The sequence below is a fragment of the Motacilla alba genome, chromosome 4 (assembly GCF_015832195.1).
Source record: "Motacilla alba alba isolate MOTALB_02 chromosome 4, Motacilla_alba_V1.0_pri, whole genome shotgun sequence".
Classification (NCBI taxonomy): Eukaryota; Metazoa; Chordata; class Aves; order Passeriformes; family Motacillidae; genus Motacilla; species Motacilla alba.
The window spans coordinates 46,009,270-46,076,986 of NC_052019.1; the positions used below are offsets into that span (position 1 = coordinate 46,009,270).

Here is a 67,717-nt window from a genome sequence, read left to right on the forward strand (position 1 = left end):
CCCAAACAGTAGAATATGTGTCTTTATGCTCTGTTTGTTCTGAAAGTCTCTTGGTTCTCTTTACATTTTTGGTTCTTCTTTACATTTAACTTTGGCCCTGAAGCCAAATATTACTGTTTTTGAGGGATTTCACACAATATCAATCAGAGTTTTCATTACAAAAATTAAAACAATTTTCATGTGGTTCCAATTCAGTTCATCTGTGAAGCATCTAGCATTTAGATATGATTTTTTTTTTTAATTCTGAAAACCAAACACGGTGCTTGGTAAGCAAGTTCATTTTGGTCTGATTTTTCTTTTGAGCACATCAAGACCGGACTTTTACCTTTCAACAGATACACTTTCACTTTGCTGCGCTTCACAGCCTCGCCTTGCACTTTTGACGGTGTGATGCGAACCACACATGTACAAACACAGCCGGGTCAGCTTCCTTCCCCCCCAACATCGCCACAGAATTCGGCACCTCCGGGGGCCCTGCTCAGCCGGCGCCGAGCTGCGAGCCACCAGGGCAGGCCCCGCTTGTCGCTGCCCCGGTGCGGAAGGCCGCGCACGGCAGAGGGGACAGGGCACAGGGGACACGGCACACGGGACAGGGCACAGGGGGCACGGCAGAGGGGACACAGCGCAGGAGACAAGGCACAGAGGACGCGGAGCGCTCCACGGCGCTGCCCCGGGGCGGCCGGCGGCCGAGGCCCCTCCCCGCGGGCGGGCGCACGGGCGGGGCCGCGGGGGCCATGGCGGCCCTGGCGCTGGTGGCCGTGGCGGTGGCAGCGGGCCGGGCCGGGCGGGTGGCGGAGGAGAAGGCGGCGGCTTAGCGGGCTCGGCATGGCCCCGGCCCGGCTGTCGCTGCTGCCCCTGCTGCTGCTGGTGGTGGTGGTCGCGGCCTGCGGCTGGCGGCCGGCACGGGGCCAGGAGGCGCCGCAGACCCCGGACTGGCGGATGACGCTGAAGACGATCCGCAATGGCGTGCACAAGATCGACATGTACCTGAACGCGGCCCTGGACTTGCTGGGCGGCGAGGACGGGCTCTGCCAGTACAAGTGCAGCGACGGTGAGCGGGGCTGGCGGCGCGACCCTTGTCCCGGGCAGGGCGGCCCAGCGGGTCGAGTTCTTCCGGCGTGCATGCCTATCAATACGTGTATGAACCCCGGCGAGCAAGCTCCTGCACGTGTATGTGTGTCCAAATACTGTGTAACGTGTACGGAGCATGTGGACACGTAAGCACTTCTCTTAAGGCGACTTCTAAGTAGCTCCTTTGAAACGTCTCCAAGACGTTTCCCTTGGAGAAAGGCTTATTTACTGTTAAATATGTAGCTGGTGTGTCCAGGGAAAAGCCCTGGAGTGGGAAGAGTTACTCTCTCCCGGCTGGTTATTTACGAGCACTCCTGAGCATTTCGGTTTGGGACAGAAAAGTTTTAATCTGAGCTATGGAATATGTTGTTTCGAAGTCACGCTTGAATAACAGGTTTTAATGGCAGCCGCGTTTGCCAGTGGAAGGAATGCATCCTGCTGTTTGTGAGTGTCCTGCTGCTACCAGCAGAGGACATCTGTGATCTGTGCTTCTTCCCTGCGCTTCAGCTGCCTGGTTCACCTGAACTATGATTGAGGCAGCTCAAGTTGGCATGACATGATAGATGATGATGGTTATTATTATTATCATAATCGCCATTATTATTATTATTATATTAGACTATTGTTATTAGGATGACCCTGCTCGAGCAGGGTATCTGGACCAGATGACTCACTGTGGCACCTTCCAGCCTGACCCATTCTGTGATCGCCTCCCATGCTGTGCTCATCCCCAGTGCCAGGCAGGCGATGCTCCAGAAATGGGATTTCTTTCCAGGCTTTTCACTGGCGCCTCAAGAGCACCCCAGAATAGGAAGCTGGTATAGCCTGTTGTGGTGGAATCACATCACCCCAGTTTACTGTGTCAGAATATTTGTTAAGTCAGGAAATTAGTCTGGTGGTGACACCCTGGCTGGCTCTGCAAGAGTGGCCAGGACACTGTGACATTTACGCTCTGTACTAAAATATGCATCTTTCAAATGTGTTTTTTTTCTCTATTACATTTAACTGTGGCTTCAGATTGTTTCCAATACTGAAATGAACAGGAGTGTCATTTTTCAAATTAACTCCACAGTCTTTCTTAACTTGGGATGCAGAATTCCTTGGTTTGCTGCACTAGTGAGTGTTCTGGGAGATGTGAGTTTAGCAGTCTCTACTAATTCAAATTCTATTAATGTTACAGCTGTAGAAATAAAAATTATATTTCATCCCAGTTAAGATAAAAAAATCTGAGAACTACTGTGGTAGCATATAGAGCATAGAAGTATTTAGGACCTTACACTAAAGTACTCTTTTAATATGCTCCTATATGTTGCATACTTAACCTACACATGGATTTTAGTAATTTTTTTTTAACATAGGAAGCAAACATTGACATTTGCTCAGGTGCCTTGTCCCCCTTTCTAAAAAAATTGCTTACTACCCCTAAGCTGTAATGTGGAAAGAATTGCTGATATGCAGGTGCCTGAATATATGTTTAAGTTAAAAATACAACTGACACTATCTTGAGCCAAACAAATGTCTGTGATGAGTTTTAAAACTACTAAAACCCTGTGCAAAAAAAAAAAAAAAAAGTTTTAAAACTACTAAAATCCTGTGCAAAAAAATCTATTTGAGACATGACAAATTACCTTTTTCAGGATCAAGGCCTGTTCCTCGCTATGGATATAAACCATCACCACCAAATGGCTGTGGCTCCCCTCTATTTGGAGTTCAGGTAAGTATTTCCATTTTGGGGCTCCTTTGTGTGTCTTTCATACATCCGCTTTCCTCAGCGTAGATGATATTTGCCATCCCTCCTTCTGAGACAGCATCCATATACGAGGTTCCTGTTCTTATCAGCTCCTAACATGTGTTCTGGTAACAACATATGGGAAGTGTTAGTATTGTAAACGAACATAGCATAAACATTTTCAAAGATTACAAGCATAAAATGCAATGATGATAAGATTCTTGGGTCTTGAGTGTTTGGCTTAGTGTTTTGTTTGCACAGTCTTGAAAGCATTGTGTAGCTGCAGCTGTAGCCCTGTGAGAGTGGAGGGTTTGGCTATGACTCTTGCTGTCCTTCCTGACACTAACCCTTTTTCCTACATGCTAGAAACAAAATAGGAGTCAGCTTGCTGTCCTCCAGCTTCGGGACTTTTTTTTTCCCCCAACTCTGCCCATTCACCACCCCAGAGTGTAGGCTGGGGCTGGGCAAGAGGCTGGGTGGGGACACAGCTGGGCAGCAGACCTACACTGAGCAGAGGCATGTTCCATACTGTATAGAGGGGCCCAGCAATAAAAACTGGAGCAGTGGGAGAAGGTGGGGAGGGGGTCATTGCAGAGCTGTGTATGACTTCCAGGTGGCTGTTGCTCAGAGATGGGCTTGCTATCCCCTCTGCTTTGAAATGTGCTGAATGCTTTTTGCACTGCTTATTTTGGGATTTTTTTTTAAATTCATCTACTGTGTACAGTAGTACACAAGTTCATATAATATTAAATGCTGAGGCTGCAAATAAAAAAACCCGAAAAACCAGTAGAATATGCGTGTTTATGCTCTGTCTATTCTGAAAGTCTCTTGGTTCTCCTTCCATTTCCAGTTCTTCTTTACATTTAACTTTGTCCCTGAAGCCATATATTATTACTGTTTTCAGAAGGATTCCATGCAACATCAATCAGAGTTTTCATTACAAAAATTAAAACAATTTTCATGTGGTTCCAATTCAGTTCATCTGTGAAGCATCTAGCATTTAGATATAAAATTTTAAAAAAAAGTTTAAATTTAAAACTGTTTACCTAAACAGTTAATTTAAACTAACTTTAATTTTAAAACTGTGTACTGTGTACTACTTCCATCTACTGAACTGTCTTTATCTCAACCCATCCCATTAGTTTTAATTTTTATCTGTTACAGTCTGTCCATAGGCTATATTTTTCTTATGCTGGAATACCAATGGAGGTGTGTGCGTGTTTTCTTCACAGTTTGACATCGGTATCCCTTCAATGACAAGGTGCTGCAATCACCACGACAGATGCTATGATACTTGTGGCAATAAAAAAAATGATTGTGATGAGCAGTTTCAGACCTGCCTCTCAAAAATTTGCAGAGATGTGCAGAAAACACTTGGAATCTCAGAGAGTGTCCAGGGTAAGTGTGAAAAAGCCTTTATTTTTTTTTTCAAGTTTAACCTGAGCTTAACTTGGCAAAGAATCTGTGTGCAGTGCAGCAAGGCCGCATTTGCATAAGCTGATGAAGGAGGCTTTGTTCTGTCCTTCTGCTGTGCAGCCCAGATGCTTGTACAACAGAGCAGTGACACAGCATAGGAAAATTATCAGGGTTAAAACTAACTTTGAGTTAAGGTTAGTTCTAACTTAAGAGGAAAAATAATACTGCCCATTTGGAAGTATGACTATTGGAATACCACTTGATCAAAATGCATGTATAATTCTTGCATTTACTGTAACATAGCTGTAACATGACTGTTCTGCTGGGTGATTTCTAAACTTCTGTGTGTGATTGCTGGAAAACTGTAGGAAAATACAGAATATTTCCCTGTATGAAATAAGGTATTAAAATAATAAACAGTCATAGTGGAAGTTAATGCTGGCCCCTGGTAAATAAATGTTTGATTTCTCAGGAACAGGCAGTATGATACTTCTTCTGGTTGTTGGCCTGCATGTGATGGATACATGAAATAACCGCTTTTTAACTTGGACAATGTCACTTTCACAGTAAATCTCCCACTGAGAGCAGTAAGGTTTTAGCACAATCTTGTGTTTGAACTTCTCAAATTTATTTAACTGTAAATAAATCATCATGTTAGCTAGTCTTCAGTGTCAGAACTGGTGAATATTTGTTCAGCTCTGTTGAGCTGATGTTAAAGATAGCAACCTCTGCATAAACTGGGGTGCAAAAAGTGAGAAGGTAAACCAGCTCTTTCATCTTCCAAGACTCAGAATGTTTCAAACACAGATAACATTCCATACGCAATGAATTTTCATTTTGTTTCGCATATAAAAATACTCAAAACTTAAATGACTCTGGGTGGGTTCAGTCTTTCATTTGACAATCTATTTGCTTTGCTCAGAGAAGATTGCTTTTTTCTTAGAGTCATTCTGAGTTTGCTGGAATTTTCTCCTGTTAGTTTTATATTCCACTCAAAGAGTACTTTTAACTGAACTCTTCTTTGCTTGCAGCTTGTGAATCAACTGTTCAGCTGCTGTTTGATGCAGTTATACATTTAGGATGCAAACCATACCTGGATAGCCAGAGAGCTGCTTGTATGTGTCATTCCGAGGGCAAGACAGATCTCTGAGAGAAGACACCGAGATCTCGTGGTGCATAACAAAGCTGAAGATCCAGCCAAAAGGAAGCAAGGCCTTGGTTACAAACCTTTAGGCTTTTCAGACAGTGGTACATTAAACACTGACATGAATTTAATGATTTGAAGATCACTACGATATTGTCATTCATGTAAAAAAGAACCAAGTCATCCTTCGCTCCATTTTATGTCAGAAGCTTGGGAACTGAAATTGCTTTCCTTTGGTGTATGTCCAACTGGGGTGTGCCGTCGTAAAATGGTGGTGCCATTTTTATGTTCCCAAGAAGACTCCATAGTGGGGACATCACAGGCACCAAAGAGTTATATTGAATTCTCAGGTGATTTTAATACAGGTCAAATTTTAGGTTTACTAGCAGTTGAAGCATCTGATGGATTCAGCAGGAGAGTGTGTTGTGTGTACCCATATGAGACATCTTACATAGCCTGTACCTACGTGTTTCTGCTGCAACTGCCTTGAGTTCTCTCTCATGTATGTAGTCCTGCAGGTTTGTTGTTAAAAAAACAGGAAAACGCCCCAAGCCAATGTACAAGCACTACATATTTCTACCTGATTCTATATCAATGCCTTACTTCTACAGCACTTTTCAGATCAAATTCGTTGATCCTTTTAAGGGCTGTCCAGTAAAATGAACAGTTTGCAGCCTAAGGATATACTTTTGATTTGACAGAATGGTGAAATGTAGTTTCTATGTTATTTTTTTAAAATTCATCAAATGTCTGTTTTTGAATAAAACATTTTGTGTTGTGTATTATATGCACAGAAAGGATATATGTACAAATACGTTGATTTATATTTCTGTTGTGGCACAACTTGGCTACTGTATTCATCTTTGCTTTCATTTAGTCTCTTCTGATGAAAACTAAAAGCAAGTTTCACAGTTAAGATCAATGTGCCAAAAAAACTTATTTAAGATGCCCTCTGTGAGGCTGATGGATGTATGAGCCTGTACTTCTGTCCCTTGTTCCCTCTCTGACTTCTCTAGCTAAAATCACCTGATGTCTGAATTATTTGGGGTTTGCTCTCTGTACTTGCTGTTTATCTACAGGTGTCAGTCCTTAGTTAACTTCTGCACTAGGTCCTCTGTTAGAAAGATAATGATTTGTTTTCATTAAAAAGCAATTTGCTTTAAATATTCACAGGAGAGGAATGAAAATTAAAATGTTGCATCTGTGAACAGGCAATAGAAATTAAATGCATAAAATTCACTGGACTATAGAGTACAATGTGATATAATTTTATGTGTTTTTTCTTTACCAGTTGTGTTTTTTGGTTTGTTTGTCACTAAAGCTTAGTGACATGACAGTGAATGTAAGGGCTTAATAAACAAAAAGTTTCTGTTAAAGTTCTTTGGTCGTGACTCAAGGTTTCTTTTCTTATTTGTGGATATGAAATAGCACTAAAAGAGAAGTATTACTGCAGAGCTTTGCGAAACTTTGCTAGATGAACTTGTAGTTCCCCCAACTTTGGTGAGAGAAAAGTATTACTGTAGAGCTTTACAGAACTTTCCTAGATGAACTTGTACTTCTCCTAACTTTGGTGACATTTATTTTCTACCGCAGAATTGAAACAATTCTGCATTACCCTGGAATTCCATGGTTGTAACCCTAAAAATCTTTTTAACATTAAAGCAGGGAATGTTAATGGCATTGTTTGTTTCAAATGACAAAAGTACCACAATGAGTTCAAACTGCTAATTGAACTAGATGGCTTGTTGAGTTCTGTACAAATGGTTTAAACTAGGTGCTTAAATTAATGCATATCCTGGGTTTGGATGGGATAGAGTTAATTTTCTTCCTAGTAGCTGATGCAGTGTGAGAATAATGGTGGTAACACTCTGATGATTTAGTTGTTGCTGAGCAGTGCTTACCTTAAATCCAGACTTCTCAGTTTACTGTACTCCACCAGTGAGGAGGTGCCCAAGAAGCTGGAAGGGAGCATGGGCCAGAACAGCTGACCCAAACTGCCCAAAGGAATGTTTCACACCGTAGAGCATCATGCTCAGTACATAAAAAGGGGGGAGTTTATATCCTGATCAGCCAGAAGGCATCAGCTGCTGCTTGGGGACTGGACAGGGGGTGGTGAGCAACTGAATAGTGTGTCACTTGTCTGTCTTAGGGTCTATACATCTTTATCCTTTTCATTTTTATTATTATTTTTGTTTATTTCAGTTACTGAAGTGTTCTTGCCTAAACCCATGAGTTTTACTTTTTCTGATTCTCCTTCTCACCATCCCATGTGTGTGTGTGTGTGTGCCTGTGTGTGTGCACATATATACTTAGTCACTGGCTGGGGTTAAACCACGACAACACAGAAAATTTTCACTGTTGGGAAGAGCTGGGTTTTGTTCCCTCCTGTACTGACCTGTAAGTATACCATAAAAGCCTCCCAGAGTTTCTTTCAAACCACGTAAAACACTAGAAGAGTTTTAATACTTCTGGATAGCACTTTGATAGTTCTGCTTGCAAACCACAGGAGGCATTTCACTTCTTCCAGGTAGCCTTTACTTTGCACAAGCTTTTCCTGTAGCAGAAATCCTTGATTGGAGCTGCCTGCAAGTCACACAAAATGCATTTTGCAGACCATAGCCCTAAGATGAAGGCTAGCTATCACCCCTAGGATCAGTCATACCATTTAAGAACTTACATATTTATAAATATATGCAAAAATGTAGTGCTTGTCCTGGTTGTGGCAGTTAATGTTTTCCTTAGCAGCTGATACAATGCTGTATTTTGGTTTGAGGATGAGAGTAGTGTTGATAAAGCACAGCTTCTCCTGCTGCCCTGCCAGCGAGGAGGGTGATGTACACAAGGATTTGGGAGCAGACACAGCCAGTCAGCAGACCCCAGCTGACCCAAGGGATTCCACACCATATGGAATCATGCAGAACAATAAAACTGGGGGGAGTTGGCCAGGGAAAGGCACTGATCACTCCTTGGGGACTGACTGGGCATTGATCAGTGGGCAGTGAACAACTGTACTGTGTGTCACTTGTCTTGTATATCCTTTTGTTACTATTTCCCCTCCTTTTCTGTCCTGTTAAACTGTTGTTACCTTTTTTCTGATTTTCTCCCTCAACCCACTGGGGGGGAGAGAGTGAACAGCTCCATGCTAGAATAAAGCATAACAATACTATAGATAGTGGCTCATTTAACTCAATTCTGCATGTTTTTGTGTAGTCAGTAATACTGTACAGCAGTGTGTCCACAATTGAACTTCCTTCTTCAGACTGCAGTTCCGATCCATCCATAGTGCTTTTTCCAAAAAATACCCACCTACAACCTGGAAGTGTTTCTAAACCTACAGGCACGTCTCACAATAAAACTTTCATGTATTACAACGAGCTGGAAATGCACACCAGCCCAACGCTACCTCGGGCTGCACACACTGTGATCAAGTCACCGGTGACTCAACACAGTGGCTGAGCCTGCTCTTAGCCTCCAGCAAAACAAAGCCGAAAAAACTCTGTCTTACAAGGATCTAAGCAAACGGTTGGACTGAGGAACATCGCTGACAGGGTTCAGATTTTGGTTTTGGTTCTAGATTTTGGTTCTGCAGCTGCAGAACTTCACACGGGACTGTGGCTGCCAGTGGGTTCAGGGGCAGCTCTAGCATGAGCTGTGAGAGCTGGAATCTGTAGTTGCCAAAAAATGAATCTGTTTGGTAGGAGTCCAAATATTACCCAGTATAAGATGCATACTTTGTGACAGCGTCATGTTCTAACGAAAGTTTGCACAAAGACAATTAAAAAAAGTTCTATCTTGATCCAGCTGCCTACTGGCAGTCTGAGGGTAACAAGTCTGAACAAGACAAAACAAGCAAAGGCAATTAAAAAATACCCCATGGCTCCTTTAATCAATGGGAGGCATCTTGTCTAAAATCTTTACCCATGCAAGAAGCCTGAGTAAAACCAGACTGGGTAAAAGTGCCTATAATTTCACTCTAAATCTGCTTTTTTTTGTGCTTGTAGCAGCACTCTCCTAAGGGCACATTCATATCTGAGTTTCATATCTAAAAGTAGGCTGGATAAAAACATCAGATCCCTCTAGGGTACAATCTGTAAAGCTCTTGTACAGAAGAATGGGTTTTGTCATTGGCTTTGGTTTGGAAAGTTGTTTGTTATGCAATTGATCAGTGACCGGTAAGTGCCTCGTAATTCCCGGCTGGGGAATAGTCGGTCAGACACCTGGGCACTCTGGTCTATACCCTGTCCCTCGCCTCACAGTTTCGAAATCGTCAAAAAGAACTGAAGCGAGAACAGAGCAAAGCTGCAGAATGATCCACACATCTAAACCTCCCAAGGGTTGTGTGCGGGTGCGCGAATGGAAACGCACTTTGAGGAACAGGAGCCGTACAGGAATGAAAAAACGATGGGCCTGAAATGGGAATTTGAGTAGAGTTTTGAAAAATTTAAACTCGGTGAATACGAGAGGCTCTCACCATATTTCAGGACCATGGTTTCGTACAAGCCGGAGCAGTTACTCGACCACGGTCTCTGAAATACCACCCCGGGAGCACAGGAAAAGCAGAGCGCACTTTATCTCACCCTTGAGCTTTCCCGGCTTTTCGGCGGGAGCAAAAGGCGAGGGGGCGGGGGAAATCGCGGAAGACGAAGAGAGGGGAAGGCTTGGAAGAGGAAGAGAGAGGAAGGCTTGGAAGAAGAAGAAAGGGGAAGGCTTGGGTGGGCTGCATTTCTGTCGGTGTGCAGCCGGTGCCTCGGTCCACGGCGATGTCGAGCTCGGAGCAGCAGCTGCCGCAGGGTGCGTGTGCGGAGGGGACGCGGGGGGGAAGGACGGGAAGGGCCGGGCCGCTCGGGGCTTCCTGCCGGAGCCGGAGCCGGAGCAGGAGCCGGAGCAGGAGCCGGAGCCGGCGCGGAGCGGGATGGGGAATGTCTGCGAGGGGCCGGGGGCGCGGGCCTGCGCAGCCGGAGCGCCCCAGCTCCCCTCAGAGAGGGCGCGCTGCCCGGAGGGCGCTGCCGGAGCTCACGGGGAGCGGGAGCTTTACTTCTATCTTTCTTTCTGTGAAAAACACGTTCACTCTCCTGTGAACATTAAAAAAGTTTAATAAAGGACAATAGAAGACAAGGACCATAGAGCAAAGGTTATTACCGGGTGCATCTTGGCCCTCAGACAAGACCACCCTTGTTTTCGGGGATACTCCGTACATCAGCCCTTACACCTATTGCATCGGCCTGTTGCACATTAAATGCAATTCAGTTATGCATAGTAAACTTTCCTTTATGCATAGTAAAGTTTCCTTTTTAGTTTACATATTCCAAGAACTGTTTAGTTTGGGTCTGCGTTTTTAGAGCATGCAGATTCCTTGGCTGTGGTTTCAGTCCATTCTTAACACCTCCAGTGTTTGGGCGTTGGTCCGCACTGTGTTTGGAAGGTGAATGCTGATTGTAGGCATGTCTGTAGCAGGTGTCTTCTTCATATGTTCACTGGATGTTATCCCATCCAAGCAGGCATTTTAACTCAAGTATACTTATATCAGCTATTTCACTAAGCTTAATTAACAACAGAAATAAAACTGATATAATTTATAATAAAGTTACTTTAACGTGTATCTATAACATTTCCTTCCTCACGGAAGAAGAAGGGAACGGGGAATGTGCGGGGCAGAGGACAGCGGCTGCCAACGAGGAAATGGATTTGCAATAAATCCAGGGCACGCCGTTCAGGGGAAAACCCCTCCGGCTTCCCGGCAAGGGCGCGGGACAGGGAAGTGGGGAAGGTCCCCGGCGTGTAACTGGAGGGCAGGAGAAGTCAGGGCAGCAAAACCTGAGCTGGGTTCTCAGAGATGCAGCTAGGCTCAAAGGGACTTCTTTTGTGTGCCATTCGGTTGTTTCTAAGTGCCTTGCCCTTTGGTCTTGATGAGACAGAAACGCATCCAGGGATGGACACTGTGAGATTCCAGTGTAACCTAGCGCATACCTGATTTTTGATTCCTTTGAAGCAATCCGTCTTCATGAAATTAAAGTAGTCCTGTTAGTCTCAATCAGACTTTAGAACAAGCTTGTTCCTGTGTAAGACAAACAGAAAACTTTTCATAAATCATGATAACTCAAATAGGTATACGTGAATGAAGCTGCGATACAAGAGTGACAATGAAAAACCAAAGACAAGGAAGTTACTAAACAGGATTAAATTAACCATTTTTTCTAGTTTCCTGTTGCCCAGGAATTCTAGTCCTCCTGTGCCTATGTTTTCTGTCTTAAAGTTTGATGACTATAAAATTTTATGATCAGTTTTGGGGGGGAGTGGATCGCAAAAACTTTTGTCCTCTATCAAGATATAGCTATGTTAGTTTTGCAAAAGGCATTAATAACATTTGAAAAATAGATGTGAAAAGCTAGTATCTTATGTGTAAAGTAGTTTGCAAAATACATGTACATGTGACTCTTCTTATAATTGCAGGCCATGTCGAGATGGATAGCAGACCTATATTACCCACCACAGGTACAGTGTTGTATACAGTTCTCATAATGTGATAGTTAGTTAGTTAGTTAGATAGTTAGTTACTACTCTTCCAGTAGTAGTGATTTAGTAGCCCACTGAGATGCTTAAGTGAGAGGAACAAGTATTTTGGCCTAACCGTGTGCAAGTCTGTAGTTCTGCACACTCCCAAGATGTGCAAGTTCTTTGTTGTTCCCACACTGTTACTTTTATGTCCTTTCTGTACTGGAGGTACTTAAAGTCTGTATAGTTCAGCAGAAGAAAATGTTTAAATATTGCATCTTGTCAGTTGTCAATAGCTGTTACACGATCTACTGTGCCTCAAGTGCTGCATCCAACCCCAAAGACAATGCTCAGCTTTGTATTAGCAGCAATACTCAAAGAAGAGAAACACCAATGTATTTTTAAGTTATGTAAAATTTTTACTCTTGAGTTAGAGTCTCGTTAAAAAAATACACCAAACTAGTTAGTTATATAAATTCATAAGCTCTGAATATATTTGTATAGGTACAGATACACAGACAGATAGAAAATATTCATTTCTTGACCACCTGAAATTCAGACTGCTTGAGTCAGAACTTCCAGAACAGCCTCCAAAAGCTGTGGGTGCAGACAAACACTAACGAGGCTGTTTGCCTGCATGCCTACATACCTGTTGTGTGAATGAGCTTTTGGTTCACATTAACAGCTAAACTTTAAGGCTGGATGGATAAGTTCAAATTGGTTTTGTTTGTTTTTAATGAATGAGTTTGTGGCTAAAAAACTTTTTGATTTCTCTAACAGGTGGAAATGAGAACATCACACAAGTAGATGCAGTCAATATAAGGTAAAGTTCTGGTGGCAGTGACAGAGATGTCCCAAGGGACTGAGGTCAGTGAAGGGTTTTCTGGTTTCTGTTAAGACGTCAACAGAATTATTTGATTCAACTCCACCCACTTACAAAGCATGTTTGTAGTTTTAGCTCCACCAGCTGCAGATGTGAAGGCATGTGGAAGGGACTATGAGGAGTGTTCTCTTTTTATTGTAGGCAATGTGCAGAGACCATCACATTCTAAGGAGCCACTGGACAGACTAAGAGTTAGATTGTAGCACAGGGATGCATTCCTCTGGAAGGAGGAGAAATGGACCATGGAAAAGTGATTCCATGAAAGCCCTGAAAACAGTAAACCACCTGCCTGATAACTTTGCCTTATCCATATAGCTGAGCAGAGAAAGAACTATTTAGGGAATCTGTCCTTTAATGATCATTCACAGGATCCAGTGACCAAACTGTCCAAAATGCCTACTAGCCATGCACCTAGCTAAATCCTAAGGAAGAGAAATTGCCAAAATCTGAAAAAATTCTGATACTGGTACAGGTGAAATTGTTCATAATTACAAGGCTAAAATTTATAATCTTTGCATTTTATCATGTTTGGTACTCAGAATGGGAAGAATATGATCAAGCAGCCAATTTCTCTTATTGGTTATCCAGCCAACATTTTTAAATCTCCCTGACTTTGAACAGTCATCCTAAATTCCTGTTCTCTGTCTGAATTCTTATGTATATGTTACAAAACATGTTTCATTAAGGGAATTCTCATAACAATGTGGAGAAGCAGAGATAGTCTGCAAGTAACAATGTTAATTTTGCTGTGAAACAAAAGCATTTGCCAATGAAACACTGATCTTCAACATCTGCAGGCAAATATTCTAAGCAACTTTCTCCTGTAATTGCACCAAACCTGAATATTCTATAGCATGAAAGAAAGTATTAACATGGCAAAAATGAGAGCTCTGACTAGAGGCAGCATGACCTGGACTGTCATTCCGTATACCTTGACCTCTGGACCTGTCTATTGCCAGTGCTGTTACCAGAAGTGTTTCAGTTTCTGTTTTCTGCACCAGTAACTACAAAAGCAGAAAGCTTGTCTGCTTCATCCTTCTAATTACAGCCATGTCAACACTTAGGATCTTTTGGGACTAAGTGTTGGCATGACTGTGGGTCCACAGCCAAGTCCAGAGTGTGCTGTCACACATCCTATGATGTGTTTTGCTCATAAACCGATAAAATTGCAGAACGCTACTCCCAAACACACAGGTATTCTATGTGTTTGCTGCCATTATAAAGACCTCTACTTAGAAGCTAGGTAGGTCATTTATTCTGTCCTTAAAAAGACCTCTGTGCTTCAGGATTTTGTGGGCTGGTTGCTAGAAACTTAGATGAACTTGTCAACTTTAACGTGTCAAATTAAATTGTCATAGCTTTCATTTCATTAGGGTAAATATCAAACATTTGTTCTCCTTTTGCAAGATACACTACACTTAGCACCTCATCCCCAGTTTATAGTCTATTGATTACAATACAGCACTTGATTTACTCAGAAAAACTTGATGTAAATCACAGACAGCTACAATTCCAAATAAGTACATGTCTACTTTCCAATTATGTTAGTATTTATCTAAACACATAACATGGAGAATTGGAGCCATGTCTGAAATGCACCATTATGTGCCTTAACTAATGAAACAGCCTCATTTACCAAGAATGTTTTCCATCTGTGGCAGCAGACAATTACTTGATCCTGCAGAGAAGTACAAAATGAACCATCAAAGAAGAGGAGTTGCATTAATCTTCAATCATGAGCACTTTTATTGGCAATTAAAGCTGTACGACAGACGTGGGACTATGGCAGACAGAAACAATCTGAATCGCACGTAAGAAACTTGGTTGCTCTATGAACCCTTAAAAAAATCTGATCTTTAGAAATTGCGGTCAAATTAAGGAGTTACCTAAATCTTGTGTTTAAGTAGAGACCAGACATAGCACCCATGCAACTTGAGTGAAGAAAGCTGTAATTAAAAAGCTTCAAGGCACATTTTTTTTTTATGTCACAGAAACTGCTGGCACAAGTTCTGTGAGTTGAGTGAGTCCAGAGCTTTCTTTGGACAAACTCTTTGAAGTAACTTTAGGTGTTAGACCTGTACTTGACACCAGTTTGAATTCAAAATCAACTTCAATAGGTTTGCTCATAAATAATGCATAAGAATATTAATTCCCCCACAGGGAAAGAAACTGAGTTGGTAGCAGTAATATATAATTTAGGCAGGATTTTTACTAATACTGATCTGTTCTAACAACAGTTTGACAGACCTTGGGTTTGAAGTCAGACTTTTTGATGACCTGAAAGCAAATGATGTGCAGCAGAGAATTTATGAAGGTAAGAGACTGTGTATTGGTTATGTCTATTGCAGCAGAATTTCCAGATACTTTTCTTCCAATCTATCCATTCATCTAACTTAAAATAAATTTTTGTGCACAAGGAATTTAACATTAGAGGGACTTAAAGGTTAGACTGAAAATTATTTTATTGCAATGTAAATGAAGCTTCAGTGGAGAGAACTAATAAAGTCACTAAAAGCTGAAACATGGTGTGTGCAGCTGGGAGAAGATAATTACATTCTTCTTTCTATGGTTAGTGCCCCTTCAGCCAGGTTGAATCAATGCACCTTGAAATCCCTACAGTATGGCTTTTCCTGAAAATAGCCTCCATTTGAAAAAAGACTGACTGGGGATTCAGTGATGTGATACAAATGTACAATGTTTTTAGATGTGAATGTGACTGTTTCATCATTAAACACCACTTGACTATTTCAGCCTCTAGGGAGGACCACAGCAATGCTGACTGCTTTGTGTGTGTGTTCCTGAGCCACGGTGAGGATGATCACATTTATGCACATGATGACAAAATCAAAATTCAGACAATGACAGACATGTTCAGAGGAGACAAGTGCCAGAGTTTGGTAGGAAAACCAAAGATATTTATCATTCAGGTAAGATGTCTGTTTCTGAATTCAGCAAAGTTAACACTGACTTGTGTCTTCCTGCAATACAGATGTCAGTTTTCCTGATGCAGTCTTTCCACAAGGCATTTAAGACAAGGAATCTTCTCTTTTTATTAGAAACCCTAATGTATACTACTGTTAATATTATTATTATTACTGCTGTATTTAATAAGTAATTTTACAAAAAGAAACACAAACCCATGTCAGATCTACTGTCAGTTTGTATTTAATAGCAGTACCAGTGTTTTTTGCAGCCTCAGCTCAGTTCCCATTGGTCACACTTCACAGCCCAAGGCTAAGCTGATAAGCTATCTACCCTTTGTATCTTCATTGCTTCCTTCCAGGCAAGTCCCTTTACTTGATCCTTAGTGAAGTTGGGGTTTGTGTTTGGCTTTCTTGTCTGTTTTCTTTTTTTTTTTTTGTGGGGCTTTTTGGTTGGTTGGTTTTTGTGGTGGTAGTGATTTTCAGTTGTTGTTGTTGGTTGGTTGGTTTTTTTTGCCTATGACCTATACTCAGCATCTCTGTAGAACCCAAAGAATCAAATCAAGGCTTTATTGTCTCAGAAATACTGTTTGTGCTAAGTGGTGAGTTAAAGACCATATGTAACCTCCTTCCCTTGGTTCACAGGAGAATGAACGTTGGGAGGTATCTCTGGTCCAGCCTCCTGTTCAAAGCAGAGTTATGGGGTCAGACCAGGTCATGCAGGGTTTTATCCCATCTTTATCCAGATTACAATTAGCAAGCTCATATAGGAACCTGGCCTTCAGCAGATTGTAACTGTAGTAGTTTACAGAATAATTCTAAGTATTACCTTTTTTTCCCAAATGCAAGCTTCCTTAGGGCACAGGGTTGCTGCAAGAAGCAGTATATTGTTAATTCACCTTTCATTAGGACTCATTCAGATTTCCTTTTTTTTTAACCTGGTGCCAAAGATGGAAAAAATAATTTCATAATTCAATTTTAAGGTCTGAGTAATACTTGGAAACATTTACAATACATACTCATCAAAAAGCTAATTAACTTAGTTCATCAGCTGAGTTCTTTTCCAGCACAATTGGCATAGCACTTACCTCTGGAAATCAGAAACATCAAGATGAAACTTTATCACTGTAAAGAAGATTCTTTGTGGTTTTTTTTTTTTTTTAGAGGTAGTCCTGAAGTAAAGCTCCTTTGTATCTTTTGTGTTCTCACCTTGTTATCCTCCATGTGTAGCCTTTCTGCACCACTGACAATAGTGGGATCACTACTGACTTTTCACAAAAAACCTTCCCTCAACAAACACACTTGAGACTGCACTAAGAGCAGAAGTGTAACAGCATGTAATGATGGCTGTGCTTCAGAGCAGTAACTCAACACTGCCTTGCCAGCAAGGGAGGCAATTCTTCCTCTCTACTCAGCAGTGGTGAGGCTGCCTCTGAGGTATTGTGTCCAGTCCTGAGTTCCCCAGTTCAAGCAAAGTGCAGACTTATTAGAGTGAGTCCTGCAAAGTGCCACAGAGATGACAAAGGGACTCTGAAGCATGTTTGATATGAGGAGAGGCTGAGAGAGCTGGACTGAGGAGATGGCTCAGGGGAATCTTAACAATGTTCTGCCTGTTCAATGTCCCCTGGTGGGAGGGAACAAGAGGGAGACAAGCTCTTTTCAGTGGTACCCAAGTGACAAGTTAAGAGGCAACTGGAACAAAGTAAAACACAAAAAATTTCATCTCAACACAAGAAAACACTTTTTGTACTGTGAGGTTGGTCAAACACTGGAAGAGGTCACCCTTACAGACTGTGGAGTCACCACTATGGAGATCCTCAAAAGCTGACTGGACATAGTCCTGGACAACATGCTGTAGCTAACACTGCTTGAGTCAGGGGTTGGACTAGATGATCTCCAGAGATCCCTTCCAGTCTTAGTGATTTGAGATCATCTTCGAGCTCTCAACGGACTTTGTCCACCACATTTTAAGTGACAGAGAAATAAATGTGTCTTTCTGAAGGCAGGGCCATGGTAATGTGGCACACCTAGCTGAACAGAAGTGCCTCTGGTTAGTATCAGAATTATCAACAGTGAGCTCGGCAGGGGTGCAAACATAACAACACTTCTCACCAACAGGCCTGTCGAGGTGATCAACATGATGATGCAGTCATTGCTCACGATGCACCAGACAACAGCAGTGAATCCCCTGTCAATGACACCGAAGTGGATGCAGCTGGTGTCTATACTCTGCCTGCTGGTGCAGACTTTATCATGTGCTACTCTGTGGCGCAAGGTGAGTTCTGATATTTTACATCCAGTGTCTGATACTTCACTGGAACAACCCTGAACATGTCTTCATTTCGCAGTCCAAAAAATGAGAGCAGTTCCATGTAAATCTGATTTACATGTCTGATAAGTAGCAACTTGTCTGGGAAAGAATGTTATGTGCTAAAGAAGAAATGAAAGTAAATTACCAAGGTGCATTAAACTTGCCAAACAAAAGCACTGTCATCAGTCTTCAGGCTGAGTTGCCTCCTGATAGCCAACATCCATCTCTTTTCCAGGATTCTGGTGGCTTATAAATTTCCCTGCACTACATGGCTGTTCTCTCCAGTCCCCCCATGTATGTTGTCCTCAGTCCCATCTGCTCTCTTATGAAGTAGAGTTGCAGTCCTGTAAGCTACCAATCCCTGAATCATGTTCCTCTTAGCTGAGCACCACAAGTGGCATCAAAGCCATTTCCCATCTACAATTTGCAGTGTAATTGGCAAAGTAAGATTTACACCCCTCAGTAATTCCTTATAGATGGTAGCTAGCAAACAGTGACTCTCATAAATATTTTTCCAAGAGGTTATCACTACTTACATTTGGATCTAATTTTATGTTCTTTTTCTACTCTAGGCTACTATTCTCATCGTGACACTATATATGGCTCCTGGTACATCCAAGATTTGTGTGAGACCCTTAGGAAGCATGGATCTTCTGGGGAGTTCACAGAACTTCTTACTGTTGTTAACAGGAAAGTATCACGTCGCACAGTGGGTATGTGCAAAGACATTAACGCTATAGGGAAGAAACAGATTCCTTGTTTTGCCTCAATGTTAACCAAAAAATTGTATTTTCATCCAAAGTCTAAGTAGATTATTTGCCAATGATGACCATTACTATTACCTGCTGCAGAGCAAAGATTACCATCTTAGTTGAGGACACATAAGATTGTCTGTAAAATTGTCTACCAGACTGTAAAGTCACTGGGCTCAAACATTACAGTATGCATACCTAATAGTTTCTAAAATCTTGAAGCAGTTTTAAAACTAGAATTACACCAGGGAATTCATCTCAGGGAATATGGAAAAAGTTGACTGGTGCCAAACTATTAGAAGGTGCTCAGATTTCATTGAAATTGATGCTTGAAATTGATTTTTTATCTTAAAAGCTTCTTGCTTGGTTGCCATCTGACCATGGCACATTTTACTATTTCCAAAACATTTCTAATATTCCATTAGATTACCTTGTGTTGCTCCTAAAGCACAGTTTACAGGGAATATGGTTTGTAGGGCATCTTTTTGAATTTGTGAACAGCAGAATCCACAGCTTTTGTAGCTTTATTGGGCTTTTTAGAATTTTTTAATTTTCCTGCAACACTACAAAGGAACTTAATTCCTTGAGTACAACTATAGCATTAATACAGGATTAATCCAATAGGGTTGATTGATAGAGGGTTTCCTTTTACTTGAATATGATTTATACTTGAGGCACAATTACAGTTTGCTGGTACTTTACATCCTCAGGAGAAAAACAGCAGTAATGAGACGAGACCATGTACAGTTGGCTCAGGGTGAGCTTGCCTTGTCCTAAAGCTAATGCTGCTGAACATCTCTAGGCACCTCTACAAAATATAACTTGCAAACCTTCATACTTCAGGCCTTTGAGTTGCATCAGGCCTCCTCTTGGCCCTGGAGAAAATCAGCCATACCTCTGTCATTGTGTACATGGTCATCTCAGGATTGTTACTGCTGCAGTAATTGTGGTACTGACTTGAACCAAATATTTCTTTTTTTTTTTTTTTACATTATTAATTGGTCCTCTGAGGGATAACAGAGAACTTAATCTGAGAAAAGTGTCTTATTCCACTTTCCTGAGGAAAAAAATAATTGGTTTACTGGTTCTGCCTTAGGTCTTTCCATATACAATGAGCTGTCTACTACATCTACTTTTAAACATTGTATAAATCATGCATGCTTGAATGTTTTGATAAATTCTTTCAATAAAATGCAACAGTGAAACATAAATGATTTTATAGCAAGTTTGAGATACCTTACTTTTCCAGCACTAATCCACCTTCCTGAGGGAAAAAATAATCGGTTTACTGGTTCTGCTTTAGTTAAATCTTTCCATATACAATGTTCTGAGTCATAAATGCTGTATCTTACTACACCTGCTTTTAAACAAGTGTATAAATCATGTATGTTTGAGTGTTTTGATAAATTCTTTCAATAAAATACAACAGTGAAACATAAATGATTTTATAGCAAGTTTGAGATACCTTACTTTTCCAGCACTATTTACTGAGAAAGCTTCATTGTCATGCTAATCTAAACTTTACCTATGGTGTCACAAAGAGTCAATGCACAGACCAGGGAAAAGGAAACCGTAATTTCAGGAAAAGAATCTTTACTACTCCATGCAGAAGTTAATTATCCTGTGAGCTACTGTTATGTTACAGTAAATGGTACTAAAAAGGCTGTCCTTGCTTTTTCTGTCATTTTACCAGCAGTAAGAATTACCAGCCTCCATTGTTCTAATGAGATTTGACAAATATTTAGAAGAACTTTGCCTCAGCAGTTTCTTCACAGGGTTCTAAAAAAAAAACCAAACAAGCAAAACAAACCCAAACCATCGAGTGACCAAACCATTTTTAAAGCTATTTATTGCAACTTTTAAAACTTCAGTGGTCAAAAATACCCAGGTGCTGTGGAGTAACTAAATGTTCATATCAGCTTTGAAAGGGCATCTCCAATATACACAAAACCAAAGTCAGTCCTTGTCGCTGATTTCCTGGATGGGAAGTCTCAGGTGCAGAGGTTGGCGCAGACGCCTTAGCGATTCTTCTGTCTGCCAATGAAAGAGAGAGGGAGAGTTCATCCTTCTGCAGCCTTTCTCCTCTTTCACACATGCACTGTCTTTCTTTTCTCAGAAAGCACTGGTCTTAGGCAAGGAACCAAGCCAATCAAACAGAGGATGCTGAACACTGACAGACCTGCTCAACTCATGCAGTCTCCAGAGAGAAGCATGAACCCTGCCTATCAACCCACTCATCCACACCTCAAAGTATTATTTTCCTGAAACGACAATTTAAAAACCCATACCCCCAGGCCACCAAAAAGGCATCAAACTCTAACATTATGTCAATTATGGCACATGAAATTACACCCTGAACTATGGGTTTTGAGCTAAAATTAGAGGTAGTTTCCATTTTCTTTTATGAGACATTGAACACATGGCTGTCAAGATGGGATGGAGGAGTAATAATTGAGGAGTGAGAGATCTGCTACAACTATTTCATGAAGGCCACCAAATTCCTCCTAGGTGTACATACCACCTTTTCCATCCAGTCACACACATTCTGTAAATCTTAGTCTTTTGCCTACGGAATAAGGCTATGATGTAAAATGCTAAACACTCTGCAAGGCAGTCTCCTTCCAAGGAAAGGAGGAGATTGGTTTACCACAGTAGTGCAGCAAATATACTGTACCCAAAATAAATGCAGCTATTGTATTATATGGCCAAAAATGCAACACTAATTAGAGTATGCAAAAAATAGATGTCATGCTGATAAACTGACTTGTTTTAAATTGAATTCATGAAGGTCTCCGTTTCTGATGACCTACAGAAGTAGTTTATACGTCAAAGGCAAACATTGTATGATTATCTGAACAGCTGAAACTGGCTGATAAGCATGCAGAGTTTTGATAGCAAGCCTTGAGTTTACTGAAGAAGTCTTAAGCCAGAAGCTGCATCATTATTGCAGGACTGCACTTAAATACCTCTGCTAGGTCGTCTTTGAGCTTGTTGTATCGTTCCACATTAAAACGCTGCTTTTTGGATTTGCGGTAGAAGTAGTGGAGGAACTGCCTGTCCTTAGCAAGAGGATAAATGTAGTCCTGGGGAAGGAAGGAGGACACGGATTTATGGTTAGCAAGGAAACTGAGTAGAGGTCAGCATGTTTCAGGAAGACTTATCTTGTCAAGCACCAATGTATGTTTTGTAAAGCTACATATGAAATTCTGCTCTTAGGGGGCCATAAGGGCTTTTTAAACACATAGTAGGAGTAATTTCTATCATATCTGAAGGGATTTTCGGTTATGATAAAGACACAGTGTGATCTTTGTGACTGGAGCCACCTCAACCAATGGAGTCTACTTCCAAGGAGACAGAGAAAATTCAGGAACTACTTCTTGAGGACTTACTTGAAAATCTTAAGCAATGGCACAGGCAGCTGTTCAAAAAACCCAAGCAGCAATCTCTTTATCTACTCACAAAAAGTAGGAATGGCTTAGCCCTTCTTAAAAACCAGTCAGAAGGAGTAAAACTCACATTCTAAGCCAGCTCTTCATAAAAACAGGAAAATCTCTCCTTTTCACTGAAGGAACCTAATTTCTCACATGGTCTATAGATCCATTGGTATAATGGAAGAAAGTACTGGTTACTCTTCCACATACTTCCACAACAGAAATAGTTATGCATCACAGAAAGTTCAAGATGTCCACTTTAAGAGTAAAGTACAGAGCTAAAACAGGAAAAAGAAACATTTCTCAAAGTCTTAGTAAGATTTCAGAACAAGCCTGTATTGTGAAGCTAAGATCTGAGCAAATCTTTTGCTTCTACACAATGCCTGCCTCATTTCAGCTGTACTAGATTTACCCCCATTCACTCTAAGTCACAGTAAAGCGGTCTGATTATGAAGAGCAGAGCAATAACAGTTTTTCAGGCACGAAATATATTTCAGTATATTTCAGTAATGCAACTGCCAGAGTTCCAAACAGTTTGATACTCTGCACTGTATGTACACAAACTCCAGCAAATAAAAACCACTGTTGGGTGATTTGCTGCTGTAAGGCAGCACTCACAAACTGGCAGAGCACTATCAGCTGCTCTCTCATTACTGCAGTGAGAGCAAGGTGCCATTTACTACACAAAGTGATCTACAAACATTTTAAAGGAGAGACTTGCTTTCCTCACTTTTCATTCCCTAGGTTATTAAATCTTACCAACAGCAGTTATGCTCAGTAGCTGGCCTGCAGTTCATGTGCAGCAGTACCTGCTTGATTCTGCATGATGTAATGTTTGTATCCAGCTGCATTAGGGATCAAACAAGTCCCTGTCTGATGGCCAGGCCACTTACTGAATTCTGTTTTCATCAGAGCTCAAACATTGCGATTCACAGACTCAGTTTTCCTCCTTTTCCATATTCCAGACATTTAGCAGACAAGGACTCCCTCACCTGCTTGGTAAGAACGAAGTAGGCGTAGAAAGCCATGGCACTCCCATAGGTGATGAAGTAAGTGACTGGCTCCATGATGTCCCATGAGTAGACCCACCACGTGAGCCACGCCAGAGCTCCCCCCTGAGTAGACATCAGGGCTAGGCCGACCCATAAAAGCCTGGAGGTTTTTGCATCTGCACTGTCCATGATTCTGGCTTTCATCTGAAGAAAAAAAATGCAGAAACCTGTTCAAATAAACATGAGTGCTCCTCTGATGAACAGCTCCTCAACTATGCTTTCTCCCCCTGGGCTAGATCCTTTCTCAGGATCTCTTATCAACACCCCTTACTGACTTACCCTGCTGAGAAAATAAAAGCACTGCAGTCCAAGGGCAACCAAATCTTCTTGCCATTGTGCACCATGAATTCCTTCTATTAATCTCCTCTTTGCTCTCTTAGGGTTCTATGTCTATTTGATTTCCATTTACCATTCAAGGCAGTGCTGGGTAACGCTGAGGCTGGCCCTCATAAAGCAGGAGTCCTGTTGTCCACTACCCTAACCCACTACTGTGGTTTTTTGCTGTTGTGGGTATTCAGGACTCATAAAGCAACAGGTGACTTTCAAAGACATTTCAATAAATGGCCTTTCAATCTCAATACTAGCCATGTTCATGACAGCTTTCTCCAGGTGTTGTGGTTTCTACCCCATGAAGGTCCACAACAGGAAAAAAAAGAACTGAATTGAAAATAATTTGCATTCTACCTGAGTTGACCTCGTTTACATAACAAACACAATGGACACAGCCTAGCCATTTATGCTGATTTTCTTCTGATGAAAGGAAAAGCTTTTGAGTTTGAAAAAAAAAAGTACCCCCACTTTCTAACCTGCTCAAGAGGCAGCAGCTCTCCTTTCAGATGGTCCAGTTTCTGTAGCAATTCTCTCTCTTTCCTGATCTGGTGATCTTCTAAATGTAGAGCCACAAATAGTCTGTGAACCAAGGATTTGATATCTTCCATTTCAGTAGCATGCTCACTACTCAGCTTATCTGAAAAGAAAATATTTGTCATATAAACCATTTCAAGAATACACCCTTCTTCATTACCCCAACCCTAAGGGCAGGACCATCTAAAGGTAAAAAGACAAAGCCAAAGAGAAACACCTTTCTCCCAGGTCCCAGTCTTCTGAGATTTCCCATGCCTTTCATTAAATGAAGTGAGATGATCAGTTATTACGGATTGCTCTTACCTTTTACAGGAGGTGACACACTGTATGCTGTGTTGTTGATAACAAGCTTAAAGTCATTCATCAATAAGACGTCCATTAAGGTTGCATCAGAGACCTTGCTACCATCTGCAGAAGAAAGATTTCAGTTCTAGATCACTTATCATGAATTTTAAACAATAGCAGATAACCCTGCAGAAAAGTGCTGGGGTTCTTCACTAATAATGTTTGGAAGCAACTCTACTTTTAGAACTGGTAGATAATACTAAACAGTCAGGAGGAATACACAGTGTGAATCTTGGGGCTGTCCTGTGCAGGGAATGGAGTTGAACTTTGATGGTTTGGAGAACCCTTTTCTACATTTTTTTTTGTTTTGTTTTGGGTTTTTTTGTTTTGTTTTGTTTGTTTGAGTTTTTTCATGCAGAAATTTACAGGAATGGTACCCCACAAATTTTACATGCAATTTTACAGCTCCAACCAAAAAGGAGTTCTGGATTAATTAGCAGGAACTACTACTCCTGTAACAGTGGCTGCCAGGAGCACACTGGGGTTCAGATGGCCCAAGAGCCCCCAGAGCCACACACCACTGCTGCTGGGCAAATCATTGTGGCACAAGGGTTTGAAAAGCTGTGGAGCAGCTGCCCCGCAGTAGCTCTTTGAGACGATTCTCATTTTCTACACACAAAAAGGGCACCTTCCCTTGCCCTTCCAAGGGCTAGGCAGCTTTACTCCCAAGATGAATAACCAAATAAGCTACAAAATACCAAGATTTTTGTATGTAGATATTTGTCACAGTGCTACTGCCTCAGCTCATCCATCTGTCCTCACACATCCACTACAGAAGGGCCCCACAGTCAACCCCACATCTGCAATTATTTGTTCACCAGAACCCTGTCCTCAGGCCCCATCTGATGAGGCTTAGACTACTGAACTCTGCAGGCAAACGCCCCAGCTGGCTTGCCTCCCACTCTGTATGGGTAGCAAAGCAAACCCAGAAGCCGATCACTTTCAATCCAAAATTGTAATGTGCCTATCCACTTGTTTCTTTTTTCTTTTCCAGTGTAATAAAACATCAAGGCTCATTTGCATGTACATTATTAAGGTGACATTTGGAACTCTTTCTGTAACATTTAAGGGAAAAATGCTTTTCAAAAGAAGTGCCAGACAGGCTCTTTGTTCTAGATGTTCTGAATACACCACTGATTTATTAACCTGTGCAATCTTATATTAACTGAAAAGAAGTTTTGAGGAAAGGGAGGTATTTTATTTTAGAAAATTCCTCATAGGCTTTAAGCAAAGGCTCCAAAGTAGCCTCCTATACCTAAGCACAAGTGTTCCAATCTGGACCAAGGGTCATTTTTTGTCTACAAAAGGTTTGCAGGACGAAAATCAAATCCACAGATAATGAAAGTGAGTCACCATACACAGCACTGATGACTTCAATTAAGGTTAGGTTTCGTTTAATGGTTAAATGATATAAAAGTGTGTCTACACTAAATCAAGGCTTCATAGTTTTCCTTAATAATTAATGTTTAAGTTCAAATCTCAGTACTTGACCAATAGTTTCTCTTTACAGTATCAGTTTCCTAATGAAAACTCAGCTGTTCTATAACATTACAATTGCCCGGCACTTGACAAATACACAGCAGAGAATTATTCTGAGTCCCTGTTTTAATCTAAGTGTTCCCAAATCAGAGGGGATGGGGGTGTGTTTAAACAGATCAGATGAGGTGAAAACAACTCAAATTCATCTCCACTTTGGAATCTGCTGCCTGTCGATGCCAAAAATGCCAGCCTTGTAGGTTTCTTACAGGAATTACCTCATGTTTCACAAGTGACCCATGTTTGCACTGAAGCAGGAATAGTTAGCTTTTGCTGACATAGCAGAGAGGAAAGGAATCCAGAGTGAATCCCAAACACTCCTGTCCTGGATGTCTGCACAACAGCAGTACCCAAAGGTTAACTGCTGCCAGCACCCCTCTGAGCTCTGCCTCACCCCTCTAAGAAATCCTTTGTAGGGAAAAAATTCTGTGTTAAGGGGAAGGCCAGCTGCTCACAACGACCATTTCCTAAAGTGGCTTCTGCAGATAAAGAGTCTTTTAGGAAATTATCTTCAAGAGAATTTTCTATTTTTGCTCCCTAGCAGACACTGTCAAAACAAAGCAAAACAAGACCAAAAAAACCCAACACCAAAGCTCCCCTGTACACGAAGCTCCTGAAGCTCATGGGCACACTGGGACCCACACAGATCACATCTCCATTGCTCCAGAGGATATCAACAAATTTCTCTGTGGGGTATTTAGTAAAACAGGAAAATGCGCCCACAAAGGAAAGTAAAGCAGCTTCTCTTAGGTCTGTGGCTTCCTGACCTTCTGGGAACATCCATCTATTTTTAGTTTCTTTAAAAGCCCCTGCAGCCCTCTGTAAGTATCAACCAGAAAGAAAAGAATGTTATAAATTCACCCAGCTATGAAACCAGACCAGCTTCATTGACACAACCCTTTCTTCTGCTTATGTGTTACTTGCTGTTAAATAAATCTTTCCGTAGGTATGCAGGTATCCTTATTTTTTTTTCTTTTTAGGGGTGTTGAGTGGGGAAGAGGAGGAATAGATGTTTTTAATTAACCAAATTCAAATACCTATTCTACCAGATTATTCAGACAAAAAGCCCTACATCCCAATTCTAGTTTTAAGATTGAATCCTTCTCTAGTACCAGGGCAGGGGTTGCAAGAGCAATGCCAAAATACAGACTGAGTTTTCTTGGAGATAAAATGGAGAATAGGGTTAATTCAATTTCTGTTTTATCAATGGGCAAACCAAAGACACAAGACAGAAGAGAACAGTGAGCAAAGCTTGAGAAAATTACCTGAAGACTTGGGACAATTGGATAAACAGGATATTACAAGGAGGAAAGGCCACACCAATGCTACAATACCAGTTATCCTTTGACCCTAGCAATCAGTTTCCTTTCAACCCAAGGGCCCTGAAATATTGTACTCCAGCTGATAAATGTCTTAAAAAACTATCCTCAATGTCTTAAAAAACTATCCTTTACTATTGCACACACTATCTGGTTGCTTAGCTCTTGAGTTTTTTGTACAGAAGTATGTATTGTAGTAAGGCAAATGGATTCTTTTAGCTCTTGGTAACACTGAAGAACTGGCAGGCATCACATTCAATAGCCCGACAGGTTGTCTTTTAAGAATGATCACAGAGGACAAGGAAAGAAAGAGACATCAAGGAAATCAGGAGATATTTATTTAAACACAGCATTACAAAGAGAAACTAATTGAAAAAGGTAACAGAGGACACTACTGGGATAAAAGAAGAGTTCCAGTAATAGATCCAATTCTGTATTTTTAATCAGCAACAGTGCTAAACCTGATGAAGGACTGAACTTATGCTCCAGAAGAGAAGTACAGTTCATTTGAAAAGGAATGCATTTATTTCAGGGAATAACAGAAATACAAAATACCTGTTGCAAACACTTCAGCTCTCTCAATTCCTCTATCTTCTCTTTGCACATCCTGCAGGAATGCTCCTACAGTGGTCACTACTGGCTTGACAGTGAACTGACAGCGTTCACTTCTTGTGGGCAGCATAAGAGTTATCACAGGAAGACCATGTCTGTAATTAATAGTTACCTCTGGTGGGGGTAAAGAAAGAAAACTAAGTGAAAAAGTTGCACTGTAGATTTAAAACACAGGATAAATAAGAAAAATTACACAAAGCATTTCTAGATTTAAAAAAATTAATACAGTATTTCTGTTTCTGGAAGATATAGCTATAACCATGCAACTAATGTGACTTCACAGACTCTCATAAAATAAATACAAAGCTTGTTGACACCGACTGGAAGGGGGAAAAGTTGCTGTAAAAGCTTACCATCAGATGGCACCAGCGTGCTGTGAGGCGCTCCTTCCTGGCCCCTCCAACCTCCGGTGCACCTCCAGAGCCCCACCTGCAGCACGGACACAAGGAAACTTGCCTTAGAATAGTTAGGATGCAAAGTGTACCTGGATAAAGGCAGCATCCAGCCTGTCACGGTGACCTGCTTCCGTGTGATTTGACACCAGAGGTGTCTGCCTGAAGAAAAACCCCTTACTTGGCAATTTCATGAAAAAGGTGAAACCATCCTTATAGCAAGCATGATTTCTGCTAAAGCTATTACAGTATTGCCCACAGAAAAACGTTCTGTCTATTGTGGTTTAATTAACTCAAGGAAAAAAGAGAAAGGGGAAGAAATGAAAGGAAAAAAATTTGCAGTGTTTCTGAAGTGCTTCATGCAACTCTTGCAGTAAAACCTCTCCTCTCTCCACAAAACAGCCTCTTGAAAAACTTCTACTTCGTGGCGCCTAAAGGCAGAATTCCACAGTGTAACTTCCAACAGAGGGCATGGCTTCAGAGAAAACTCACTGTTGTGCTGAATCATGAACAACAATCACAAATAAAATAATAAGGGACTGAGGTTACTACCTGTTGATTCACAGCTATATACTGTATACCAAAAGCTGGCTGTTGAGACTTGTGGTCCTAAAGGACAACAACAACAATACAGCCTGAAGGTCTTTTATGTTTTAAATATGAATGGCCGTCTCAACTGCATGCTGAGAGATGATGCTGCAAATACCAGCACCACTGTGCTCTGGTATGACACTGAAGGAGGCACAGCCAGCGGCAGTGAGTGTTCTCTCTGCCCTGGGACAGCAATGACAGCGGGTTTTGAACCTGCAGGGTTCAAAAGCCAAAGCCTGCCCCTACCAGAGCCGCTGGGGAGAACCACCATTATACTTCAACACAGTCATATCAAAACACAGAAGACAAACTGCTCTGATTAGACCCACTACTTAAAGCTGTCCACCCAGGCTGTGGAAGGTGCAATGTCCTTTGCACTCACAGCTAATCCCCCTGCACAAGGAGAGGGACAATTTTATTGCAGCAATTCCACGGAGCAGATGTTATTGCTATAAACTAAGAGTAACAGGTAAAAGAAGGGAAATCACAAAAAAAAAAAAAAAAAAAAAGAAAAACCACACATGGGCTGGACCAAGGCCTGGGATTTGAAATAGGATAGCTGGGGAAAGTGGAAAACAATGTAGAGAGAGATAAGGATCGATTTTCCCCCGGTGAGCTTTATAGCTCATCTTTCTGAAGGCCAAAACATTTCACAGTCTGCAAGATAATATTCTTTGACAAGGCAGGAAAACAAAACTGTAAAAGCATAACGCCCTGGCCATTCAATATGCCAAACACTGCTCACCACATTCACATGATTTATTTGTTTTTAAAGAAATACAGCCTTGGATGTCTGGATAGGAATATGCTATTAGGTTAAATAAAAAAGTCATCTATAAATGAATCTGTGTGTTTCAAAGATGCTTTTTACCTGGAACAAGCACTTTTCAGGATTTAAAGAAAGTAAGTGATTCTGGGTGTTTTCAACACTAAGAAATGTGTGTGTTGTAATCTTCAGGGATCAAAGACAGACAGAAACCGAGACTAAACAGCAGAATATCTTAAACACAAAAGTATGGCTCAAAGAAAGGTAGACAGTAGGAGCACAGGAATGCTGACAGCCACCCAGAGCTAAGGATGCATCTGTTTCTTGAGCAGAGCAAGAGACCTTCACTGAAGCCAGGCAGGACACAGCCCAGCTCACCAGTTCTCATCCCATTTGCAGGGGCACCTGCACCCACAAAACATTTAGGAACACCCAGCCTGGAGCATGGAGACAGCCCTCAAAACAGGATCTGCTTTGGAACAGTGAACAGGAGAACTCAACAGCTCTGAACACAACAGCAACTCGTTTCTTTATGGGGTTACAAAGGGATCATAAGGAACTAATTTTATTACAGACACTTAACATATAACTTTGCAATCAGTATCTAGACACTGATCATTCAACATGCCCCAGGCAATGAACTGCACCCTGCCTGTATTTGAAGGTTACCCAAATTCCCAACAAAAGGAATTAATTACATACTTTACTTATAGAAGAAACAATGCATCCAACAATTAATGCAAATTAAATATATTAATACATCAATTTAAAATACTTATTAAATCACTTTTATTGAAATAAGATCTTTACAGTAGTTCATTCTATTATTCTTTAGATTCTGACGTTACTATTCATGATCCACTGAAAGAATCTCTATATACTGGAGCTGTTTTGGTTTGGTTTTTTTTAGATTGTGTGTAAATGCAGATCGCCCCTTAAAATTACCTGCAAAGAATAAGAAAAGCAAAAGCCATAGAGCCATGGAGTTGAACTAATTTCCAAATAATTAACTCTTTCCATATTAGCTCTAGGGTGATGAATTGGGAAGCATGAAGGGCTGGGTTAACTTTCTCCCTCTCTTTCCAGATTTAAATTTCCATTTTGAGTAAAGTTATTAAACCATTAGCTTGTGCCCTCCAGCCAAATCATTGTGCTCCCTTTGAGATGCTTGGAATGACCCCTATCCTAGCCCTAGAAAAGATATGTTAGTCAGCAAGCATCACAGCTACAGGGAAGACTTGAACTACGGGACCAAAGCAAAGGGACTGCTGCCCTCACAACAACATCAGTGAAAGCAGAAACAGGAATGTGTGTCCTGAATTAACTGCATCACAAGCTTTCAGATACTGTAAGGAGCACAGCATACTACTAACAACTCTTCTATATGCTAGTGTGTGCCTCTGGGCTATTTCCTCTAACCTCACAAAGGCTAGGCAAGCTATTCTAGAGCTTTCTGCAATTTGCACACACAGGAGGCAGGGCATCTGGCTAAAGCACCTCTAACACAACCACAATTATGTTCAGGAGTCAAAGGCTGATGAGCAGCAGTTAGCTGTGAAACACCCCTTCCCTCTCAGCTACACCTGCAAAATAGATATATAATGCAAAATACATGGGAGCAGCAGTTGGCCTCATCTCTTGACTCAGTTCAAGGCACGGACCGTCTTGGGAATGAAAACTTGTAAGAATTTAAGGCATAGAGTGTTAACTGTGATAAAAATAATCCAACATGTTCTGTTAAAAATACCAGTTGATATAAAACAGAAAATATATATGCAGTTTAAACATGTACTTCCTCTGTTAAGGGCACCTCTGGTTCTCTAACAGCAGAGAAGTTGTCACTGTTAAAGTCAAGAGTGGAAATTTCAACTTTTTCTGGTGGTTTACAGCAAAATTTTAGGTACTAATGCAGCATCATAACTGAGCTGGAAAACCAGGCAGCCAGACATGACAAGTGGGAGAGACTGGAATAGAAATACTGTATTTTTCACTTTTGAGAGTGGCAAATGACTGAACCTACCTACACTGCAGCTTCTGGAGCTAGCAGTTCCAAACAATCTACCTCTTATGATTTGAGTGATTGTTCCTGCAAACTTAAGCTCAAATTCACTTGTGACCAGTCATGTCTAAGAAATTGGTATCATTACCAGTATATGAGGCAACATGAAAGATCTGACATTCCTCAGCACTTCAAGAAGTATGCATGCATATAGTAACCTCACCAGGAACTGTAACTTCTGTTCTGTAGAACATTATAATGTCAGTGAGAAGAGAGAGAGAGCATAGGAATAAAATATTTTTCACACAAGAAAGTCATCTTGTATATGGAATTCTACAAAAAGATGTTATTAGGACACTTTTTGAGAACACTTTCTAAATTATTGTTTACTTAATTTTGACTTACCATACCAAAATATTGTAATAAATCTGAATCAAAATCCAGCTAGCCAGCAATCATATTTTTGAAATTTTTGTCTTTGCTTATATGCATCTTGGAAGATATGTTAGTTTTTGTTTGTTATTTCAACAGCAATAAAAAATGTAACGCTCCTTCAACATTCAAGTCCCCAGTAATTTGCATTTATTAGAGGAAGCAACCAAAAAAGAGTCAGCTCAACTCTATCTGCCCTCTTCCTGAAGGGACATGCAATATTACAAAGCGAAATACTATATTCCTTCAGTGTGAGATCCTTTTGAGAGTGCCTCAAGTCAAACTCATGGGCAGTTTTCACAAAAAATAATGCAGGCTGTTATGTGAATGGTCTCCCACATTCTTATTTCCTTCTCTCTGAGGCAATGATAAGAATCTGATATAGAAAAGCACAATAATGAAATGCCCTATTCCACAAAGCACAAGCCTTTTACCCTTAATTACACTGCAGCAAAACACATTCTAATTAAAACGTATCTTGCAGTGTGCTTTTCCATAGTAATGCAGTGCTACAGGCAGAAGAGGAGAGCTCAGTTATCTCCTGGAGTCCTTGTCCAACACTTGGTACAGCTCCCTCCACACAGCTACTGAAGAAGGACTGCAGAAAAGGAGCAGGATGAGACAATTCATGGGGGAAACTAGTAGTTGCAATGCCTAAGAATGAATTTTGGGGCCTTTTTTTCCCCTGAGTGTCACCAGACAAGCCAACATCCCCAGTATCCATTGCTCTCCTCAGCTGCTGATCTCATCCAGTTTGTGAAGCAGAGTGCAGGGCAAGTCACCTCCCTGGATGCTGCCTGCTTGAAAGGGCAGGAGAAACATGAGGGCAGGTATGTGTTAGCCACCGTTCAGTGAAGGCATGTGCTGAATAGCTGTGTGTATTTTCCATATTGACTTACATGTTTCTCTGACAAACACACTTAGAAGTTCCCTGCAGACAAATGATGTCAGGTCCTGATTCTTTGAGGGAAACCAACCAAGATGAATTAATTAAGGACTAACAATCTGTAATTTCAGAACAATCTACAGACATTTCAGAATGGTTTAAAACCAAGGGAAATGAGGAAAAAGAAGCAAGTGTTGCCACAGTCTACTGAGCTTGCAGATCATGCACAACCAAGCTAACCAAAAATGAATCATTGCTCCGATCAAGTTTACAAGAAGTACACATAAGGTATTTCCCTTTTTAAAATGAGTCACTAAGGCCATTTGGGAGATATCTGCTATTAAATTTCTGTGCTGATTTTGTAAGCAATCCTACATGATCAGGAAAATAAGACATATGGAACCCTAACAACTGCCTACAATCATCTTACAAGGGCCCACTTGAGATACAGATGATTTCTCTTTTACTAACTTTTCATTTGTCTCTTCTTACACCTAAAAGGTTGTCATTGTTTCTTCACTGGTCTCAGGACTGATTTAGATGATCATGCAACAACAGCCTCAATGCAAACAGCAGCTTTAGAGCACATTGCTCAGATTTAGCCATCACTCAGGTTTCTGGAAGCCCAGCTTAAATTAAACAAACAGAATCCTTGCAACAGACACATCGCTCATTCTGTCAAAACACCCCATACCAATACACCAGTTTCAGCCAGGGAAGATGCTTTTGATACCTGGGAGTATTCAAGATACATTTCCCTTTCCTAGGACAAAAAACTAAAGATTTTTTTTTTTATTTTCCTGAGAGACAGCTTTATTTTCCTGAGAGACACCTCTGTCTGAAATGGGCCATGCAATGAATACCTTCTGCCAGCTGTTCCACAAGGCACTGTAGAAACTACATTGATACATACGATACATAGTGCAACATTTATATTTCAATCCTTTCCATGTAGCTAATTCGAAATCTTCAATATTTTTAACCCCTTCTTCTGTACAAATCAACTTTAAAAGAAGTAGCCAGTAGGTCTCTTCCAGCAAAGCAGTAGTTTCAACATGAGTATCTATGTTCCAGTGATCTTGAAGAAGCAAGAGCAATACAGGATGCATATGGCTTTTCCTCAAAACTCACTTGCCCTTACAGCATTGTTCAAACCCAATAAAAGAGCCCAAGCCATCAAAATTTTGGTTTCATGTGCCTGTTATTTTTTGTGCCTTTATCATTCCTGCTGAGCTTTCATTTCCTGCTTCTGCTTAGATTCCAAGAACAGCTGCCACGAGTTTTAATCAACCAATTTACCAATGACCAAAATGACAGCTATGATAAGAAGTGCACTGAGGCAACTGGCCACCAAGAATCTCTTTTATGAAGGTCCAGCAGGTCAAATCCACCACTGCAGAGCAGTTTTTCCTGGGAGACCTTCCACCTACTCTCCTGCTGGGCATCCTCCAGCTGCATTCTGCTTCCTCACTACTCCTTTGTGCTCTCTCACCCACTCCCTGCTCAAACTTTCCCTACCCTCATGCACACCCCACTCCATGGGGTGCATGCACAATGGGGAGAGAATCCATTGTGCAACAGGGGCAGAGGTCCCTCTTCTTGAGATGTATCTCACTGAGGTCATCTGACACTACACCAGGCACCTGTGGATGCAGAGCCTTAGGGAAGCACCAGTATTTGCATCCACATCTGTTTTACAAGCCACAAAAACAGAGGCTGAAAAAACTGACATTTAAAGCAGGCTGAAATTAAGCCTTGCCCTCCTTTAACCAAAAGTATGATTTCAGTAACTCCTCACTGCAGTGACTCCTCACTGCAAAGAAGCAACACTACAAGTGCTGAGGAGATGAGAAGGATGAACATCAGCTGGCAGCATCTGCCTGTAGTGTCTTCTGGGGTACAGAAGGTAGTGTCTCTGAAGGTACAGACATTCCCCCTTTTCAAAATAAGCTGATCTCCAAAGCAGTGTAGAAACAGGCCTAAAACCAAGACAGCTGTGCAGGCCAAGTGCATTTTTAGGAGCGACACCATTGTGTCTTATTTTATCAAACCTTTATCTTCTCTTCCTACAAAAAAACCCTGCAAATCTTAAATCTCTTCTGAATCCAAGTTTCACTTTATTGGAAATATTGCATTTTCATCCAGTTTCAATGAAGTCTGCTTGTCTGAAAGCTGCTGTTCTTCCCAATCTACTTCATTTTCAGAGGGAAAGATAAGATGCAACACCTAAAAGGTAGTTTGCAAATCAGACAGGGCTAAGAATTTGAGAGGGAGAGATTACAGCATGAAAATGTATTTGTGCTTTATCAAAAGCAAAGGCAAGCCTACATCCAAGAGCTGTACTATCAGTTCCCCAAAACAGTCTAGGTCAAAAGATGAATGTGTCAGCCCAGACAGGATTTTTAATTTGTCCCACAGATCTTTGCTCTTGTGCTGTGCCTTTTGGGAAGGCATGCTGATCTGAATAGTTGCAAATCTTTAAGAGTAACAAGAGTGATTTTGGTTTAAAAATACACTTATATTTTATTAGATAAGAAAATGGGCTTGCTGCATATTTTCTTACAAAGGTATTAGAAAGACTGTATCTTAATGTACACAGCTGTTTTTCAGCTCTAAGAAAATTTCATGTTTCTTAGAAAGACAAAAAAAATTGCTCAAACTCTTCTCTAGGAATAAATGTTCAAACTGCCAGACAAGAAAAACCTTGTTCAAATTTCAGCTGAAATGAGATAACAAGAGACAAAAGGATGCAAAGTCAGATGAATACACTTACATGTTTATCAAAGTTCCAGCCAAGTCTTCCTTTTCTCCCACAGAACTTTTCAGATTGAAAGCACTGAGCAGGTTGCAGCACACAGGACAAAGATGATGTAACTCACAAAACGGAACTGCTTGTCAACATTTTCATTTATAACGGACATTTCTATTTACAACATAAATAATTCTGTCCCTTCTCCCCACAACTCAACAGAATTAGGTTTTCATATACTTACAAGGATGTACTTCTCTTTCAGGGACATTTTTTCCCCAGGCTCTTCTTTACTCAACTGCAGATTTCAAAAGCCTTAAGGCATTTACGGCTTGGCTAATACAGAAGAGACTGCTTGGAAAGTGTGACTGACTCAAGGCTTAGAATTAGTATCTGATAGATGTGGGTGAAAAGCCAGTCAGAATCACCAGCAGTGACAGTTTTCACCCAGCTTTTCAGCAAGCTTTCTAGCAGGTAACACACTTCAGAATCACTCCATCAAGCAGATCTTGGAAAGGTAACCAGCTGAGCAGCTGCTGAAACGCCCCAGGCAAGGAAAGCTGGCTGTTCACTGCATCCCTTCCATTCCTCATCCAGCCACCTCTCCAGCAAAGGGTTTCTATCTCTCTCTCCTGCTCTTTCCCACCTAGTTCCCTCCCCCAAGGTCTCCCCCAGGGTCCGACCACAAGCCATGAGAAACCACAATACTCTAAAGAATCAAAGCAACCATCTCCCCTGTGCAATTGTATCATCTCTTTTCTTCCACTTCCTGAAAACTTAACTGCACTATTCTATAAAACAGCAGAGAAACTCTGCTGTCTTGAAGAGCATTTCCCACAGCTAGCAATTTCTCCTGCCCAAACACCATCACCCCAAAGGCAGAATTTTGTTGGCAATGCAGACTTAATTATTATTTGGAGGGGCAGGAAAATGTTAGGGATCAAATCTAAGACAACAGAGGACAGTAACAGTCCATGTCTGCCTTAGCCACACCTAGATTTGCTCTAAATTATACTGGGACTATCTGTTGTTGCACTTTTAGAGAGGCTTCTCCTTTTTCTCCTGCCACAACAATTCCAGAAATGTGTTGTCTATATTATTATTCTAAAATAGGACATCATGTATTGATGGTTTTAGAAACCATCATATTTCCTTTTTTTTTTTTCTTTAAAGGTCTGCAATAAGACTAGCCCAAACACTTAAGAACTCATGTTTTTTGCATGCAGCTGTAAACAGGTATCTTTCCAAAGGGGAAAAACATATATCTTCTGATTGCTTATCTAAAAAAAGAAAAAATAAAAAAGAAAAAGTAGGAGCAGAATAACAAGACAACTAACAGACTAGATCAAATCAAATGTCCTTCTCTCTTAGTAGCTGGCATTAGGATGTAGGTATAGTGATCTGTATCCTTTATGACAGATAGTTATAAAGCAATTCCAAAATTGAACTTAGTTTATATTCCAGTTTTATATGCTGCTACACTCCTGAGGATACTCAAATTACTTGCAGGGAGTACAAAACACACTTTTTACCCTTGTTAGAAAGTAACCCAAGAAAACAACGGCACAAGAACTGAAGTAAACAGAGAATCATATTACTTTCCCTTTTAATAGATTCTAATGAATAATATTTCTAAAAAGTGTCTAGGGCAGATACTGTGAGAACATGAGCAACCAGCTGCAAACTTAACATCACAACTTCATAGAAACTTTAACAGTTGATGTCAGAAACCACAGAGCTGTCATTTAATAGAGCCTGGCAGTGGAAACATAACAAACTAAAAAATCAAACAAAACCAAAGGAAGTAAACATTTCTAAGGAATAAGATCAAAGGGGCAACTACAAACACACCAGTTTCAAGAGCTTCCAGCCTTCATGCACACCTTGCAGAGCAGTTACAACAAATTTGGTTTAGCAAGATCAACACTTTACGGAAGACAACAACCTCATTCAAAGTCCGTATCAGAGATCTACATTAACAGTTTTAAAACCATGAAATTCATCTTGCAGGCAAGCTTAAAACCATCTCTTTGTTTTCTGAAAGAGAGCTCTGCTGGGAGAAGTAGCTTCAAGAGCATTCCTGATAGAAAAGTTGCCACAGCAGAGGAACCTAGAAAATCCAACCTCTCAGGCATGAAACACAAACGTGCTGCCAAGAGTGCAGGGGCCTTGCTGGCCCAATAGTTCAGCAAAGGTCCCAATGAGCAAGTATGTTCCTGGCACTTCATGACTTATGTCTAAGGACTCATCACTCCCAAATATTTGTGGACAGAGGTCTCCCCATTGCCATTCCCAAAGAGACACAGCAAAATGTTGTAAGATGTCAAAAAGGAAACATTTTTGCTTTATTTTTAAATTTTCTTTTGGAAATCTATGTTCTCCCACTGACATTCAAGAAGCTTCTTTAATCTAAAACCGTCAAATGGCTGTGGCTTTGGTGATACTACTCACTTCCGTGTTTCAGCTGTTGGCATCAATGTTTTAAAAACATAATTTAGCTGAACCAGTGACTGAGCGAACTCATTTGCAACACCATATCCATCATAAACAAATTTTTACCTTCTTCCTGCAGGAGTAAAAGCACAAAGCATACACACAGCAATGAATTTTTTTAATCAACAACCAATACTGGTTGTGATACGCTGAGCTATTGTTCTGACCTTCAGTTTTACTCTGTACAACATGCTTGCACATTTATCCCTGTCTACAGAGCAGGCAAAGCTAACAAAAAGTTTTCCTGTAGAGGTTTCTGGTGTTTTTTTCTAAACTTACTATCACAGGAGAAACAATCACAAGCAGTACAGGAAGATGAAAGGCTCTGCGTGCTCCGGATGGACCAGAACCTGTGTTCCGATGCGCCCGCTGTGCCTCCCAGAGGGGGAAGTGAGCAAAACTGCATGTTAGCTGCTCCCTTCTCACACCAGAGCCTTTGAACTCCAGCCAATTAAGAGCTGGTCTATTTCCTCTTCCTCCATTAATGCATTCAGGGCATGTATCTGAAAGACTAATGCAATAGACAGGGCAAGAATCTGGTTCTTCTGAATGCAAGGTTCACCATGTGTTTTTAGGATTTTATCACTACAGCAAACAAGAATTCCATGCCACACAGAGCTAGCAGGAAGTAGCCCAAAGCTGTTGCGCTTTTTCTCCTCAAGCCTATACTAACACCAATATATATATTGGATGTAGTCATCTTGTCTTCCAACACAAGCAGATTGCTGTAGCAGTGACTGTAAGGCAGAATCCCTTACCCAGCTCCATCTTTGGGAGACATTTAAATGCAGGTACCATCTATGAATCAGACTCCTGAAGAGAGCAGAATCTCTACCCTGCAGCACTGACAGAAGTCATGGTGGCAAGTTTCCTCTAAGGTACCAATAAATCCTCTCAGGCTGTTAGTTAATAAAGTTAAAGCAGAGTTTTATCCCTAGTCTTGCTCCTAATTGAGTGGAAACATCCCATTCAGGGAAATTACTACTAGAGGAAAACTCTCATAAAAGATAAATAAATCCCACAGAATACATCAGGTTAAAATACAGCCTGTACTCCAGAACAAGCCACAACACTGTCCCAGAAAATGCATGGTCAGTCGTTACTCTGTTTATCTTCACCTCATTCCCAACATGCACCCAAACTCACACAGGAATTCTATGTAAAGTCCAATTCCAAATAACTTAGAATTGTGGGTTTTGACATACACATCATTAATGCTCTACTACTCAGAGCAAGCAGTACTACATACTTGCATTCAGAGGACCTGAAAACTGCTCAGTTCTTAATCTTGGAATTTTAACACGGGATCACTGGAAAATTAAAGTTACTCCTTCCCTCTGTTACACAAATGTGTATATGCAAAGAGACTTCCTACCATGAAAATATTCTGCCACTGTATTTTGACATTAAGTATCAAAGAATATAAAGTTTGCCTTATTTTGTAAAGCATTATATATATCCAGTTTATAAAGGAAAAACAAAAAGGCTGGTGGAAGCCAACAGGTGTTCTAACATGTTGCATCAAATTTCTCTTGAAATAGCAGAGAAATTCATCCCTAAAACACTAACACAGAGGGACAACGTGTATTTTTGATACATCAACCAAACCACTTAGTGGAAAGTTATTCACTGTAATTGGAAAAAAGTATATAAAACAGAATTCAAAATTACACTTAGTCCTTAAAAATTATGGATCATTTCTCCCTTGTATCAGCTTTGATCTGAAAGAAGATGTAGAGTACAGGTTTGTATCAGAAGCTGCGAGAACTCCTTGTTCTGAAGAAATCTGAAATGTCTTCACAGCACTAACAGCTTTTTAAACCCATTAGCAAGGCAGCTCTGTGTTATTTATCTCGTTCACTGGCACTTCTGAATTTCCAAGTGACCTAGCACTTTCCAGGTGAAGTTTCTCATTTCTCAGTTCATCAGGGGCAAGTCAAAGCCTTACTAATTCTGCCAAGAGAAGAACAGGAAAAACCTGCTATAATTAACATCCCACCTGAAGGCAGGAGTATTATGCAGAGTTATTAATGACCTGGTTTGGTTTGGGTTTTTTTTTTTGGTAGTGTGGTTTTCCACTACCAAAGGAAGGAGGAAGGAGAAACACAATCACACCACATGTCTGTCTACCAAAGTCAGTCTCCAGTAAGATTTAAGATCATTTAATTATGCAGCTTACCAGCCACTCAGAAACAGTTAACAAGTGCTCAAAGATCCAACAGCCTGCATTGCCTCTACTGGGACACATGATACTTTACACATTAGGGATGTTAATTTTAAATTAAATATGATTACAGAGGTCACTCAAAACTGACATTTAATATCTGCTTACTCCTGACAGCACACTTGTCACTCTGCACCACTAAAACAAGAGGAAGGAGCCATGCTCCTCAGGAGCATGGCTGAGCTATTCCATCTTGATGTGTTTACCCAGTACCTTCAAACAACAATTAATTTGTATGTAAAATAGTTTTAACATGTTTTTCTGTGCATGTGGACAAAAGTAAGCCAACCAAATGAAAACAAAAACCAAACAAAAAAAACCACTTTACACCTGTGTATTCCTATCAATAAGGGAAGACATCTTTCACAAAGGTCACCAGCAGGGTGGCCTACACAATGGACACTGAAGCACTGCAGATATTGCTGTGTGGAGTTCCTGGTCTTACACAAAGCTTGAGAGCTGGCAGGGTAAGTGCACTGTGGGCACCATATTCAAAGACACACCCTTCTTGGAATAATCAAGTTATAACACAGGTGTTGTCAGAAGCATGGAAAAGATGTGCAACCTACACTGAGAAACCACTCTTCTGTAGGAAAATGGCTTAATAAACTGCCTAATACATTCTTATCTTTCCTGCACTTTTCAGGCTTTTTTTTTTCCCCAGAGTCCTTTTGCAAGCTCTTCCCAGTCTAATCTGCCTGTGGACAAGAATAGCACAGATTGTTCCAAGAGTCTATTATAGGACAATATCTTTTATACCTCAGCAAAGGTACCAATTTTAACCTCCATAAAAGTGAAAGAACCATGCTAATGTATTCTCTGCCATTTTACAGTGCAGCAATTTTCTTCCTGCTGCCAATGCAAGCAGGTGAGCTGCAAGTCAGACCAAGTGGTAATTCTGGTTTTGTCTCACTGTCTGGACTTGGCAAAGGCATTCACATCCAAGTTTTAAGGTAGAGCAGTACCCTCAAGGTGTTTCACACTTGAGGTGTTTCACACCTGAGGTATTTAAGCCTGGCTCTGGAAACAATTATTGTAGTTTCTTTACAGAAAACTCAAAACTTTCCAGTTTTCCAGCATTCAGAATTCCAGACTCACTAATGTTACACTGGGAGACTAATACTTCTAACTCACAGTACCCTCCCCATACTCACCTGCCCCAAAATCTTTTGAATACAACCTTACAATGGGGTTCAAATCACTATCACTATCCTCACAGCCATCACTATCTTCATGCCTCTTTCACAACAGCCACTTTGCAGGACATACCTATCATTTATGTTCTCCTATTTCCAGATGGTGGAACTTATTTTTTTACATCCTATAATTTTTTTTTACTTTTTTTTTTTTTTTAAACTGTATTGAAACAACACTACTGGGTTTGGTAGCTTACTGGAAAACCTTAGACATATTACTGCACCTCAGAGATGGAAATGACGACACTTAACCTAACTTCTGCTCACCTTTACATATTATATGGGATGCAAAGGAATCAATTTCAGCAAGGACACAGAGTTTCCAACCACTGACCTCTCCATTAATCAGCAAAGCAACTGGTAAAACATATTGTTTGGGTAATCTGTATATTGTACCAGTAATTGTGTTTTGCTCCAGACACTGAGGATACTAAACCATAAACACTGGCAGGTAAGAGCTCTTACACAGCCACACCAACCATGTGGCATCACTGCATTCAGTTTATTTTGTGCCATCCTGTTAGCATATTCAAGACGTACATTTTAGGAGGTGCTAGTAATTGGTATGCTGGGAGCCCAGTTAAGCCTTTCTTGTTCCCACCTCCAGTTTGTCAAACTTTAGAATCTGAAATGGATTACTGCACCTTTCACAGTGCCAGAGATACTCCTTCACAAAAAGGAGGAAGACAGCTTTCAAGTCAATTTTACAAGGACAATTGGCTTCAAGGATATAAATTAAAGATGAAATGCAATAGACACAACAGCAAAAGGTTTCACACCATGCAAACATAATGACTGCTGAAGAATCCCTTGCAATCAGAAAGAAAACAAGCACTTCTTTCTTATGGTCAACCTAACCTGCCATCTCATACCTCTGTTACATTATGTGTGATTACCCATTTCCTTACAAAATTGTCCAACAGTCAGAGCTCAGCTTTTGTCAAACGGTGAACAGCTGAATTTCTTTCTATTTTGAAAAACCAAGCTGCCAGCCACAGGCAATTTTCAAGCTAATCAGTAAAATGTCTTTAGCGCCATAATTAAAAAAAAAACACCTCACTTTTGTTTCATAATTAATGTCCTACAAGTAAAAGCAGTGCAATCACCTGTACATGAAAAGAATCAGAAGTAAACCATTTACTCTCCTCAAAGAACTTAATGACTCAATTATTTTTCCAAGGCAAGGCAGGCAAAGTCTAAAGCTCAGTGTTATCTCTAGAAGATTAAAGCAACAAATCAAAGAATACTTATTCTTTATCATTCTTTATAATTATTATCCAGAGCTTCACATTAACTGTTAAAGGTAAATGACAGGCCACATTGCAAAGATTCATACTCCTGTTCTGCCTAGAGCCAAGATAAGCCAATCCAAACCCTGAGCTATGGGAAAATGATATCAGAGGCACTTCAACAGCTATTTCATACCTATATATATAGAGATCTACATCTATCTCTATATAAATAAACATATATATATATATATATAAAGCCTTCCTGTCCTTAGCTTAAATTAGAAAAGCCTGAAAACCAGGTGGATTTTGGTCAGTGAACTCACAAGTTCACTTCAGAATTCTCTTCCGGTAAGGAACAAAAATATTATTTTGGCTTGATTCAACTTGCTCTATTTCTGTTTTGCTGCTAAACCATGCTCGTTATTTTCAGAACATTAACATTTGCATTGCATCCTCACTATCTGGAATCTGTAACTCCTGGAAATGTGGCATCCAGTTATCCAAAAGTAGCACAGCATTATTCTTACCAACCAGGAATACATCCACAGACATTGTGGCTACATTAATGGATCTCCCAAAGGGCTTTAGTACCCTAAAGATTACTTTTTTTCTTTAAAGGAAGTCTCTTACACACTTATCAGGGTTCTGAACAACTGCATATTGGGAGACATTTCATCACATATCCCACCACTCATCCAAATCCACCTGACCATGGTCATCAAAATACTAGACTGACAAAAGGAAGAAAAGAACCTTAACCCTTGGAGTTCCTGAACCTGCTAACTAATTTCCACTCAGTCTTGAGAGATGGCAGGCACACAGACAGTCCTTGCATTAGCAACTGGGGACCCACTGACACTTCCTACCCTCAGCTCAACATGGCACATCCTGTGGGCAAGGGCAAGGGTGACTAGGGGAATACCTGCAGAGAAACAGCCTTGTTAGGTCTATGAGCCATCTAACTTGGATGGCTTGTCCTGTGCAACCTATAATCACACCACTACAGGCTACCTGAATAGAAACACCAAGAAAAGCTGTTAAGGGATCTTCTAGCTCTGCATCAATTTTGCACATACCTTAAATTTATGCAAGACAGAGAGTTCCCACAAGGCAAGACTCACATTTTCTGGTGTTCTAGAGAAATTCAGCCCCAAAAAAAAGGATACTTCAGTGAGAGCATGGTGGACAGAGAAGGGAAGGGAGTTGCTGTAGCTATAACAAGCCTTCACAACATGTTACAGGTCTAAAGGTACAAAATCGAGGTACATTGTTCCAGAAAGGGTGTTTGGATTTTCTGTACTGTTTGAGTCTATCACAGGGAGTTCAGCAGGGCAAAGGTGACCAGCACCACAAAACCAACCTACAGCACCACAGCTTGCTGCTTTTCTCTACGCAGCCCCTTCTGTACCTTAACCTTGCCTCCACACCATTCCTGTAGTGACACCTCCCTCTCACTCTTAATTTGCATTTTAATAACCCAGAGACCCCACCAATATTTTGCTATCACCTAAATTTTACAGGTATTCTGTACAGCCTGGATTTACTCTAACAGTGCCTGGGATGTCAACAAAAATAAACTGCAAATTATGGGGTTAGTTTCTTTGTTTCTAGACTTAACATTCGACTCTTAAGAGCAATCCAAGGTGGGCGGACCCTCCATAATAAGGGTAAGCAACCTTTCTGCTGGAGCTCTGCAGGGCAGGATAGACAGATGCCTGGGGCAGGAAAAGAAAGGCTTCAAGGAAGCTGTTGGGAGCACTGCTGTCAATCTTCAGTAGTCCTGCAACTCTCAGTTTGCCTGGTGGTGCTCATAGTTCCACCACCCCACACTCTCTCAGAACACTTTTATCCCAGATGAGACCATTTCCACATCACGTTCCTAATACCAGGATCATAAAAGCCAAGCATTTAAGTACAATAGCACAATTTCCCTTCACTTTATTCATTTGAAAAGCAGACCTGTGTTTAAGAAATCAGACAGGAAACAGCTGACCTCAACTGCTGTATTTCCAGTTGTTGGTACTTACTCCATTTTATTATTAACATGACAATCTCTTTTGAAAACTTTAAAAATTCAACCACTTGCCTGCAGACCATGGGGTCAGGCAGTTAAGCTGTAGCAATTCACCCACCATCATGTATTTCTTATAATACATGTTTTAAGTAATTAGTCTACTTACTTTTTCTTTCTCCAAAGAAAAATACTGTGAAAAGCAATAGCCAGACGACACATTTGGACATATCAAAATTCTTAAAACACTACAAATGCATTTTGCATATTATGCATTACTCAGAAATGATACAAAATGCAAATGGTACTGAAATTTCTTAAGTTAAACACTTCAGCCCAGAAGCTGCCTGCCACTTCTCTGATAGCTATTTCTTTGTCATAATCAGGCAAGTTGTTTTGACAGTTTCACTTCTATGTTGACTATAAATCTGTGAATATTTCATGGATGACTGAACTGGAACAACTATCAACAATATCCATCAGCTTGGAGCAGGAAGATTTAGCCATGGTCCAATAGCTAACTGCAAACCTGTGTGAGTCAAAGTGCTGAAAACCTGTATTTACTTTACACTGTGTAGTTCATTTGGATTTTATAAAGTAACTGTAAACTACCTGACTAAATTAACAATGTACTTCATGAGCTGCATTTAAACAAAAAGGAAACTCAAATGTAGAAAAGAGGAAGGAAGAGCTTTCTGAAAATTAAACTGGGACAAGAGCAAAAATTCTTACAGGGCTGCAGCTTTCCTAGGTCTCCATGGAGTGCTGTTTCCTTACACCAAACAATTAGCTTTAGTTCATGTTGCTGTTTAGTTCCTGTCATGGAAAAAGCCATGCTCCTGTCTCAGTACAGCCGATGCCTGAGGAGCAGCTGCTCTGGTAGCTCCTGCATTTTCAGCCTGTGACAGAGAGCAGCTGATTGACATCTGCCAAGGAATGATAAAGGAGTGTCCTAAGACAACCCCCTGCAGCTCCTCACTCCACGATCTCTGAGAGATGCCTCTGCTTCAACAGCCTGACCCTACGTGGTAATCACAGCTGGCATCTGAAATATGAGACAGAATGAGCACCTGGCATCTTGGTCCTTTACGCTGCCTTATTTGAAACTGCTGGGTGTTCAGGCACAGACAGCAAAGAGCACCTCTGCACAGAATACAACAGCTGCCAGTATCTGCAGCTCAACAACAGAGCAGTGAGCCTGCCAAAAGATGTTTTAGAAAAAACTGCTTTGTAGAACAGGGGAAGGTTTGAGGCAGGAAATACATTCTTATCTTTAGAGAACTTCCAGTTAATTTGATTGTAAGTCTCTTCTTCACAGTATAATTGACTGTCTCTGAATCTCAGACAACTGCTGCAGGCAGGGAAGAACAATTATCTTCTTTATCACCTTTAAAACACCGACACAGTTTAAATAATTTAAGGTACTTAAAGGTAACATAGAAAACTTATGGTAGAGCAAAGAACAAATCCGGTTTGTCTGAGTGTCATCTCTGCATCACGTGTGAAAGAGTGCTGTGTGCCTCCCTGCCTTAAGACTCAGCAGAAAAAAAACCCCTACCAAGACAAACATTACATTTTAAACTATCCACATAAAGCTTTTGAATTTTAAATCTTTGATGTCTAAATCTATTTCTTTTTTAAATGCATATTTTTGTTGACTTAATATTTTTGTCAAGGGCCCTTGTTTTTGTTTTTTTTGAGTGTTGTCAAAATATCTGCTGCCTATATTTTGAGGGCATAGCAGATCAGCTGTGAAGAAACAAGAACCACATGAAAACCAAGAACTGCTCTTAAACCCTCCGAATGGCCCGAATGGTCCAACAACACTCCAGCTAGCTCAACAATCTCCCAGAATCCCTTAGGGGTACCCAAGGATGAATGAGAACAAGGAAAGAATGTTTTCACTCCCTTTCACAGGCCATTTTACACATTTCCACTCTGAAAGAGCAAAATACAAATATCTTTAAAGTGGCTATCACAAAATGCAGCAGCTTGACCTTCCTGCCACACTCTGATTCTGCTTTGTCTTTCAACTATCACTTCAAAGATCACATGTACTAAAGACATATAGCAACTTGCATTTAGGAGATCTAATTTCATAGGCTTCAGCTATTTTGCCAACAGAGAAAACAGCTGCAACAAACAGAAACAACAAATGCAGTCCAGAGGGGCTGCACACACTGCAGCCAGCTCTGCTCCACACTCGGGCCTGTTTCAGGTAGACTCCTGTCACTCCTGCATGCTTCAGGGACCACAAACAGCAGAAAATGAAACTGGCACATCCTCAAAGAAGAACACCAAGGAAGAGCAGAAAAAGTCTATGAAAGAGTCCCTGGCACAGGAGAAGAAGCTGTTATCACCTGCAGCTTGCTGTCTCCTGCAACCACCACCTTAGCATTACGATTGCTTGGCAGTTTTGTCAGAATCCTAAGGAAATGCTATAGACCCAACATCCTCAGCTGACCCAAAAAGTTTTTGAAGCAGATCCAGCAGCAGTGGGACTGCTGAGGCTTTTGCTCATCTCAGTGAGACACCAAGATGTCTTCTCCCACTGTGTGGGAGAAGGAAGGATCAGCACTACCAGTGAGGTCACTACTTTGCTCACTGGTGCACAAGTTAAAAACGAGAGAACTTGAGAATGTTACCTATGTTACTTTTAAGTAACTTAGATTATTCAAACAGTGATGGTTTTTCAAAGCACATAAAGAAGAAATCATTCTTCCCTGCCTGCAGCACTTGTCTGAGGATCAGACAGAGATGCTCAATTATACTGTGAGGAAGAGACTTATAATCAAATTTGCTGGAAGGGCTTTAAAAGATAATCACTCATGAATGAAGTGATGAATTAGTGAAATCATGTTAGACTAGTCTGTACAAAGAGGACTGAGCTCATTTGACATATTTGTTTGCTTTCATTCACAATAAGCTCATTAAATAAAGTTTAGTTTATAGAGTATATTGTCCTGTAAATTTGAGAGATCAAAAAGGATTGTGACACTCCTTCCCCCAGCTTGGTGTTCCAGGATGAGAAGAGAGTGAGGAGTTTGTCAGGTTTACATATCAGCATATGTCTGTAGGACCTAAGACAGCATAGTTAACTCTAGATGAACTCTAATTCAAATAATGCTGATGGCTCATGTGACTAATATCATGGGATGAAGCCGGGCTCAATAGATACCTCTAGTCACCCTAAAAAGACAAGATATTAATTGCTACATATTTACTAGATATCCATCTAGGAAGTCACACACAGGATACCCTAAGTTTGCATTTCAGACAGAGCCACAACTATATGCAGAGTTCTTTTTTTTTATTTTGTGTATGTGCTTATATCTCTCATGCTTGTTAGATTTATGAATCCCAGCAGTCACTGCTTAGGCAAGTTATACATATTTAATTCTTACATTTTTCCTCATAAATTAATCTATACAGCTTCTATCCATTTACTGCTTCACAGTTCTCTTCAATGACCACTGTCTTTATAACATGAACACTAATATAATATTTCAACTCCTGTAGTAGCAGCACTCTTCTTCTCTTGTCCCCTGAAACAACTCCTCCTATACACATAACATAACTATTCTGACATTTCCTACCACCTTAGCATATTCACAGGGACTCCGCATTTAAAACCTTTATTCAGGAGTGCCAAAATTCAGTGGGTTTCCTCACAGGGAGATGGGGAAGAGCATGACAAAGGTATTACATTCCTCTTTTTCTTCTCACCAGCAATTTTTTGTCTAGGACTGAGATAATGCCAAGTGAAATGGAGCATCAAGTGACTTCAAGTTTAATTTATTACAACAAAAATTACAAAATAAACCCTATGTTAACCTCAATAAAGCCTCTCACAATTCAGATGCCTTTCAGATTCTCTCTCAACATCTATGCCATTTGATTTCACTGGGACACAAAAGGAATTTACAGTTATTAATCTCTTTTATCAAATGGCCCTGTTTTCAGCACCAGTGAGACAGCACAGCCTGAAAAAAAACCAAAACCATCAGCCACTTCAGAAATTCATCTTCTGTTCTGCCTATGCAAAACATAAGGTACACATAAGCACAGTCTCTCTACTCAGCAGCAGCAGCTGCAGGGTGATGTCAGCAGCTGTGTTAAGACACAGCAGGTGTTGCTCTGCTGCTGCTGCTCTTCCCCTTCCATGTAACACAGATTCTGGTCCTCTGCAGGCACATTAAGGATTGCAGTCCAGAGGGAGAAGCCAGAGACCATAAGGGGGGCTGGGAAGGAGGGCAACATCAAATGAAGCCACCAAACTCATGACCATACCTGCAGAAGTCACGTATGATATGGAGAGAGGCCTTGAGTGATCAGCACAAATTCAAAACTTAGCCCTATACCAGCCACTGTGAAGAAAATGAACTCTACTCCACATGAAACCAGCTGGGCTACACCAACGCTACAGCTCAAGCAGAAGCTTGTTTTCTGGTGATTCTCAATAAATACTCAATGTATTCTAGTTTCTTCCTTAAAGGAGCTGCATATTAACTGTCTTTGCTCAAGAAGCAGGACCCTTTGCAGCCACTTCCCTGGAAACCTATGATCTATGCATGGTTTATTACCTCATTATACTGATGGCTGAAGAAAAATGAGACTCTAAGAACTGTCTGCTGCTGGTAAATATTTAACTACCAGAACCATGCCAACAGACTTCTCAACTTGATTCTCTTCAAATTTACTTCAGAATCATGCTTTCCTCATCCCTTACGGCCTGAAGCTGAGAGTATATTTTACTTAGCACCTTTCTCCTCAAGGATGTGAACAGATCCTACTAATATACTATGACACCATTTACTTTAAAATGAACTTCAGTCATCTTATCTCTTCAGATAAAGAATCATTCTGAATGTTTGCTCTACACTTGTTGCTTTATGAGCTTCAGCTTCACACATTAGAAAACTATTAACAGAGGGAGAGAACCATGCTTAGCCTCAGAAATTGTTTGAAGGAGACAGAGGGGTGGCACTTCACAGTTATGGATGAAGCGTTATCCAGCATGGCATAGACCAGGGTGAGGAAGGGCAGATGTGGAAAAAGTCATCACACAATCCCAGGGCCCAGTAGCTAGAGGAAAGACAAGTATCAAGTGTAGAGCAGCCCCAACCTTTGCACATTCTGAGGATGCAAGTCCTGGCCACTCTCTGTTCCAGCTGTCTGTTCCAGGCCCACAGCTCCTCCACACAGCAAGAACTGCAGGAACAAGGCACCTCCTTCTCTAAGGAGTGTGAATGAGAGAGTGGCTGTCATTCCAACTATCACTTCTCCCTCTTCTCTTCCTCTTTTTTATCTCTTCAGCCTGTTAAAATTACACTTAGCATATCCAGATGTCCTTAGGAAAAAGAGTCAGTTGAATCCTCTAAAGCTCTGGTTCTCAGGTCAGCATTCAAAACTGAAAGGAGATCACTGGAGCAGCTCACAGAAAAGAACAGGCACTAAAATACCCTAAAGCTGGAGTCACAGGGTCCTATCTAATATGTAAATCTATTTGCTAAGAAAATTGACTACATTCATAAGGATTAGAATGCTACAAAGGCATCAGATCCAAAGGGCCGATATGAAATACACTTCTGGACGTATCTGTGGGTCTAAGCAACATTGTGATTTCTTTTTATGCCTTTTATGTGCTACTGCAAAGATAGCTGCTTTGTCCTTTCTTTCATAGCTCTGATTTTCAGCAAAAAGCTCTAGTTAGACTGTTTTCAGCAGAGAAAAACTGATAGCTTTAGTTTTTTTAATGAGAATTTCAAACATCATTTATTTCTGTAATTCCAGCTCAACTGTCACCAGCACCATTATAAGAGTAATGCCAGGACTGCACTCCCAAATATACCTTCAGATCCATGGCAAGCAGCAGGTCTCATTATTACACCAGCTGCTTTATTTCTGTATTCCACTAAAAATACAAGACTCACACAGCAGGCATTTTATGAGCATGAGTTAAATTTGCTTTAGCATTAGTAACAACAAAACATGATTATGTTGCATTTGGCAGTGGGCAAGGAAAAATAGCTTCCAGTTTGACCTCTGTCCTTTCTACTAAGTAGACATCAGCATCCCCTGGTGCTGGTGCAAACAGAAGTGCTATGGCTAGTGCTGAAGGCCATGCTGGCAGGCTGATTACAGGGCCAGCATCCCAGTGCATCCAGAGTCCCCATCAGCTCCCAGCTCCTGACTCACACACAGCTCTGCACTGAACAGAAGCTGAGAGCCACTGCTGCATGAAGAGGCAAGATACAGCAAATTAACTGGCTGGCAGCATCTTTCTTCTTTGAGAGACAGCACCTCTGGCTTCCACTAAGTACCCATCAGAATTCTCAACCTCTGCCTTAGAAAAAGACAATTTGACTTGCCAAAAGAAAACCTGATGCGCTGTGCTTGACAAGCTGCTCACCTGGATTCACAGCATCGCTGAATACAGGTGGTTAGTGTCCAGCTGGCTCAAAACCACATTTAGCTCTTGTCTCTGTAATTAAGAACTTAAAGATGCAGTTATGTATTTTTAAAATGTTTTCACATTAGCTCTGTTAAGGCACTGTAAGCAATAAAAAGCACTTACTGATACAGCTATCATCAGGAAACATCTCTACGAAGACAAAAGGTATATTTCTGTGTGAGTGTCTTAGCTATTACTGCTGGCTCAGAAGTATCTGATTAAAAAAAATACACTAAACTTTTCTTCCCCATTAATTAAAGTCATTAGCTGCAATACAGAAAATGATCAATGAATAGGCATGGAACAGGTTCCCAGAGAAGTTGTGGACGCCCCATCCCTGGAAGTGCTCAAAGCCCGGTTGGATGGGGCTCTGAGCCCCTCCATGGTCTAGTGGAAGATGTCCCTGCCTACAGCAGGGAGGCTGGAACTGAATGACCCTTGAGGTCCCTTCCAACCCAAACCATTATATAAGTTTAAGATGATAATATGCTATTCTAAGTATTTTAAGCCTAGAACTTTTAAAGTAAACAAATAAATGTCTCCTGCTTGTCAAAGTGGCCACGAAAAAAGATTTATAGCATAGTTATAGCAGCAAAGCCTCTCAGTATAGCAATAGCTCATATGTACAAAACAGGTAAATAATTACACTGATTGTTTTTCCTTCAAATTAAGATTGACACCAGTTCCTTGGCTTTTTCCAAATCTAGGACTTTAGCTGTTTGTTATATGTTTCAAAAGGCATACATTTCACATTTTTTAATTTATAATAAATCATGCTAGTACTATTTATTGACTTCTGTTATGTAGGAGAGGCTGAACACTCAAAGCATTTTTAATTTTTGAATGAGACCAAAAATGTGTGGCAGAATATACCTGAAAAATACCAAAGCAATAATCAAACCTCCTTTGTTGTAAAATCTATTTGATGCTGAAACCCATTCCCTTCTGAAACAAAACCATTCACATTCAGTCAACTCAATCTTTAACTTAGGTTGCTACTGTTCACCAAGTTAAAAAAATCAAATTAAAAAAGTCCAATCCCAAAGAGTAAAATATATCCATTAGCAATTCACTGACACACACACACTCCAAATCTATTTATGTCAGTCCTTCTGCCATTGCTTGTTTATATGATAAGAATCCCAGTTTTATAAAAGAATGTATTATCCTCTAGATTGTGAAAGAGCTTGAAAAAAAACCCACTATTCAAATCCATCTCAAAGGCTTCCTCAGTGGAAGGCGAGTACAAAGAACCACAGTATTTTGTTTAGCAGATAAGTGCCTAAAGTTTCTGAGAAGCCATGACATTAAAGAAAAATACACACACACAAAATATTCAAGGAGCTGCTTGCCATCAAGTGACTGAACTGGACATGGACAAAATTAATCCGTAGAAATACAGAGAGAAAAAAGGTTTCTGTACCCTATAACCTGCTTTGGTTAAGAAATTTGTTTTTGTTTCTATTACCTTGCAAATTTGACACTTGGACAAAAAGCTGCATCCTGAGGCAAGAGCCTCAAACAAGCTCTGGCTCACTGCTCTCTTCCCCAGCCAATGATGAGGTGCACACTACATGCCCCCCACACAACACAGAAGGGTTTCTGGTCCAGGTGCACCATCACACTGAGCGGCTGTGCACTGCTTCCAGGTTCACAGCTAGCCTCTCCATATGGACAGCTTTTTCTGGATATTGCAGCCCACTCAGAACAAGACATAGTGAAAAGCATAATCATGCCCACAGAGCCCAATCTGCATATCCAAGACCATCTGCAATATGAAAGGAGATACCCAGGACTATTCCACCTCACCATCCTTAGCAAAATGGAGAAAATGGCATCGGCCAGGCTCTCAGACTGTTTTGTTGCTTTGTTGTCAGGAAGAAAGACAGTGGGAGCTGACCTGAGTTCCCCACAGTCACACAGTAAAAGGATCCTTGTAAATCTTTCTCACATTATAAAACTTCTTGAGAAGTATGCAGTCTGCAGAAGCCACAGCAACATACTGAGTCCTAAAGGCCTTTATTATGAGCATGTTCCCAGAGTGCAAAACAGTGTCTGGATGGCTTATTAAAAGTCTACAAAATTACCTGACCTACAAAAAGTAAGGAATAGAGACTCATAACCTTCTTTCCAACATGTCATCCTTGAAGAAAGTACAAGGGAAAATACAATCACAGTCTCTTTGTTAACACATAATTTCACTGGGATACAGTTTCTCAGTGTTCCAGTTTCGAGAGTCAGGATTTGCTATGGAAAAATAAACATCATAAAGAACCTCTTTCCTCACTTGAGACTGATAAGTATCTGTAGGTTGTTTCCCCCTTATGTTTATTTTCTTTTACTCTCTGAATGAGTGAAACTCAGTTAAAACCCTACTGCCATATTTACCTGCTGCTGCTGCAGGCTCTGAGGCAACATGCAAACACTACTGAAATTTAAATGAAGGCATTAAGTAACACTATCAAAAATAAGGGATAGTCTGAATAGTTATTTCTGCACTGATCAGGGGTTATAAATACCACAGAGTGCATGTTACAGTAGACAGGGCATGCTACAACCAACCAGAAAAATTGTAGGTGAACTGCTCAGTAAATATTGATAGTCTGGGCTAAACATAAGAGTCCATTAATTCTGTGATTTCACCACTGCCTTGGAATAAGTGTTGTTCCACATTTCTCTCTCTGAATATGTGCTGCTGGGCTTCAAACATACTGCCCTAAAGTCAGACACACTGGATTTTTCTTATTCCATCAGTGGAGGGCACACAGGAAGAGGAGGATCAAAGCAGGGAACAAAACCAAAGTTCCTCCAACTGCAGCTTCCCCCTGATGTGGATCCCTTGAGAACACAAAAAACCATATCATAACACCAAAAACCACATCATGACCCCAACAGAGGCTGAGAAAGCAGCACTGCAGGGGTGTGACCTTCACCCCTCAGCTTGGCTTTGAGCTGCTCTGGAATAAAGAGCAGTGAGGTGCCTGGAGCAGGAGCTGGAGGCACACTGAGGGCCAAATGCAGTGGGCTGGGCTATTTCAGTGGTCAGCAATGCTGAGTGTGATAAACTGGCATAGGGATTTTTTAAATTTTAAATGACACATACTCTAATTTCTAAAACAGCAAGGGAGGCCAAGTGATTTAAATAGAATATGTGACCTGCTATCCCAGTTTTGAGTCTGGCTGGAGATAAAATAAAAAACCAGCAGATAAGGTGGATCCCCTGTCGGCTCCAGGCCTAGGAATAGCTGCTGGCTGACTCCCAGAACTTTGCATTGCTTGTGCATATGGAGTATTTCAAATCTGTGCCATGGAAATATATTATTATTATTCTCTTGAACAGTTGCAGGTAAGATTAACTTGTGCCACAGCAGCATGACCTATGAACCAGCACATTGCTCCTGGTTCCTTCTAGTGGGTCTTGCTGGTCTGACTGCTGCCACAGGGTGCTGTGTAATTTTCTTACGAGTTCAAGGCCTTGAGCTGTGGAATTACTCACCCAAAATCTAGAATCAGAGGCACCACGAAGGTCAAAAGCAGTATCTAGGAGTCTGAATTCTAAAAGTTATATGACATTCCAAGTTTTTAGCAATATATCAATACTCTACATGGGCATTTTTTAAAACTATTAATAGCTTTTGATAGCTTCTACCTTATTATGTATCTTTATGCAGTTAATTCTGTTATTAGTTATGAGTATTCCTATGTTCCACAAAATCTTTTTTATCATATATCAAGAAAATAATTAACTACTGATACTTAATGCCAAGTGAGACAAGATGAGACGTAATTGTTAGCAGTAGAGTGCCCCAGTTACAAGGTCTTACTTCCCAAAAACCCAAAGCTCTATTTGTATTAGAACACCAGTGAGATCATAGTTTTCATCTGTTGCTTCAGTGGAATCCCCAAAAATAGTTGCATCCCTGTTCATGAGAAAAGTTAACATGGCTATTCCAGAAACAGAAGTAACCAGGAACTCCCAAGGAAACAACCTACAGATTGTGCAGCATTATGAAATGCTGAAGAATGGCACCACTGTGAGGGTTTGCACACATTAGAGCTGCATCAGGGTCTGATCTATAGCAATATATATGCACTTTACACTTCCACTGCCAGGAAGAACAGTGTGCGGTCATTACTCCAAGGAGCATGCATGGTTTAATAGGTATAACTCAGTTTTAGAGCTTGGGTTATTTGACATCTCTTTAAATTACTCTAGCTCAGTTTACTTCCAGTGTGCTTAAAGCCACAGGGCACTGCAAGACCAAGCCTGAAACATCAGCCTTCAAACTGCAATCTTCTAAGTATGCCAGATTTTATTCTACCAGAAAGGCTACAAACACTGAGCACACACCTTTGGCTTCTGATTGATGCGCACAGATGTAAATATGAATTATATTTTCATATCCTTTAGCCTATCAATCTCTATGGCATCAGATAAATAATGTTACTGAAAATCATTACAATAAAAAATACTGAAGAATGATCTCACACCCAACAGATTAAAATGGAAAAAAATGGTAGACTATTCAGTACAGAAAATTTCAGTCCCTGCACATTAAATTTGGACTAGCCCCAGCTCTGCAAAAAATAATAGTGTTACCTGCCTCACAAAAAAAACCTTTTTGACTGAAATCCTCTGTAGCTACCTGCAAAAGTGTACCAGTCAGAACTGACTGCAAAAGATACTGCTGTGGTACCAATGCCTGAGAACATATTCTGGCAGGAATCTCATCTAAAAATTTTTATTATATTTTTCTTTGTTTAGGTGAATTTCAACTCATCCTACAGCAAGTCATTTCCCAAGTCAACCGAGGGCAAAATCCTCAGGAACCTCCCCATTTTCAACCCTCACTGCCTCTTTGAGGGGCACCTTTAGCAAGGCTTAGACCTTGCAATATTACAGTAAGCACATTATGGCTTCAAAACACTTTTCAAAACCAACAGGCAAACTGCCAAAAGGTGTGCCACAAACATATGGAACCTGATGCCTCAATAGTTCAGGACCCATTTGAAAGCAGTTTTTGGGAAAGCACTAGCAGGAACCCACGATATTGCCAGCAGCATGGAAGATTAAAAGACAATGGGTAAACTAAAAGCAAAAAGTCCCATCTAACAGAGATGCCATGATTCAACCCTGCACTGTATTTGGTTACTGAGCACAAAAACTCCTCACGAAAGAGCTCCAAGGACTGGATTCAGTTTTCCTGTTTCAACACAGCTGTGGCCATCCAGCAGACAAATGAAAATGGGAAGGCAGGAAAGACATACTCAGCCTCTGGCTGCACAAAAAAAGTGATTGTTCAAGATCACTATTTGCTGTGTCTGCACTCCCTCCCTTCCCAAATTTAAGAGACTTCCTGTCTTTAGTTAAAAATACTACCATGTGTATTGCTCTGGAGAAGTATTTACAGAGCTGCAGGAAGTCCTGATCTCAGCATAAACTTTAAAAACTGATTCTGTCTTTTAAGAAACTGGGAGCTTCCTGGTAGTTTTACCTGGAATTTTCAAATTCTGAAAAGCTAGAGTGAGAGGAGGAGAGGGGCCAGTAAATTGAAATGTATCCACTGAGAAGCAAAGATAAGCTGCCCACTTGGCCATTTCACAAATATCCCTTCTACCTAAAGCACATCAGCTATGCAGATCAGATACACAGCTCTCACAATACAGCTGCGAAAAGCAGCTGACTTTAAGTTCCAACTGTTTTATTTGTGTTAAAAGTGTTAAGTATTTACCTGAGCCACTGATCAAGATCCTTGACTTCCAACATTTAGCTGACTCAGTATCACCAGCCTTGGGTCCAGCATTCAGGTAAGCAAGACCACTAATTTCAATTTCTCACACAGCATTTCTTTATTACAGATATATAGCTTCTATTTGGCTTATATTTTTGTATTGCAAAGAATTCTTTAAGCTTATTTCCTTGTCTAGGGAAGGGCAGAGACAGTATCTGTAGGAAACATAGCTGAGCTACTTTGTGGTTATGCACTGGGTCTGCCACCTTCTCAAAATACTTTCAGACAGTTCAGCCCATCTTTACTGCAATTAACCTGTTAAAACCATACACCTCAGGCTAGCCAAAACCTGTGCCAGACTCCCAGATGAATCATCACCTCAGTTCCCAGCCTCTAGCTTGCTCAGCCTGGAGATTATCCCACTGCTACAGCCACCCTCCCTCCATCCCTGTCAGTGCATCCTCCACAGGACCACAGCTACAAACCCACACCTGTGCTAGGTCTGCACCTGGATCAGGAACCCTGTCGTGGCGATGTCCTCCTTGAGGGACTCCAGCCTAGAGGAGCTGCCTGAGGAGCAGCTGAGGTCACAAAGGCCCCTAGAAGTGTGAATGCTGCTGTGCCTCAGGGGCCTGGCACCTTTATGCTTCTATTTAGAGCAAACACATAAAGGTGTTTTATAGAAGCATTCCTACCACAGGTGGCACAATGGAAAATGCTCACAGCTGTGCTGTCACAAGCAGAGAGCAGCTGGTTCAAACAGCAAGTACAGAGTATAAACAACAAACAGTTGGAACGAGAAGGTGCAAACTTCTCAAAGAGAGGGTCAGGTCAGGCCCTAGAGAAAAGAAACCTCAAACAAACCCACATAAATGTTGTTCTGTGAACAGTATGGCATAAGCACTTCAAGTTCAACCAGTGACTACACCGCACAAACACTCATCTTGGAGCAGGAGACTGGAACAGGTTGCCCACAGAGGCTGTGGAGTCTCCCTCACTGGAGACATTCAAGAACCATCTGGATGCAATTCTGTGCCATGTGCTCAAGAATGTCCCTTCTTGAGCAAGGAAGCTGGACCAGATGATCCCCTGTGGTCCCTTCCAACCTTTAACATTCTGTGATTCTGTGGTCTTTTCCTCACCACACTACTCTGGCCAAAGTGATATCCTCGTGATATATGAAGTTTGATTTGCCAGGAAGAAAAGCAATGTAATTTTTCCTCCACTCTGGCAAACATACAATACATTTAAGGATGCTTCTGTGATCTCTAAATCAATTTGTAGTCTCTTTAGTTTTAGGTAACAATGGGGAGATGCTGGGAAGCTGAAATTGCTGCCTACTTTGCAGATAAACAAAATACTTCTTAAAAGAAGACAGTTTATTTCTCTCCAACTGACAGGAATGTGAGGACTGAAGTAATTTTGATCAAAAATGATGAGACAGTAAATGTGAAAACAACTGCTTCAAAACTGTTTTCAAAGTTGTTCAGAATCTGAAGGAAAAAAAGTAAATTATATCTTGCCTGTCTATAATGTACTCAATTTTTCTGTCCCTTTGAAGAAGCACTGCCTGTACTCATGATGATAAATTCAACTTTTCTAAAGGTATAAATGTCATATTTATAGAGTAAACATCTTTCTTCTATTTCCATTTGATGGAATACTGAGTATTTCCTGATCACTACGGGGAGGTTGTGCTTGCCAGTCCTCATCACACAAGCAGAAAGCCTTTTGTTTATCCATGTCCTGACTGCTGACAGCTGACAGTGGCCTGCTTACACCCAGCCTCACTTGGACAACGGAGAATTAGTTCATGGACAAAAGCTACCATCCTTGGTAGGCAGGCAGCCAAACAATGTTCATTTTAACTTCTCTTCTTCAGCTGCTGTGCCACAGAGTCATTCTACATGAGGGATTTATTTCCCTAGCAATGGACCTGATCTTCAGAGTACAGATCCATGCTTTCCCAACACCTGGATGGCAGGAATTTTTAGGGACCCAGGACTCATGCATGAGCTGAGAATAGAACATGTCACAACAAATAAATGGCAGGCCTGAAAATTGTCCTCCTCCTCGCCTCCCCATGCATGTTCACAGAACAAACAGTTAGCTTCAATTCTTTGCTGGGCTCTTCCGATCTGCTCTGGGATACAGAAACAACAAAATGAGTAGTCATATGAATGGCAGAAGTGACCTTATTAAAAGTCACCTCTTTCCTATGCAAACCTAATGACCAGGTTATTATTCAGTATCTTGACAGCAAGACAGAGAATGAGACAGAAGCACAGAGAACCTGCCTCTCCCTTTCATCTTTCTGGAAAAGAGCAAAACAGATAAGAAACCAACCCAGAGCAAGCACTGCTGATACATGCCCTTAACAGACACTTAGTTAACATCATACTATAAAAAAGGCACTGTAGTGATCATGAAACATCACTAGGCTCAGAAGAGTTTACTGCCTTCTCAGATGTAGGGACGTCCCCACTATGAGCCACCCAATGAGAAATTCACCTTTAATGCTGTTTTCTAAGATGTCTTCAGGGTGAAGATGATCCTAAAGAAAGCAAGCCCAACTCAAGCACACCTACTCCATTCATTTTCCAACAGATCGTTCTTCATCAGTGGGAAGGGGGAACTGAAAATTTTGCTCTTTAACTAGATATTGAGAACAGGTGTGCTGTTTGCTTCCTCTCTGATGCCAAAAATTTCACTGAGTAAGAAGGACTTCTGGAGGGGAAAGCCTCAGTACAAAAAAAGCAAAAACCAAAATACAAACATCTCTATTTCCCTTTCCCTCTTCTCCTATCCCTTCAGAAATTAAGATATTATAAACTCTAGGAAAAGGTCTACATTTCTGCCCTATAAGCTCTCAAACACCAAAATGTAAAAAGAAAAAAAAATCAGAAGAGACTCGTATTCTTAAAACAAGGTTTGTCAACAGCTTTAAGTGCTCAGCACTTCAGTGATTTGTGGTAAATCTTCAGAGCATCTCAGACACTTGCAAAGCAATTTTCTCAGATGTCCTCTAGAGGTTTAGTATTATTTTTTTGCAGGTATAAAGATTGTGAGAGAAGTCTTTTAGCACACTTGCTAAGAGTGCTCAAAGGAACAGTGCCAGACATAGCTTTATCTCATAAGAAACAAAACTTATAATTGCAGCATTGTTTGTATGATCACAGCATCCACTGCAAATGAAATCACAGCATCATTTTCTGTCATCTACTTTATTAATCATGGAGCACCCAATACAGGTATCACCTTATGACTATTTCTATCCCCATTCTAAATTAAATATTTTCTGAAAGTCACTATCAACAGGAAGTTATATAAATTTTCATTTTCCTTTACAAAAAACCTGTTGAATATACTCGGAGTAATGTACTTCCCAAACTTTGGGAAACACAGTCTGTACTCCACACTCCTATATCATGTATGAGAAAGCTCTTCAAGAAATCTGTTTAAAAATTACACAGATTTTGCAATGGACACGAATGTTGGACCAGCATTTCAGTTTTCTTTACATTTCCTGCAGTACCACACAGCCTTGACTTAGCACACAAAAGCTCTAACTTCCTTAGGCTTGTGATGCTGAAGAGAATGACCACATTCTTTCCAGCCTTGCCAGAGCTGGTTTTCATTTCCTTTCCTTAGGAATTGCCATATTCACACAACCACCAAAGACACACATCTGCTGACACTCAGAGTAGGCAAAAAAAGCAACAGCATGCAAGAAAAACTGATCTGATATACACATTTCAATTAGCTGCTTTTATGTCAATTGCCCCAGTGGAAAACAACACCAAGAATTTGAAGTCTCACTATTCATGTGTGTTTCAAACCCTGAGCGAGGCTGGTTTTTAGAAATTTCCAAAACCTCTAAGAGAATGAGTGTCTTGCAGGTAATTGTAGGTGCACATACAAGCGTATCTCACAGCCCATTATGTAACTGCAGCATCTGTACTGGAGAGAGAACACACAGCAAAACACTTAATGGGAGTAGCTGCAGAAGTACAAAGAGAGATTAATTTCTGCGCTATATATCACATCTCTCCCCAAAAGTGTATTTATCAGGGAAAACAGAGCCATCTCCCAGCTGCCAGATGAGAAGAGACAACAGGAGCAAATGACTAGCAGCCATTCCCAATGCCACCCTGTTATTCTGGCACAGACACGGCAGCCAAGTCAAAAAAATGAACTTGCTGAGACAGGAAAATTTTTTTTTGCAGCAGAAGCACCAGAGATCTTCTAAATAGGTTTTTCTAAGACATGCAGAAATTAGTATTTGAAAGAGTGAACAGTGCTTCCATAAACAAACAGTTCAGCAGTTTGTAGGTTTTTGTTTATATATGCCAGTATGAGCAAGAGGCTTCTGTTTAGAAAAAAAGATTTGGATCAACAATCTAACCTCTGTTGCACCAGGCTTTCAAAGTGGAGGAAAGACAAGGGAAAACACGCCCAGGGGCCATAAATTACTCCCAGTTCTTGGCTCCAATTAGATATCAATTTCCAAAGGATTTAAGTGGGCTGAAAATAAAAATTAGGGACTTAAACCACATTTATGTGAAATATTTGGCTGCATAAGACATTCAATGACAATCTGCTTCTCTGTAGTTGCCTGGCATGTCCTGGGGTTGCTGTTTGTCAGAATATCTTAGAAATCCCAGCAGTAGATCACATGCAAAAGAGAAAGAGGCAAAATTAAAACCTCCATGGAAATATCCTGTGGCTATTAGGATCCATTTAGGTCCTTTCTTATAAGACATTATAAAACTGAAGGACAAAGTGGATAGGTGTAATGCTAGGAGAGTTATGGTGATTTGAGAGTAAGAATTATTATAAAAATTAACATGAAGGACAGGAAAAAGTTCAAGCCAGTCTGAGGAACAGGGTAGTCAAAAACTTATCAGCTGACAGCACTGAAAAAAATATTTTTGACAGATATAGATGACACTGGGAACCGACCAAAGAAAAAGCCCCAAAACAAAACCCTCACTACTCTGCCTTCTGCAGATAAACCCAATGACTCTCCCACTGGTTGCAGTTTGCAGCTAGGAAGAAAATTCCCCTCAGCAACAAGCATATGCAATATCCCGATCAAGGAAGAAAATAAATCCATAATGTTTTTCACAGAAACCTTTGCAATTTGCTCTTGCCAGCTTACACACGCTCTTTCCCCTTGCCAATATATTCCAGATGCACAGTTTTAAGAGAATTTTGCACATAGAAATGGAATGTATTCTGAATTAATGATGCTAAATAAAGGTACATTTTGAAAACAATTCAAGTTTTCCCATTTTACTTCCCTCACTAACACTTACTCAAAGCAAGTCCAGCCTTTTGCAGAGGAAATGTCACGATTCCAGCACCTTCACACAGGATAGAAACAGTTTTAGCAAGACACAGGGCTGTGTGACTGCAAATAAACCCGGTTTTAGCTAAGAAAAACCCTGTAACCCAGGCTTCTTCATTTTCCAGGGCTGCCACCCATCCTGAGCAACGCAGGCATGCTGGTGGAGATCTCCATAGCACAGACTAAACTAGAAATTTCACTTACATGAATGGCCATAAAAAGAAACACAATTTTAGACCAGTAGGATTCAGCACTACAGAGAAACTAACTAGGACCATCTGAAAAAAAAGAAATTAAATCCAGTCCCTTCAATGTTTCCTGACTTAGAAGGTTTATTAATTTTTAAAAAATAAAAACAAACAAAACCCCCAGCAATTTAAAGCCTTGATTCTGCGTTAACAAATGCATTCTCCACTGAGATATGGTGATGGGAGATGTTCCTCACAGAGAGCAATGCAAGCAGGGCATTTCTTTCAGCGTTGAGCTGCAGGAGTTAAAACATGCAAGTCAAGAGGAAGCAAAAGAGTTGGCAACCTTTAGGTTTTACCACATGCAAAATAACTGCAGAATTACAAATCTGGGACTCTAGCAAAATGAACTGCAGCCTTTGGGGAATGAAATTATGTGTAATAAGAATTCCTGTCCAAAGAATACAATATAATATGCTTCAATTATTTGGAAAAACTGCCCATGCTGCGAAGCCCTTTTCTCTTTTGCACATAGTCTGCTGTCCAGATTTCTAACACATTCTTGTCAAAGCAGCAATCCCAGGACATCCCAGGCAGTTAGAGTCTGTCTAAGAATTAACCACTTTAAACACAGAAAGACCCACCTGTCAAAAACCTCAATTTTACAAAATGCAGAATTTGTATAAGAATCCTTCTGAAAGGCAGAGCAGCTAATGACAGCTTTAGGAAGAGCTGTAGTTCTCATTTAGAAGTGGAGCTGAGAAGCTAATGATTAAGAATACAGCTCCTAAGGACAGCAGTCCCTGCTGTAATCCTGTAAACCTGAAAAAAATGACATTGAAATAGCAATAATGGCTCATTTATCCCCACAGCTGTGTATTTATTCATCAAAACCACAGCACACAAACACACTGTGCATTCACACACCTGCCCATCAACACCTGAGCTCTTGCAGTATGTGATGACCAAGTGCACATCCTACAGCCTGGGGTAGTCACTGAAGTACCACCTCCAGCCTTATGAGTGGAAACTCCAGTCAAGGCCCCAAAAGGCACATGGGCTGACTGATTCCCATCACCAAACACAGCACGAAACAAGCTGCAGAGCCCACAAAAAGTATTGTATATTAATTTATTCCAAAAATTTCCACTTTTTAAATAAACCAAATCTTGTATTGAATACTTCTCCCAATTAGACTTTTCCATTACAACATCTCTCTGCTTCACCTATTTGATGCAAGAATTTAATTCCCAATGCATGTCACTGTCGTTCCATCCCACAAAGTAACAGACACGATCATTTTCTGCTCTTTCTTATTATGACAGTGGTGCCAAAGTAAGAGCTTTTCCTCCTCCACCTCCTCCTTCTCCTCTCATTTTTGGTGTCTCTTCTTAAAGCTTTATCAGCTTTCGGTCTCAATTTAGAGCCTTAGAAAAGCACGAAGCTTGTCTGCAAAGCAGTACCCTGGAGAAGTCAGAGGTGGCAAACTGAATAGGGAGTGTCAGTGTGAGATGAATGACAGTATAAACGCTCTCAGCAAGGTAAAAGGTGTTTTCAGCACGCCCTGCTAAAAACTCAGAAGATTAAGGAGGCTAAGTCAATATTTATCTTGAATTCCCTACTTAGATGTCCTCATATACAGGCACGAGAAAGCAAAGAAGGGCTATTCTCATTAATGCAAAAATAATGCAATGGAATTTTGTAATAGGCTTTTCAAATAGTTTGAGAAAAAAAATATTGGGGAAGAGTAGAAAGTTCATTTCGTACAACTCAACTCCACCCACTGCCGCAGGTTTCGAGACACGGGCAGAGGAAGCTGCTCAGTAAGAAGCGCCAGATCGCCTTGGACTTCCTTCTGTCACCACACACACATTCCAACAACTTCCTTGCCATGGGAGGGCCCGGACACAGGGACGGAGTTCTGTTCCATCACAGCAGTATTTCCAAGCATACACATGGCATATCTCTATTGTTAAGAACTTTAAAAAAAGGACTGAACTGCCTCCTCACCCAGCAATTAGGAGTCGCTCAGGCCTCTTAATATCACACTGTCCTACGGGCCAGCGGATCTTTAAATCCATCGTGCGTCTGTTCGCCTGCCTTGTTCCTAATCACAGAACCTCTGGGACTTCTAAAAGCCCGGAGAAGCTCAAAGGCAGGTGGACTTCAGCACTTCACGTACAGGGCAGCAGCAGCAGCACCGCGACAGCCCGCAAGTGAAACTTTTTTTTGCACCGGCGTTTTACTCCTCGCTGTTTGCAGAGCAGCCCGTGAGTCACCGGGGCAGAGCCCGCGGCTCCCGCCGCCCGTGAGTCACCGCGCCCCGCCGGGCACGGCCGGGGCGAGCGAGGGGAGCGGCGGAGCCCCAGCGCGGCCGGGGGGACACCTGCCCCCAGCTCCGGGCCCTGCGCCCCCGCCGCGCCCCGGGGCTCAGGCGGCCCAGGCGCCCGCAGCCGTGAGGGGCAATCCCGCCTCCTCCCGCCGCTGTCCCGCGGGGATCCTCGCCCGCTCCCCGTCTTACCTGAGGCGCCGAGGGCGGCAGGCAGCCATCCCGCCGGCCCAGCAGCAGCGGCAGCTGCCCCGTGCCGCTGCGCAGCGCCCGGCCCAGCCCCGCCAGCATGGTGCTGCACCTCCGCCTCCTCCTGCCCCGGCGGGGTCCGGCCCTGCGGCCTGAGCCTCGGGCGGGCAGCGCCGCTACCGCGCGGGGCGTGAGCGACACCGAGCGCAGGGAGGGCGGCTGCGCCGGCGGCCGGGGCGGTGTGCGCGCCTTCCCCGGCCCCTTCCCGCCGGAGGGGCCGGGCTGGGCTGGGCTTGGCCGGGCCGGGCTGTGCCGCTCCCTCTGTCCCGCGGCTCGGGCGATCCCCGGCGGCGGCGATGCGCTGCTGCCCGGCCGGGAGCTGCTCTCGCCCCGCCGTGCCCAACCCACCGCCCTTTGCTTACAGGTGCTGCTGGCACCCCTCCTCCGCATCATTCTTCTTGTAACTGAAACGGGTTTTCTACTAAAAACTATTAAAATAGCGATTAATGCTTGTCTTACCAGAACATATGGTTCCTCTGTCGCTGAGTATTGCCTTTTTCTTCTTTTTTGAGGAACGGGACTATCGCTGCTCCTGGGTTTCAATGAAATAAATACATTGAGGTACCACAGGAATGAACAGCAAAGCAACAGAGCACGCTCTTGTAGTTAGTCAGTTTATGTGAGAGTTTTGTTTACAGCAGTAGAGCAATTAGCAAGGCTTAACGCTTCCCTATTCAGTTATTTGTTGGGTATCACCTCCATGCCCACAAACACAGGTGTTCATGTTCAGTGCAAACCACTGAAGCACACCAGACCCTCGGCACTGCATCAGGGAAACATACCGGGAAGCTTTGTTGGGTTCCTCTGCTTTCTCCACCCGATGGTGTTCCTCCAAAGCAAAGCTGCACGAAACAAAACCTTCCCTGAGGATGAGAAAAGCATCTTAGAAAATGGGCTGCCGTAGAGCTGAAAGTGTCACCGTCATGGAAAAACTCTGCAACTGCAGACCTGATGGCTCAAGAGGACTAAATAAGACCCCGCTTGCGTTCATCTTCTGAGCTCTGGAACAGAAACCTCCAGCAGCTCAGACCTTAGGGCACGTAGACATTCACTCACATTTCAGGGCCACTGTGATCTATTAAAATGAATGTGATCTCAGAAAACAGTAGAAGAGCAGCTGCGTTGTTAGCAGGCCATGACTCCCAAAGGCATCTATTTGTGATACAATCACTATTAGTATTTACTAAAGCAAAAATTCTCTGAATTTTTTAGTAATTTCCCTTTACAAAACTAAGAGTTAATTTCTCAACCTTATGCACCTTAATTACGTTATTTATATTAGAATCCGCAAAGTTCCCAAAAGTGAAATAAGGATTAAATGGTTAGCTATATTAATTCAAGATATAATATTTATGCTTTTATCAAACAAAGGTAATTAGGTCATGGCAACCAGCTTTCTTTTTTTTTTTTTTTTTCTTTTTCTTTTTTTTAATACTTCTACCACATAATGATGGCTTTATCTTTTTTGGAGAGGAAAAACCATGTCAGCGCTAGAAAACATAGTTTAATTTTGGTCATTGTTCAATGCTGTATTTATTTTTTGTACTTTGTTCTAAAATGTTGATAAGGAGCAAAGAAGCACTAATGCTCACAGCAACTTGTGGATGTTAACTTATGGAGGGGACTGGGAACCAAGGCTTATGTTTTTATATACAGGCAGGAGAATTAAGAGAACATTAGTCACTGCCAAATTTAAAAAGGTGACTTGACTCTTTGAAAAATCTATCCTAAATTTACCTTTCACACTTGTACAAGTGTCTCATGAGGCAACTCCTGCTTTTCTGGCTAAGCAACATGTTTTGTGTCTTACAGTTTCCACTGTAAGTACTCCCTGTTCACTGTAACTTGGTTGAGTTTTTTAAAACAGAATCTCAAAATGCATTTTCTTGTAGTTCAGGTCCAAATTAATGTCATATATAACCAACACTTGACAAAGAAAACTCTACATGAAATTATCATTGTATTTATCTGCTCATAGCCACTGAATACCATACAAATAAAAATTACTGTGAAACATCCCTATGGTCACAAACACCATTAAAATGCCTATCCAATGGAGTGAAAGGCAAAGTTTCTTGAGTGTAACTGCCAAAACAGGGTCTCAAACTGAAGTATGTTCAAGTGGACAACTTTTAGAATTACTTGCTAGTTCCCAAATTTTTGCCTGTTCCCCTCTCCCCCCCAGTGCTTACCAGTGTAGTTGGTAACAAGAAGTTTTAAATTATATTAACCTGCAACTATCTTTGAAGGAGTCTTCTTGTTCTGTGAGGTGCAGATTCATCCCTTCCCTTCTGGTATCTATGTGCTCTGCCAATAAGAAAGAGCACTTCAAGGGAAGTGACTTAGGCATGCACAGCATCAGGGTTCTCTTCATATCAGTCAGACACGACTGACCCCAGATCCAATGAGAAAATTACTAGGAAAGCAAGCAGATTATTACAGACGTAAGACTTATGTTTCAAGTTATATTATCAGAGGTATTTTTAAAGACAAAACTATTTACTAAAATAAAGCCAGAGGGAGTTCTAAGGAAGTCTGAAACTAAAGGGGAGTAAGAGGGATGCTG

The 67,717-nt window shown here is 41.1% G+C and overlaps 4 protein-coding genes across 4 annotated transcripts; 2 read left to right on the forward strand and 2 right to left on the reverse strand.

Moving 5' to 3' along the window:
- Window positions 1–375: 375 nt before the first annotated feature.
- PLA2G12A (phospholipase A2 group XIIA) lies at window positions 376–6,740 on the forward strand. Its single transcript, XM_038136080.1, has 4 exons — window positions 376–1,051; window positions 2,709–2,785; window positions 4,033–4,198; window positions 5,248–6,740. The coding sequence occupies exons 1-4, from the start codon at window positions 391–393 to the stop codon at window positions 5,364–5,366; spliced, it is 1,023 nt and encodes a 340-aa protein (XP_037992008.1). The 5' UTR covers window positions 376–390; the 3' UTR covers window positions 5,367–6,740.
- Window positions 6,741–9,752: 3,012 nt separating this feature from the next.
- Window positions 9,753–19,570, forward strand: CASP6 (caspase 6). The gene is made up of 8 exons (XM_038136333.1): window positions 9,753–10,151; window positions 11,811–11,852; window positions 12,633–12,675; window positions 14,397–14,546; window positions 14,973–15,049; window positions 15,487–15,662; window positions 17,775–17,931; window positions 18,540–19,570. Exons 1-8 carry the CDS (start codon window positions 10,121–10,123, stop codon window positions 18,776–18,778), a joined length of 915 nt encoding a protein of 304 aa, XP_037992261.1. The 5' UTR covers window positions 9,753–10,120; the 3' UTR covers window positions 18,779–19,570.
- Window positions 19,571–20,552: 982 nt separating this feature from the next.
- On the reverse strand, window positions 20,553–28,394 carry MCUB (mitochondrial calcium uniporter dominant negative subunit beta). Its single transcript, XM_038136332.1, has 7 exons — window positions 28,232–28,394; window positions 27,822–27,992; window positions 24,370–24,474; window positions 24,009–24,169; window positions 23,143–23,346; window positions 21,686–21,802; window positions 20,553–20,753 (listed from the first exon to the last, which is right to left on the reverse strand). The coding sequence occupies exons 1-7, from the start codon at window positions 28,377–28,379 to the stop codon at window positions 20,676–20,678; spliced, it is 984 nt and encodes a 327-aa protein (XP_037992260.1). The 5' UTR covers window positions 28,380–28,394; the 3' UTR covers window positions 20,553–20,675.
- Window positions 28,395–50,552: 22,158 nt separating this feature from the next.
- LOC119700912 (atherin-like) lies at window positions 50,553–65,541 on the reverse strand. Its single transcript, XM_038136622.1, has 2 exons — window positions 65,095–65,541; window positions 50,553–51,333 (listed from the first exon to the last, which is right to left on the reverse strand). Exons 1-2 carry the CDS (start codon window positions 65,539–65,541, stop codon window positions 51,268–51,270), a joined length of 513 nt encoding a protein of 170 aa, XP_037992550.1. The 3' UTR covers window positions 50,553–51,267.
- Between the last annotated feature and the right edge of the window lie 2,176 nt (window positions 65,542–67,717).

Coding starts and splice junctions, on each gene's coding strand:
- MCUB (XM_038136332.1), bottom strand. CDS start 28,379: ATGCTGCCTTTATCCAGGTACACTTTGCATCCTAACTATTCTAAGGCA. Junction 23,347..24,008: donor AGCTGCTGCCTCTTGAGCAG/GTTAGAAAGTGG, acceptor TTTTTTCTTCAG/ATGAAAGCCAGAATCATGGA. Junction 20,754..21,685: donor TCAAAGACGACCTAGCAGAG/GTATTTAAGTGC, acceptor TTTCATTGGCAG/ACAGAAGAATCGCTAAGGCG.
- CASP6 (XM_038136333.1), top strand. CDS start 10,121: ATGTCGAGCTCGGAGCAGCAGCTGCCGCAGG. Junction 15,050..15,486: donor GCAGCAGAGAATTTATGAAG/GTAAGAGACTGT, acceptor TGACTATTTCAG/CCTCTAGGGAGGACCACAGC. Junction 15,663..17,774: donor CAAAGATATTTATCATTCAG/GTAAGATGTCTG, acceptor TCTCACCAACAG/GCCTGTCGAGGTGATCAACA.
- LOC119700912 (XM_038136622.1), bottom strand. CDS start 65,541: ATGCGGAGGAGGGGTGCCAGCAGCACCTGTAAGCAAAGGGCGGTGGGT. Junction 51,334..65,094: donor TGCCGCCCTCGGCGCCTCAG/GTAAGACGGGGA, acceptor TCTTAATTACAG/AGACAAGAGCTAAATGTGGT.
- PLA2G12A (XM_038136080.1), top strand. CDS start 391: ATGCGAACCACACATGTACAAACACAGCCGGGTCAGCTTCCTTCCCCC. Junction 2,786..4,032: donor CCCCTCTATTTGGAGTTCAG/GTAAGTATTTCC, acceptor TTTTCTTCACAG/TTTGACATCGGTATCCCTTC. Junction 4,199..5,247: donor AATCTCAGAGAGTGTCCAGG/GTAAGTGTGAAA, acceptor CTTTGCTTGCAG/CTTGTGAATCAACTGTTCAG.